Source organism: Mixophyes fleayi, chromosome 1 (assembly GCF_038048845.1).
Source record: "Mixophyes fleayi isolate aMixFle1 chromosome 1, aMixFle1.hap1, whole genome shotgun sequence".
Classification (NCBI taxonomy): domain Eukaryota; kingdom Metazoa; phylum Chordata; class Amphibia; order Anura; family Limnodynastidae; genus Mixophyes; species Mixophyes fleayi.
This window is the reverse complement of record NC_134402.1, coordinates 144,590,578-144,662,666: the sequence shown is the minus strand read 5'-3', so window position 1 is coordinate 144,662,666 and position 72,089 is coordinate 144,590,578. Positions and strand designations below refer to the sequence as shown.

The following is a 72,089-nucleotide window of genomic DNA, read 5'->3' as shown; positions in this document are numbered from 1 at the left end:
CCTTTAGGGTAGATGAAGAGGGATAGAAGAAACTGTTTAGAGGAAGAAGTATGTAGGGCCCAGATATGGACTATGAAGGCTTCATTTGTGGAGAAGGGCTATAGTGATGAACATATGAATAAGATTGAGGAGGAAGTAATGCAGTTGGACAGAAGAACCCTACTCTTGACAGAAAAAGAAAAAGAAACAGGGAGAAAGGAATTGTCCAATAAATTTGAATGGGTTGTTATTGCCCAATATACTAGGGACCATAGGATGATAGAGAAGATTTTGAGAAAGAACTGGGACCTGTTGAGAAAGGATGCTGTAATAGGTAGTGTTATACCAGAAACACCCATTTTTATCTATAGGAAAGCAAAAAGTGTTAAGCATATTTTAGTCAGAAGTAGCTTGCCCGAGGACTTGAGGAGATCCAACAAAACTGTGGGTTTCTACAGATGTGATTCATGTTTGGCTTGTAAAGCAAATAGATCTTATTAAAGTAAATTCATCGTTTTCCAATAATTATTGTCTATGCGATTTGTGTGGTTCCAAAGCACAAGCAATTTATTTAGCAAAAGCAAAAGTATAACAGTTCAATAAATAAGTACAGCCGATACATACGCTGAGTGGTGCTGCGCAATGCTGGGTCCAGCATACAGTCATTCAGTCCTGAAGTCTGTGGTCAATGTGACTGCCTGCTGGTCCCAGGGCCTCTGCTTATATACACTCAGTGATACTGTGAGAACAATACAGATGATTTGTCATGTTTCCATAGGTTCAGGCTTCAGGAAAGTCCAGTGTAAAGTAGTCCATAGGTCAGTTCAAACGACACCCACCAACGGTGGGGGTTAACTTTCCAAGGGTGGGGGTCAACTCTCCAGAGGATGAATACTAAGTTTCTTGCCAAGAACTAGTTCAAACTGGTCTATTAGCATTACACAGACAATATCACTCTAATCATTTATTCCCTATCATCCATAACTAGCATACGCAATGTGCGATACTTTCGGCGAATGAACCGGACGTCTGCGGATAAATAGGGGATTAGAATGATACCAAACATGACATGCTTCCTGTGACCTGAACCTTAGATATCACTAAAGTGCATATAACATTAAAATATTTAACTATAAACCAAATAACATCTGCTCATAAACAACTGTGGATTGGAACTATTATAAAAATTAACTATATACAAGTGAATGTGTAAGTGCGAGTGTATGCGTGCGTTATTTATCGTGCGATTGCGCCATGACACGTGACGTACTGATTGCGATCGCACGGTAAAACAATATTAATCAATGTACTTTCTTTCATCCAATTATTCAACTTCGAGAGATCCACTCCAGATTTTATTGCAGGATCTCAGTAGTACGTTTCATTGTTCTGTAATGTCCCCGTTTGTGTATGACCAATCTGTCTGTAGATCTCAGTCAGGTTACCATAAAAGAGAGTCACAATTCTAGAAACAATCTTCTTTTCATATACCTCTGGAGCTTGGAGATTACCCTTTGTATGTCCTTCAAGGGTGCGATGGAATATGTATCAACAATATAGAATATTCTACAACAGTTCTTCACGTCTAACATGTTCATCTGTCCAAAGCATGTCTTTTAGCTCAGACAACATTTAAATACTTCATGTTCACCAATAACATCATCCTATGTCTATCAACAATGTAATTTACGATCTCCTTCAACCTGAGTATATACCCTCTAATAATATCAACAGTTCTTTTCTTCAACACTTGTGGGGCAGGCTATTGTCTGCTCATTCTTCCCAGTCTTCCAATACTCAAGTTTGTTTGTATGTGAAACAATGATCGCTCTGCCGAATATTGGGAGACTCCAAACTAAGGGACCTAGTTGTCTTCCCTTTCCCCTAGTAACCTCCCACCCCATAATTCGGGTACCTCAGGAATATTTAGTGGAAAGAGGACTAGTCCTACTCGGTATAATCTCTGAGGCACGTGAGAGCACACCCAGCACTGTTTGGTATACAAACTTACCCACCCAAGATTAATAATCATTCTCAAGGATGCCTGCTCAAGTCCGAATATTACTGGACTGGCATCGCTGGATGCACCTCTCTTCAGTTATGGGGTCAACAAACTTTTGGGCGCAATACTCCTCAGACAATAGCCCCTCACACTGTCTCCAAGCTCACCAAATTTTCCTTTACTCCTGAATTGAATAGAGTAATTGGCTGGACCGATTGTACTAACAACTTCTACTTCATCCCTAACTCCTCAATATCACTACCTGAACCAGCCTCTATCACTTTTTTCACAATTGAAAGAATTGACTGTCCTGAAAAGAGAATGAGATGAGAGAAACACAGAACAGGAAAAACTACTACTTCATGCTGGACAACTGTCTTTGCAAAGTCCTTGGCTCAGGTGTTGTTAACTGCATTTGGGGTCTCCCAGGACAGATTCACTAGTGTAATTGGAACCTTCTGTTGACTCCTCTGCAGTGGATGAAATGGGTACCAGTGTCTCTCTGTTAACCCTGAGGACGTGATGCTGGTTGTCATCACTTGGTTCCTGTCTGTCAAACAACCTGAGCATAGGAAATTACAGTTCCACAACTTACTCACCTAGTCCAACATCATACACCGCAGGAGACAGTGTTTTGAACGTTCTCAGTTGCTGTCTCACTATTAGCTTTTTCTCTCAAGGTCTAGAACAGTCTCTCCATTACAAACTCATCACAAGAAAAGTCAAAGACATTTCAAAAGATGACAGGTTTAGAGGCAGTTTAGTTAGTGGCCGAAGCTACCAGCCACTCCAATCAAGTTTCAATCCTCATCCCATTCAATTTGTTCTAGCTAGTACTGTTACTTTATTTTCCATTGGTTTGTGGCTGATCAAAAGTATGTAACTTCCGATCACTGCTCATACATTATAAAGTTATTACCAATAAAATGAATACCCCTATCACTTTTTATAACTCTAGGGATACCACATCTATTAACAAAAACCCTGAGTATGACACAGCAACACATTAGAAACATTTCAATACACCTTTACCCAGCTATATTTCATTGGTACACCAGTACATACTTGAGGATCCTGCAAGGTGGTAATTGGAGGACGTGGATTTGTTTTACCTGGAGAAAATCCATCTGTAGGAGCGGTATGGGATGGCTCTATTGGTATCGTATTCCTGACACTCTCTCTCAATCAAGACAGGACATCGCCTTCCTACTAGCTTGAGAACAAACGTCTGATGCACACCAAAATACTCTTACCAGCTTGCACATACCTTCTTTACCCAGCTGAGCCAGACCATGTGTTGCCTCGCTAGGCCTGGAAGATACACTCTGGGAGCTACTGGTCTAGAAAACAGATGTCAAACAGCGTGTCAAACAAAAGACTTCAGTTTGAAGTTGAAACGCGTTGGTTTATGTGGAGAACTTGACGGTGAGATTGACAGCGGGAGTTGTGAAGTCAGTGAGAGGGGCTTTCGTTTGTGATTACATGCTGTTTGACACGCTGGTGGCGAGGGAAAGAAAGGTGACAACGGCGAATATACTCGCATTGGGATTTCTGTGTTGATGGAGTTTTGTGATATGAGGAGGCCATCCTAGGATTTCAATATACAGCACTAATTTGAGTTACATCTTGTGAGTTTAAACCCCTAGGGGGCGATACGATGGTGTTCACACGGTGTCTGGATGGTGGATCCCTATATAACTACACACTTATCCCATATTGATTCCCATATGGTTTATACTGTAATACACTATGTGAGGTTGTATTTTTCCATATAGAGATTTCTACAATTGGATACCATCTATGTTTTGTGGGAAAATATCAAGTGCAAAGCAAGGAAGCGCTTCATGTATGTAAAACATTGTATTTTTGTTATCTATATACGGAATGTATGGTAGTATTCCATGTACATATGAGAGGCTGCATGCCAGAGTGAAGCGCTAGACACTCAGAATTGTTTATTTTGAACATGTTTTATGGGAACTACACCATTTTTGTTTACTTTCTCATTGGGAACTGCTGTTGTGCGGACAGGATATAAACCTACCAAATCACTACATTTTGGACTACTTGCTGGAATTACTGTTGCAATACAATGAATGTCCCTCTTTCTATTAATTTCTATATTATTCTCACCAATTTCAGCCGCTGCCCTGCTGGTGGAACCGTTCCTTTTCCTTGTCCGTGTGATGCTTCCTGCATGTTACTGGCATGGGCAATGGCTGAAATGACGGTGAAACATTACTCTAATCATAACTTAATACATCATATAAATTATTCATTACATTTTTAAAATTTTTGGTATCGGCTGTACTTACCACCCCAACTGCATTTGTCAACGAGGGTGCGCATGCGCTCAGTTCTCCACCCTTTGCAACGCTCACTTCCGTTGTATGTGCACTTTGCGTCACGCCTACTTCCGCTGAGCAAGCGCTCCCTTGCCATGTGTAAACTTCTCGTTGCCACAATTTTAAACAGTCATCATGTTCAATTCACGTTCTTTGTTGATTTAATCAACCGCACTTTATCTCTAACATTATTTAACACCTCTGACTCGAAACTACCGATGTTTGGGAAAGGTCTCACACACTCCCGGGTCATCTTGTCCCATTTGTCGCAGTACGCCGTTGCGTACACACCATATTTATTATGCATAATATACCTTGCCGCAACAACTGGCCATTCCTTAGGCAGCAAACAATTGGCAATATCTGCTTGGCCTTGGACGATTTCACAGGTACGTCCCCTTAACTCCACATCACTGAGCACCACTGAACAATAACATGCAATTGTCAACGTACTCAATGGAGAAACAACCTATCACAACTGTGATCAAGTACCAACTTCGCAATACCCTGCCTTTCCTAGTTTGAGTACTTTACAACTGTTAGCACCCAATATTTATTATGAATATCAGTGGTTGCAGCGTATTTCCTCTCACATCTCCCAAGTCACAATCACGGCTGCACAATCAACCATGCGGTCCGATCGCACCGCTTACAGATACTAACTATCAGTAAGCTATGCGATTACTATTGGGAATTCCGCGAAAACCTGTTATTTACGCTTCCAGTTTACCTGCCACTCACACAAAGGTTTCTTTATATCCTGTTCGCCTTCCAAACAGAACCTTTGTTTTCAGGTCACCTTTTTACCGTGTTTCGTCAAACACACCTGAACAACAGCCCTGTATCATTTTAACAGTAACTCAACTCTTGTCTGTCTCTATTCAACAGTACATAAACTCTTCTCTTATCTGTCTCTTTTCAACAGTATACAAACTCTTTTCTTTATACATACCATTCACATACACATACAACCTTTTGTTTTCTGTGCAGAAAATTAATTTCCCAAACAATAGTAATATCTTTTCAGAGTCTTTAGCAGGCCATTATACTATACATACAACAAACTATAAAAATGACTGTTTAAACATGTGGCAATATCACCGGAAGTGCACATACGCAATGCAGGAAGTACACAAACGCTATGCAATGCAATACATTTGAAATGCAAAACGACAATACAAAGAAACAGTTTTCTTTCTTGTCCCTAGATTCAAGTTAGCGCTCCTTTAGATTATGCAACAACGGACATTCGGTTTCACAACACAGAATGAACAACAGGTTTTGAACACATTGCGTTCTTTCCCATATGTGACACGTCTTCCACCCTTTGTTGAGGAACCGAAATCCGTATGCGTTGCATATCAGCTTAATTTCCAGCTATGAGCCCCCAAATTATTCAAATAATTTTATCGTTTTCCAATAAGCATCGTCTAAGCGATTTCTTGTGTTTCCAAAGCACAAACAATTTATTTAGCAAAAGCAAACGATTTAGCAGTTCAATACATAATTATAATACAGTACAGCCGATACCAAATACATACATACCACCGCGCCCGCTGCGCTCAGCTGCACTCTGCTGGTACCAGTTACAGTACTTCAGTCCAGAAGACTGTGATCAGAGATGACTGTTATCTGGTCCCAGCAGAGCTGTATATATACACTCAGTGTTACAGAGAAAACAATACAGTTGATGTGGCTTGCTTCTATAGGTCTAAGCTTCAGGAGTGTCCAGTGTAATGCAGGTCATAGGCCAGTTCAAACAACCCCCTCCAAGGGTGGGGGTCAACATTCCAAGGGTGGGGGTCTGCTCTCCAGATGATGACTCTGATTCTCCCACCCAGAAACCAGTTTAAACTAGTCTATTTACAATACACAGTATCATTTTAAACATTTCTTCCCTAACATCGCTAACTAGAGTATGCAATGTGCGATCCCTTCGGCGAATGAACCGGACATCTGCGGATAAATAGGGGATTACAATGATACTAAACATGACATGTTTCCTGTAACCTGAACCTTAAATATCACTAAAGTATACATATAACCTTAATATATATAACTATAAACCAAATACAATCTGCTCATAAACCACTGTGGAATGGAACCATTATAAATATGTAATATATAAATAGATGAATGTAAAAAATGCGAGTGTATGCTTGCGTGTTTTATCGTGCGATTGCGCCATGTCACGTGTTACGTGGCGTACTTATCGCAATCGCGCAGTAAAATAATATTAATCAATATACTTTCTCTCATCCAATTATACAATTGCAAAGGTGGCATCCTATCACAGTACCATGATTAAAGTCACTGAGCTCTTCAGAATGACCCATTTGGTAGCACAAATGTTTAGTAATAGAGAATGCATGGCTAGGTGCTTGATTTAATACACCTGTGGAAACAGGTCTGATTGAAACACCTCAATTCAATAAATAACAGGTGTGGCCAAATACTTTTGTCCATCTAGTGTACTGTATTTGGAGAGTAGTGATTCCACTTGTGTCCAGGGTTAATTTTAAGTTACCTGAGGTCTCAGCACCTCTTTACTATTATTCTTCTCAACACTTCATTGCTAAACAAGCTCAAGAGAAAGTAAAAAAAATAAGAACAACGTAAAACTCATGTATCCAATGTGTTGCAGACAAATGGTAAACCACAGCTGTCAAAAAAAACAAGTTTTCACAATCCCATGTAGCAATATGTATAACAAATATAAATAAAATGTAACATCAAATACATATTAAAAAGAATGCATAGACAATCGTAAAACATCTTGACTGGTTTCTGCTACTCAGGCGATTTTCAATGTGTTAATTTATTTGTTTATCTTACCTTCATTACCAAGTGGTATTCTTAAACTACGTGCTACAAAAAGTTGTATTTTTAGTGCAACTTTTTAAGGTAACATCACTTTTATGTATCCAGTATTGTCGAATATGTTTAATCAGTAACCGTCACTTAAATAATTAATATTCCTATTTTGTGTCACTGAATATAAATTCCCAGCATTGAAAGCTATTCACAGCGGTTCCACTTCTGAGCTGAAGGGCTAGAAAGTGGCACAATAATGAGTGTCTGCAGGCAACAGTGAAGCATGGTGTTGGTTTCTTGCAAGTTTGGGGCTGCATTTAAGCAAATGGAGTTGGGGATTTGGTCAGGGGCAATGGTGTCCTCAATGCTGAGAAATACAGGCAGGTACTTATCCATCATGTAATGCCATCAGGAAGGCATCTGATTGGCTCCAAATATATTCTGCAGTAAGACAAGGACTCCAAACATACAACCAATGTCATTAAAAACTATCTTCATCATAACGAAGAACAAGGAGTCTTGGAAGTGATGATATGACCCCATCATCGAGTCTGTCTGCGAGTATATGAAGAGACAGAAGGATTTGAACAAGCCTACATCCACAGAAGATTTGTGGTTAGTTCTCCAAGATGTTTGGAACAACCTCCCCGCTGAGTTCCTTCAATAACTGTCTGTAAGTGTACCTAGAAGAATTGATGCATTTGATGCTGTTTGAAGGCAAATGGTGTTTGCACCAAATATTGATTAAATTTAGATTTCTCTTCTGTTTATTCACTTTGCATTTTATTAATTGATACAAATAAACTATTAACACTTTTTAAAAGTATTTACTTTGCAGCATTTTTTTCCACACCTGCCTAAAACTTTTGCACAGTACTGTATATATGTACCTAACTATAAGAGACCTATCAAAGCTTGCCATCTGTTTGCCAGGATTAAGCACATAGTGAAACACTAGTAACGCCACGCTCGCTGTTGCTCTGCTCCATCTTATTTGCTATACCAGCTCTCCTTCAATTATAGTAATATGATTATAGAGATAGGTGCAGCAAACATAGATTTAGTCAGAACTATGTAAACAAATTCCATAGAGCGAATACTCAGGGGCTACTTATGAATGTGTGGATGGTGTATTTATGAGATTACAAATAGGACAAATATCATATGCAGGGCTATTAAAGATGGTGGCTAGCAAGCCTGATTTTAGGCTGATCAAATGTAGCTAAAGGCAGTTAACCTTCATTCTGAATGAAATACAGCATTGAAACATGAATTCTATATGTGTACATTTAGAATTTCCAGCTATTCAGAATAACCACTCTAGCTGAATGACTGCCATATATGAATGATCGTCATGTTCAAGCTGATTAATAATAATCATATATCCAGCTGCATGATAAAAATGGGAATCAAGACTATGTCCCAGATATTAATGGCATAATTTCCCAGAATTAGGTTGATAAACCCAAACCATTAACCAATTAACCCCGAGAGGAGAATAAGAAATGGATTTAATCATTAAGGGTAAGGGAAACAATGTGACTAGGAAAGAATAGAAAGCCTTAAGAGAATTGAGTTATGACCAATCCAATGTAATAAAGAAACATATAAGGGAGGAGTAGTCAAAAAAGAACATTACCTTAGGGAATCAAACAATTTGCCTAATGATAAAAAAAATACCTATGTACTTTTACCAACTAATCCTTTGAGTCAATTGCTGGAGTTTCATCATCTTCCTAGAACCCATAAGCTCAATAAATCCTTATGGCCATCCTATCATCTCAGGGATAAATACATTGACCTCTCTCACATTACATCAACTATTTTTTGCAAGACATTGCTAAAAAGCAAAGATCCTACTTGCATGATTCTACACAAAATCTCAATACAGTAGATGCTTAGATGCTGTAAAATGGGAATTATATTATAGTAACTAGCAATGTCAAATCTGTTTATATATGCATCTGTCACATTCAATGTATTAAAAGTGTGCAATATGTCTGAGAAAAAGAGAAAAGAATCCCAAAAGAACAAAGAGAGTTTATTCTGCACATCATACAGTTCATAAGAACACATAAACATTTCTGGTTTAGGGCCCTACATTACTTGCAAGGGTCTGCGATGGGGACCAAGTTTGCGTCCAGCTAAGCTAACCTGTTTATCAGTTGGTGGGAGGAGCAGGTTATCTGGTCATACCCAGAGATGGTCACAAACTTGGTCCTCTGGAAAAGATACATTTATGGCATTTTTTTATGGAAGGGTGATGACAGTTCTCTAAACAAATTTGATAAGAATATGGATAGAAATGATAGGAACCTTGAGTTCACAACCTCCATTACACATAAGTAAAGAACATTTGATATTACGAGATTTGTAAATTTCCATTACCAAAAGCAAAATAACTCAATTCAAACCAATTAACTACAACAGTCTTATTCTGGCAATCAGTAGCCACCATCATAACTGGTTGAGTAATATACCATTTAAATACCCTTTATACCCTTTACCAGATTAAGAAGAGATTGTTCTTATTTGAACACCTTCAGAAAATAAGGTAGTAGTTTTACTTCACAGTTTTTGGAAAAAGGATACAGGGAGGACAAGGTGCATACAGCCTTTCTACAAACTGAAAATACGGAATGCAAATCTTTGTTAGCATACAAAAAAAAGAGGGAGAATCCCACAAATGAAGAATTATTTGATATTGAATGTTTAAAGCTTTTGGCAATCAGATCCTTCTACAACTTTAAGAAGGAGAATGCTACAATTATTGAAACAATTCCACTTGAGAACACGCATTATTTATACTCTAATGAAGGGTCATAAAACACATTGATGGGGTTGAGGACTTACAAAATATGATAACTCACAATCAACTATGTGAGGACTCGCCCATTATTTTTTTCATATCGTTCAAACAACTGATTTTTTTTTTAATATATTGAAAATATGCAGATTAACCGATGAACAGATACAGAGGAAAAAACGCTTGCAACTGATTAGTGAGCACAGAATAAATACTCTAGTAATGGTAGTCTCAGACAGCTGTAGCAATAAAAGATCTTGATAACAGTTCTCATAGTAGACAAAAGTACTCACAGATGCAATTTTAGTAATGGAGGATATACGTTAATATTCCTGATCACTTGAAAGCAACAAAAGTCCGAACACAATTTGGATGAGCCCAGAGCCCTTCAGTGCGGTATCGTCAGGCAAAGTGATGTAGAAAGAGTTCTATCTTTCAGCTGTACTTCTGTGAAGTACTCAGAGAAGAATTCAAAGTAAGCTGGAAGCCAAAAAGCTGAGCTGGAGTAGTAACACTGTTTGCCAAGGTATAGAGTCAGAGTTGAAGCAGAAACCAATAACTGAAGAATCTCAGAGAGCAGGCTGTTCAGGAGCCCAGAGTTCAGAATAACTTCTATCACTGACAAACTTTGCATAGAAGAGGAGAGGCTTTTAAACTTCACCATAAAATAATCAGACAAGTGTACAATGACTATGCTCACCACTGCTGGAGAGGTTATAATAAATGTGACAGAAGCACTGGGAAATTGGTATATATGCTCTAGGTTTCTGTTTTATGTGCTTTAAAACCACAGGGAGATTGTTTGTGTTTTGGAAAGAGCTTCCCTGGGGTTATGAAAGGGGAGAGAAGAGTGGACTCCATTCATTAGGTCCATTCCATGTCTTCCAACGTACCAGAAAATTTGTTGATAATTAAGAGTTGCATCTGTAAGGTGCTGATAAAAAGCTGTGAGTTGATTTCCTCAGCCTAACACCAGGCGGGAACATGTCAGATGCCTGTAGAGGGACACTGCAATATGGTATCAGTAAGTGCTTTTATTTAATATGTGTGGAACATCAGGTCCATCAGTTTAGAGAGGGTATTACTTGATTATTATTTAGAAGCCAGACAGGCTTGGATTATGTTTATGTTTTGTTTAATTTTGATGGTGGTGAATAAAACTAGCTGAGCTGAAGTGCAGCCATCTACACCAGAAGACAGTAACCCTACACCAATCTTACAACACAATATACACAGTCAGTGATTTATGCTCATCAGTGTTAAAAAGGAAGTGCCAGTATCCTAATAGATAGTTTCTATATTCAGCAACAGGGCACAGCAATGGGGTCTGACATGGCATTTGTATAATATCTGTATGTGTTACAATACATAGATGCATATTTCAAATTCTATAGGTATACAATGGATAAAAATATCATCTTGCATAGTGATTGTTTCCTGAACTTAAGATAATTTAGGATGATCATAACTAACACCTGGTACTGCGCCAGATGGATCAACACCTTGTGGAGACTCCAAAGAGCCCAAGGACACGGTGCTCTCTCGCAAGAACTCAGTGGCACCCAGATTCCCCTGGACAATAGTTATGGGTCACCCTCCCCTCTGTAAGACCCCACCTCTGCCAAAGCCATCTAGTAAGGCCCACCACCGCCTGCATCTGGGGTGCATACACCATCATACCACAGATCTGTACATTGAACAAGGGACTTGCTTGCAGTTGACAACTACACCACAAGAGACATATCATGCAATTATACTTGATTTCGTACAGAGTGCTCCTCTGTCTACTTACCCACTCTGATTTGATAAGAAACAGCAACCTTTAGTTCCATTGATCTTGGTTGTATAACTTAGTCTCCTTATAAATTCTGCATTAATCAGCCCAAGAAAATCCTCTAATTAAACTAAATAGCCATCTAGTGCGTGTTGCTCATAATGCAGGTTAGACTATACCAATATCCTATGAATCAGATTCTCTCTTATCTGTGCAATGTCTTTAAAAATTAAATTGCACTGAAAAGTCCCTGACTTGGGCACTATGACTGTAGAAACTTTAAATGGGGGGACATGACCAATGACGGCCTACACTACTAAGAATACATCTTCCTGACTCAGCACAAATTTTTTCCAACTAAACGGAGCCCTAGAAAATCCCTTCAAAAATAGACCCTGAGAAACCAGGGGAAGCTCCTCAATGCACAGACAATTCCTAAAGATCTCTAGTGGCTCTGACATGAGCAAAGATAATACACCTTCCTCTCCAGCACATTTGTCTACCTCTGAAACATCTCCAGTGAAAGCACCCAACTATTCAGGTAAACCAGGACATTAGCACTGTCCTACAGATTTTCAAATCTTTACCAACGAAACAGAAGCTGACAACTAAACAAGACTTCAAAATGTAAAAAGTCAAACTGAAGGAGACTGTGCAAAAAGAGGTTGCAAACCTCCAAGCAAACTTTTTGCATCTTGCTTCCAGATTTGTACTGTCTGTCTAGTTGAATAGCACTTAGTTTGCTTGAACTGTATTAAGCACATCATTGCTAACACTGACTTTGAATAAAAACCTTATCAGAATTGATTTAAATGTAATATCCGTGGGCCTGATTCATTAAGGATCTTAAATGAAGCGGATCCTTATTTCAGTCTCCTGGACAAAACCATGTTATTTAGCTTGTTTTGCACATAAGCTAAATACTGACTGTGTTTTCATGTAACACACACATATCAACTTTAAATTTCAGTGTACAAATAAGCTATCAAGTATTTGTGTGCTTCATGAAAAAACAGTCAGTATGTGCAAAACAGAACACTCATTTGCACCCCTTTCATTGTAACATGGTTTTGTCCAGGAGACTGACATAAGGATCCTCTTCCTTTAAGATCCTTAATGAATCAGGCCCCGTATTCTTAAATAAAGCAAGGTGGGTTACATGTACTGATCTGGATATATCTTCACATGACATCTTAATTTCCTGGCAAGAACTGTACCTCCTCTGTTGCAGACAGAAAGTCTTAACCATCTAAACCCCCTTCCACATCAAAAAGTATGGAAGGGAAATAGTAGGGAGTCTCTTACTTGACCAGGAATTGTGTCAGACTCCTTGGCACCAGACAGTCCGGGAGGGGGGAAACTCACATGGAGATTATATCATCATCGTCATCAGCTATTTATATGGCGCCACTAATTCTGCAGTGCTGTATAGAGAACTCACATCAGTCCCTGTCCCATAGGAGCTTACAGTCTAAATTCCCTAACATACACACATGCCACATACAGACAGGGAGAGACTAAGGTCAATTTAATAGCAGCCAATTAACTTACTAGTATGTTTTTGGAGTGTGAGAGGAACCCGGAGAACTCGGATGAAACCCACTCAAACATTGGGAGAACATACAAACTCCACACAGATAAGGCCATTGTCAGGAATCAAAGTCATGACCCCAGTACTGTGAGGCAGAAATGCTAACCACTAAACCACTGTGCTGTCCACTCCCATCTCCAACCCCTCCATAGGATGTTTGAGCCCTTATCATCTTGTATGTGCTCAGATTAAATGTGTGGGGTGGGCTTTCAACCATGGGAAATATGGACTGTTTAAAAGGCCCTGCAAGGGTACCAAGGTCTTGGTTTTATATATCCAAGTCTGGGTTTAGAATTCTGTCTCCAACTAGATCTAAAGAGTGACCAGATTGTAAACCTCCATGAGGAGCTGATCATGGGTCTGTCCACCTGGTGTGCTTACTGGAGTATAGTGGCTGGGGATGCAGATGTCTACCATCTCTATAGAGAGATTTGGCCAAGTGGCTGGGAACAGGAAGTTTGCAGAAATTGGAGTGCAATTTGATTGGATATACATTGCAGTGTAAACGATCAAAAGACTGGCTGGAAAGACTAAAACGTTGGACCCCAGTGTTCCATTGTTAAGGTAATTGTTTTAGGACTGCTTGAACACTAAAACTTCACCAAAATGGTACAATTTGGCCTGGCTATTGCTATTGATAACAGTGTGTAATAAAGACACTATTGAATCATACATCGCTATTTGCCGATGTGATATAGTACCCTTAATTACCAGGGTTATCTAAATGGACATGTGTCTTAACACCTTGGCTCTAATATTCAAATATTAATTGAATAGACATAGACTTCACATTGATTTTCCCAAATGATAATAATCTATTTCCCTCAAGAGGAAAAAACTCCAACAGACACAACAGGAAAGTACCCCAATAGTGGGGAAAATAAATCTGTAAATTTATCCAAACTTGGAGTATCAATTACACCAGATATATTGGAAAATTATTGTCTACTCGCTACTGCAACTGGTTCAGGGCCTATTGCAAACCCTAACCAAGAATCACCACACAAAAAAAAGAATAACCGCACTGTGGAGAGTAGAGTAAAAATACATAAAAACAATCTGACTTAAATAGCAAGGATTGGTAGAATGAAAATAAAACAATTTATTGCACCACAATCAATAACACACATAAATAAAAAAACATAAAATCAATAGCATAAAATGTAAAGTGAAGCAAGCTCCCAATAGACTGCTGTGTCTGATCGAGTATTACTCAGTCTGTGGACTGGACAGCATCTTACAGAGAGGTCTGAAACCAGCAAAGCCTGAGGACCGCAGGGACCACTTGGAAAGGCAGTGAAGAGGCAGCGTTGCATATGGAGCTACTGTTGAATTATCATACAGTGGGCAGCTCCCGCTGAAATACTGCAGATGAGATCTGACTAACTCCTCCGGAGGATATATTTAGTAGCATTTTTTACCGGTAAGATAAATATTTCTCTTCCTCTCCTCACTTTTGGCGTGTGGATTATTAACTCCGTGATTAATATGGGAGTTCACTATGTTTGAAACTTCTATCCGGAATTCATCTTCTACATTCTGTTATGGTCGTCAGTGCGGCATAAACTCATAGAACAGGTAGAAGAGGTCTTCACCTTTAACAGCCGCCTTACCCGTAGAGACTGGTTATGCTTACAGGTACTCAGATGCCCCTAGGCCTTATGCTCAGAGTAGTATGAGTTTATGCTAACACGGCAACGCACAGGTACAGGAGGTAGCCCACGGAGTAGCGGCAGGCCAGAGATCAGCGGACTGGACAGAGCACCAGAGAGGATGTTAGGTACAGGCAAAAGGTCAAGGTCACAGGCAGTGGTTCAGAATCCAGGTACAGACAATTGGTCAGGGTCACTAGCACAGGTTCAAAATCCAGGGACAGACAAAGGTCATACATGGGTAATCAATAACAGGTTCAACACCAAACAATAGTACAGGAGCAGGCAGCAATACTGGAGACAGGACACTATAACCGGCAGTGAGGCTCAGTCCTATCAGAACAGAGCCCTACAAGCATCCACAGGACTAGCCTAATTGATAGTAGTGCTGGTGGCCAATAGTACTGCAGTGCTAAGCTGCATAATAAACTGCCCAAACATAAGACTGCCTCCTAGTAAACACCTGAATAGCCATGATTGGCTATAAGCTAAAGAGCCCTGTGCGTGCGCGCGCGCCTGTTAACCAGTTAGCCGGAAGCAGCGACAGGGAGGCTGGAGCGTCCCAGTTGTTGCCCAGGCAACCGGGGCGCAGAAATCGGGAGTGAAATCCCGATTGTCATATTGACGGCCGGGACGCCAGCAGGGGAGCCCAGAGAGTCGTGGCGGTGCCCGCAGCCGCCTCGCCCACTAACGCATTCATATATATTTACATTCTTCATACCTATTGCCATCAGTGGATCATATTTGGGGATCGTTACTCCAGTGGACTGATATCGTATTTTGAGATTGTTTTTCTCTAATGACCTATGGAGAATTCCTTGAGTTGTTTGGTATGTTTTATTATTGAGGTTCCACGGACTGAGTAATACTCGATCAGATCCTTTCTATTTAAGTCAGATTGTTTTTATGTATTTTTACTCTAGTCTAATCCACACCTTCTGTGAAAAAAATCTGGGACCAGACAGATTTTTCAATTTCTTATTACAAAGCTTTCAAAGAGAAGTTAGCACCCCTGATGGTTCAAGCCTACAATGCCAATTGGAAGAAAACAAGTTCTGGAATCAGACCTTTGAAACACACATTACTGTCATACAAAAGGAGTGGAAGGACCCATTCCATTGTGCTAGCTATATGCCAATATTGCTACTTAATGTAAATGGGAAGCTTTTTGTGAAACTTATTGCAAACAGATTGAAACTGATGTTACCAAAAATCATCCATTCAAACCAGGTTGGATTTGTCCTAGTTCAAGAGGATATGGACAACATTGACCTAATTCAGTTAGCTTCACATTCCATCATCCGATCTATGTTACTTTCTACAGATGCCGAAGAGGTTTTTGACAAATTAGATTGGATGTTGGCACAGCTGGGATTGGGCCCGACAGGACTTAATAGGAGCCTTGCTATATGTACACACTACTACTAGAACAAAAATGAATGACGTTCTTTCACCACAGTGGCGCACGCAGGGGGGGGGGTTTACAGTCTCTAGAAACCCCCCCTGCGCTAACTAAGTGGCCACTGTCCTATACAGCAGCCGCAGCACTGTCAAAGAAGCGTCCGCGGCGGTGCTGTATTGTATACAGCACCGCCGCAGACGCTTCTTAGACAGCGCCGCGGCTGCTGTATAGGACAGCGCTGGCGAAACAGAGCTGCTGCGCATGCGCAGCAGCTCTCTCTCGTGTTTTGTTTTTTTTGGGTTTTTTGGGTCGGCGGGGGGAAACCCCCCCCCTGACAATCCTCCGTGCACCGCTGCACCACTATCACCACTTATCTTTGTTATTTGCATGGAAGCGCTGGCCAGATCCATTAGGGTGAACCCTAACATCTCAGGTATCAGAGTACGTAATGTTCACCACAACCTAGCTGTTTGCGGATGACATTTCAGCAGTGGTTATTAATCCTATAATATCCATCCCACATTTAGTCAAAGAATTCCAGAGATTTGGGAAATTCTCCAAATTTAAAACAAATGACTTAAATTCTGTGGCACTCAACATCTCCACTCCACCCAAAATAGTGGAGGGTCTAAAACATACATTCACTTCAAATGGCAATTGACTCATCTTGGATACTTGGGTGTAATTATTAATAAGGGTATCTCAGTTTTATAAAGATAACTTCCAACTCATCATAAAACAAAATCTGTAATGACCCGAGAAAGTTCAAAACAAATTTCTTCTGGATAGGGAGGACAAATTTTATCAAAATTTTTTTTTTTTCAGAGAATCGTGTATCGACCATACCCATCTTTAGCCCACATTGTTGGTTCTAGACCTACAGCATCTGATAAGAGACATTGTGTGGGGTGGGAAGTGACCTCGCTTTAAACATGACACACTACACGGACGCAGACTCACATTTTTCTACATACTACCATGCTATTATGAGTGGTAGGATCCTTGAGTGGAAAATTTCGAGGGAGGACTAGTAGTGAGTGGCAATAAAGGAATGTTATCTACAATCTCTCACAGCAATATTACCATAGCTGCACAGTTTACCACTCTTTCGACAACCAACAATTTGCCCTACCCTTACCCAGTGGGGTAAACTGTGGACGGATAGGGCTTGTTAAATTGTGGTCTCAAGCTGGGATCATACATACTGGCCAGCTGGTGAACTCTTCATGTGTACCTTCATTTGAAGGCACACAAGCCAAATTGTTTTATCTGGAGATTGCACAAAATTTCTGTGTTAAGTAATTTCATTTTCTCAGCAGAAACTCGTAGGGAAACAAGTAGAGAATTGACAATATTTGAATTGATGTGATTGACACCTGCTTGCCCTTCTCATTTACTCTCCAACATATACAAATTGCTAATTGGGAATATTTTCTGTTCATTACCAAAATTCACTATGGATTTGGAAATGGGACTTGGGTGGTGTAGTTAGAGAAAATAACTGGCTGGAAGACTCAAGTGTTCAACAGATGATATCAATGCCCTAATCTTATTGCTAAAATTTATCAAAGGGTCACATGTTTATCTCTTAATTTAATGTGACATTGAATCATAGCTCCCATCCCTTGCCAACTGTCAGGGAATTCCTTTGATGTTAAAAGCTGTGTGCTGGTAAGACAACCCAGATAAAATGCATAGCAATGATCATGTTAAGATTCAGAATTCATTCATGTTTATATTTAGCATAAGACTGGACAGAAGGGGCAGACTTGGCATAAGTTGAACAACTTAAAATGTATTGCAATATGTGAAACGAAGATTTTCTGTCTTTGGTACAGACTGCTGCTTAAAGTAGCTAGAATAGCAACAGTGTCTTTGATGAAGGAAGAGGCTCAATGTCTTTATTTACATAAAGAAATTATACCATTTTTTGTATCCCAGTTTTCATTTCATAACATTCATTAAATAATTGAGGTAGAGCACAATTTTCAGTTACAATTAATAGGCAAAGCTAGAAAGTCATAGCCAGCAGAAGACTGGAGAGTATTATTCATTGGTACTGGTGCTTGATTCCCATGTGACTGCTGGTTAGTCAAGGTGTTTGATATAGCTAATAAATTTATAGTCAACCAATGAGGTCATATAGTGGATTTCCAGGCAGGCCCTCCACAGTACAGTACAATAGTGTACCGTAGCATTCTTCGTAAACAAGTTTGCTTTTTTTTGTAGCAACACCAGCACGGTAAAAATTCTCTGGATATCTGTTCTCTGTATGTATAGATAAGAACACAATACAACTTCTCTTGGTCTGTATGCTGAGTAGACTTCTAAAAGATCAGTTCTTAAACTGGATGTATGGCATGAGGTCTACCAATTTTACAATGTGGTTGATGGGGAAGGGAGGTGCGCTAAGCACTTCAGAAGTGTCCTCAGCTCTATTTCCCCTCCCCTAAAATCATCCCTTCAATGCTGTACGACATTGAAAGGCCATCACTCAGTGCAAAATTTCTCCGAAGGATATTCTTATTCTGTATGTTGAATGTAATTCTTAGTATTATTTGTTGTACTAAATATATGGCCAACTCCAGGGCTGCCAAGAGGAATTCAGGGCCCGGGTACAACAAATTCATGGGGCCCCCCTCATAGTCGACTAAGCGCAAAAAATTTCGGGGGTGTGGTCATACATTTAGGGGCGTGTCAATGTGCCGTTGGGGCGTGGCTAGCCTACCGACGGCGCAAAATTTTTCGGAGGTGTGTTCATGCATTTGGGGGCGTGGTAAATGCGCCATTGGGGCGTGGCTAGCATCAAAATCACTAGGCTCTCAATTCGCTGGAGCGTCACATATGTCCAAGCACTCCTGACTTTCAGGACATCTAGCACCACAGTGTAGTATACAAAGAATGCAGTGTGTACACAAACAGTTCAGTCTTGGCCTGCACCTTACATTGGGCACAACACTCACCAAAAATTGGTATTGTCCCTACTAGAATCACAACATTTCACACACTGTGCTGCTCTCTCCTACCTGTTCTTCTCACTTTCTCCACCTGTGGCTGCTGCTTTCTTTTGTTGCGGCTTGTCCGGATCCTGCAATGTTGAAGGGCCTATTTGGAAAAAATGGCTACATTTAGAAAATTACAGCCAGCCCCGGCGTTAAATCAATAGCACCCACAATTGATAATTAGGTCTTCCTCCAGCCCCAACATTAAAATAATAGTATTCACATTTAATAAATAAACCTATTTCCCTTCCTGCAAACAGCCCCAGCAATACCTATTTCCTGCAACCATCACTGCCATTAAATAATTCATAGTCACATTTAATAAATAGACCTCATTCTCCCTAAACTCACCCCAACATTCAATAGCCCCCAAACCTCCCCATCTTAAATTAATAGTCCCCACTATTAAATTGCCTCACCATCACCCTACAAACAAAATAGCACCTATTAATTAGCCACCACCTACCTCACACACTACATTGCAACAAGCCCCCTGTGCCATCACACACATTACTGTGCCCCTTCATTACAACTACACTGTGCCCCCTTATGCTCACACTGTGCCCTCCATGCTGCTCTCCCCCCTTCTTTTTCCCTCTGTGCCTTTCTCCCCCTTTTTTTCACTCTGCGCCTCTCTTCCCATTTTATTTTCCTCTGTGCCTCACTTCCCATTTTATTTTCCTCTGTGCCTCTCTTCCCATTTTATTTTCCTTTGTGCCTCTCTTCCCCTTTTATTTTCCTTTGTGCCTCTCTTCCCCTTTTATTTTCCTCTGTGCCTCTCTTCCCATTTTATTTTCCTTTGTGCTTCTCTTCCCCTTTTATTTTCCTTTGTGCCTCTCTTCCCATTTTATTTTCCTCTGTGCCTCTCTTCCCCTTCTTTATAGTACTGTCCCTTTCTGTTCTTTCCTCCTCTTGCCTCTCCATTTCTTTGCTTACCTTTGTCAGCTTCTTTCTTTTCTTCTCTTCTCTTCTGTCTTCATGCTGCTTTCTTCATGCTGGCTGCGGCGCTCCTCACTGACTGACGGGCGTGACTTGATGACATCACGCCCGACAGTCAGTGTGAATGGTGCAGAGAAGAACGAGGAGGGACGCGGCGCCGATCACGTGAGTATTAATTTTTTTTGGTTTGTTTTTTTTGTCCCAGCTCCCCCCACCAACGATCTTGCCTGACCGACCCCCGCCCCCCCCCCCCCCCTCCCGCGGAAAAAAAAAAATTAAAATGAAAAGACGGAAGATGAAAAAAAAAACCAACAAAAAAAAACAAACAAATTTGCAGCGAAGGCCCGGTCCGGGCCCCCTGGCAAGCCCGGGCCCGGGTAAAATGTACCCGCTCCCCCCCCCCTCTCGGCGGCCCTGGCCAACTCTACAGTACCACTAGTGATGCATGCAATTCTTCTTCAGTTGAGAAGTTGTAGTAGATTTACACATTCTAAAAAGGAATAGTGAATGTGTTACACATAGCAACCTCAGCTATACACAGTTTTGTATTTGGCATGATTTAGTAACAATAACTACAGTATTGAGACAGTAAAACACTTTTCTTTATTGAAAAGTCTGTGAAAGAAGCTATAACAGCAATAGTTATTCAGTGATTCAATATAAAGTGTATGCCCTGGTAGCAGGGATTTTCCCTTCATGCTTCATATAAATCAGGCCTGTCCAACCTGCGGCCCTCCAGATGTTGTGAAACTACAAGTCCCAGCATGTCCTTCCAGCTATCAACAGGTTGTCTACAGGCAAAGCATGCTGGGGCTAGTAGCTTCACAACACCTGGGGGGCCGCAGGTTGGACAGGCCTGATATAAATGAAAGAGTGTACAAACTTTGCTTTTCATTCTGCTCATGGCAAATAACTTCTATAATGGATGAAGAAATTAAGTCTGCTTGCAAATACTGCTGCACTATTCAAATGATCATAAATCATGATTTTTATAGTCAGCAAAGCTTTAAAAGGGTGGGGTACAGAATAATGATGCCGATTATTCTGACAAGACTTACCCCCGACGTCCTCCCACCGAAGTGCTCCTTCCCCACGAGGCTCCAGGATGAGTGATGTGCCTGGAAGCAATCACAATGAATGAAGATACTGCTGCAACTTGATGACGTCCCTGCCATCACAGTGGGCAGTGACGTCATCAAGTTGCAGTGGCTTCTTCATTCATCGTGATTGCTTCCAGTCGCTTGGCACCAGGGCCTGATTAAGGGTTCTGGCCGCCCTAGGCTAATACGGCCGCAGCGCCCCCCCCCCCCCCCCCTCCTCCGAATATATAGGTGTATAGGAACACTCCTGAATATGAATGTTCAGGTGTATTCTCCAGCATTCAAATTTAGACAGATTGTGCAATTGTCTCTTACCTGTCCTTGCTCTTCTTTCTTGCAACTTTGTTATCCTCTCGTTGGCTTCTGGAAAGTTGGCGTCCTTTTTTGAAAATGCAAAAATGTATTATAATGCAAACCCTGAATGATTAGGCCCTTTAGTTAAAACAAAATACTCTATTATGGCCAGCTAAAAGTACCCCATTGGACAGGTATATATAAGCAATATCTGAATATTTGTTGTCAATCAAATACAAACCTCTACCAGCCCCATCTCACTAATATTTAGCATTCTAGTGATTGCTGAGACCACCCATGTGACCACCACACAATCATGAAATTCTGCCCCCCAAAGCTGCTCTATTTTTTAAAAAGCCCCTGCAGCCATTTTCCTTAACCACAACCCCCCCGCACAGCCATTTTCCTTAACCCCTGCTGCAGCCATTTTCTTTACCTCCCACCCTGCATCCATCCCCCTTGCAGCTATTTTCCTTACCTCCACTCTGCTAGCTAGCTATCCCCCCCATCACATCAAAACTCCCCCAGTCACATATATCAGCCCCCCCTCCTCTGCCCTCCTTCATACATATCAACCTCTCTACCTCCCTATAGATTTTCATGGCAGCCCCCCCTCCCACCCTATAGATTTGTATGACAGCCCCCCTCTCCCTCCCTATACATATGCATGACAGTCCCCCCTCTCCCTCCCTATAGATATGCAAGGTAGTCCCCCCCCTCCCTATAGATATGCAGGGTAGTTCCCCCCCTCCCTATAGATATGCAGGGTAGTTCCCCCCCCCCTTCCTATAGATATGCAGGGCAGTTCCCCCTCCCTATAGATATGCAGGGCAGTTCTCCCCCTCCCTATAGATATGCAGGGCAGTTCCCCCCCCTCCCTATAGATATGCAGGGCAGTTCCCCCCCCCCTCCCTATAGATATGCAGGGCAGTTCCCCTCTTCACTTACCTGCAGTTGTGCCAGCGTCACTCCTCTCCTCAGATCAGCAGATAGGAAGTGAAGACGTTCTGCTTCCTGTCTGCTGCACAGAAACAGGCAGCCTGGCGATTGGCTGTGTGTTGCTAACCACTGACCACCAATGCTTTTGATCGTTGAGTCCTCCACCCCCCCCGCGGCGACCCCCCCCCCCCCCCCCGCGCGGCGATCCCGAGTGGCGACCCCCCCCCCTCCCCCACCCCGAAAAAAAAAATGAATGAAGAAAAAAATACCCACAGTGCAGCGCCCCCCGGGACCCAGCGCCCCAGACTGCAGCCTGGTCAGCCTAGTGGTTGATCAGGCCCTGCTTGGCACATCAGTCGTCCTGGAGCCTCGTGAGGAAGGAGCACTTCTGTGTGAAGGTGTCAGGTAAGTCTTGTCGGGGTAGTCAGAATCGATATGCTGACTACCACCGCTTTAAAAAGGTAATTAGTTAAGTAAGCTTTCATTTACAGATATTTAGTACACGTTTGAATTATGGGCCAAGTTATTAAAGTTTAGCATGTACTGGTTACCCCCTTCCGCCTTTTTCTAAGCAGAAAACATTCACTCATGTGATAAATCTCAGTCTTTAAAAAAATCACATATTATTTTTGTACTTCACTGCAGTAAAGCAGGTTTATGTGCATACCGGCTTCCTTATATTTATCTTTCATCAATACCATTTTTTGATAAAATGAAATTGATCTCTCTGGACAAAGGAGTACAGTATTGTTGTCCAAAGATGTGAGATCGTATTATACATGATTGTGGAGAATATATGTCTAGGTAATACGCTTTCCAACTCTCCTGGAGTTGGAAACTACTGAATACCACGTAGGTCTCCCAGACTCAAGGGGAGCAATCCATTCTCCCGCATCCTGTTAACGTCCTAGTGAAGTGGGCAAGATGGGAACCTCCATGAAGTTATTGGTGTCATTTTAGCCCTGCCCCCTGTGGCCAAATGCAGTCATGTCATTTTGGGCCAAAAATTATGCGATTTGCTGCTCCCAACTCTCCCCTGTTCTCACTTCACCTCCTCTCCAGTAAAAAGGTCAAAAAGTATGGGCAATATAAGAAATAAAGACACAGTATTTATAAGCCTTTTTTTTTTATTATAATTCACCTCTAACACAACCTATTTGAATGTCGCAAAAAAGTTTAATGCGTTGATAAACGAATATCATGTTTCGTTTAAAGACACCAATAGGAGTTCATCAGAGCAGGTTCTTCAAAACATCAACACGGTGCGGATACTGAAGAGAAAGCACATTGATATACGTTAATAAACATACCTCACATACCTGTTATTAATTACAGTGAATGAGTGACTGCCAGATAATTTAGGGCTTGCTTTTAGAGTGGGGCATATGTTTTAAGGGTATGCAAGTGGAAGTTGGTTACATACGTATAGGACACCCCTTAGAGATGCAGCCTAATTAAATAAATGAACACTTTTTGTCTAAAGACAAAAAAAATCCCTCCATTATACTGTGAGCTCACTAGTGATTCTTGAACAGCCCATGTATTGTTTCTAGAGATGGCTTGCTGAATTTGCATTTTTGATGAAGCCAGTTCTACCATATTCAAGCTGGTTCCCTCTTAAATGGATACATTTTAACAGTTTTAAAGGATGAACCTCGAACATGAACAACCAATACGAATTCTAAACCTTGACGTTCAGGAGGGAAGAGTGTTGAAATACTGTTCTACTATTTAAAAATCTTAGTGTTTAAAATAATTAAAAAAAAAACTATTTTTAACAAGACTACAAACTTAAAATGAACCTTAAGCAACGAATTTAGAATGCAAACTGCAATGCAATGCCGTAATTTTTGAACCACAACTTCTAATTGATAGTTGTGCCACAAATTATGTTTGCGGCCATTAATCCAGGAAAATGCAATAGAATTTTGAACTGGTTAGAGGTTGTCAAGCATTTTTAACACTCCTTCATTAACGAGCTATATTTTTAGAATGATACAGATACAATAATGAACACATATCTACAGTACATACAAGTGACATACCTTTCTCCTTTACGCAGAAGTTCAAATCCTTCATTGATTTTGTCAAATGGCAAGTTGTGTGTTATGAGCCCATCAAATTCAAATTTCTTATTTATATAATCACACACCAGTTTTGGCACATCATCTTTGCTCTTCCAACCTGTAAGATAAAGCAAAGATTACATTGGGCGTTTAATTGTTATAAAATTGTATTTAAAATAAAGTGACATCTCTCCAACATTTGAACTTATTGAAGTAAAAATTACAGCTGAAACTTTTTGGTGTACATAATTACCAACAGGCATTCTCCCTATCCTAAAGAGCCTACCTGTTCACTGCCAAATTAATTTACTGCTAAATCTCCTGGATACATTGCAGTTTATACTAATGTATATATAAAATGAATAATTATTACATGCATAGAATATATGAATGCAACTTCCACAAAAAAATAAATAAAAAAAAACCACCCCTTACGTTAAACATTATATTGTACGGGCAAAGTGTATTTCTGTGTTATAATATGATTTGTTATTGTTCTACCCCCAGAATAGTGCCCCCGATCAGTTACATAAGGAGCCCAGAACACTTGTGTCAGCCCCCACCAACCCTGATCTCTAGCTCTGCAACTTGCTCATAGCGAGGGGAAGGAACTGTAGAGAGCCATTATTTCTAGCTAACAGCTTCTTCATTGACTGTTCATAGCTTTAGACAGGGACCTGTACAGGGTCCTGTCTCATACTATGAACTAAGCAACCTGAGGAGCCATTTGCAAAGTGTAATTGATGGCTCAATGTAATTTACTCCTATCAATGAGCAAATCAGTGAAGTGCCTAATAGTGAGTACAGGGAGGGAGTTTTGGAGGTCTAGCCAGCAGATATTGAAGGTCTGCTTTACACTGGTTATCAGATTTTAAATCTATTATACACTACACACCAGAGATTGGAGGGCTGTTTTATATACTAGTCCCAGATTGAGAGTCTGCTTTGTGCATAAACCCCCAGAATGGACACTGCATTATACAGTTGTGATAGTCAATTCTGGAGAATAGTGTGTGTGTGTGTGTGTGTGTGTGTGTGTGTGTGTGTGTGTGTGTGTGTATGATCTATATATTTGCCAGTAGATTTACCTTAGTTTTGCTTAGTTAACACCAGAATGGTCCTTTGTATACTAGTCACCAGAGAGGACTATTGTAGACACAGAAATGAAGTGTGGGACAGATGAGAGGCCCTTTTTATCAGGTTATATGGATGCCCTAGGATTAGTGATGCTTCTCTCATAAACCATAATAAAAGGACATCAGGGCTGCCTATTTCAAGCATCACACTTTTAGACCTTCATTCCGTATTTACAAATATGGTTTACAGCCACCTTGTGCAGTTTGGATTTATGTGGGACTTTAAAGACAAATCTGGTATGGCTACTGAAATGTGTATTCTCTATTCCTTGCAGTTCATCATCACTATTTTCTTGAGACTCTTGTTACTTAATATTCATTTGATATCAGTTATGGAATAAAAGTTACATAACCCAGTAGACAATCATTTGTGCATTTATTCAACATTTACATATTTCATGTTCTGATACTTCAATCTCATATCACAGAAATGCATGTAATATTATTACCTCCAAACACAGCTCCTACCAGCATACGTCCAGTGAGAATCAGTAATGGATCAAAAGTCATCTTAGCAGTTGATGGAGCCAATCCAACAATTACTGTTTTTCCACAGCCAAAGTGAGAAGATTGAAGAGCTGAAGTCTAATTAAATTACACACAATTAAACATTCACCTAGTGTTAATGTTGAGAAACACATTTACATACAATTCAGAAAAAGGATTCTCCAAAACTAAAAAAAATAAAAAAATTATACACAACCTGTGAAATATCTGCAGCATTTTGATGTGAATTCCCTTTTCATTCTGCAACTTGAGGTCTATGGACCTGATGCAAACTTTTTTTGTGTAATACACACATTTTGGTACAGTGCATGTGCACAAAAAATGCGCAAGTCCCTATGTAGACTCATCTACACTTCGACTTATATTTACAGAGGTGGACAATGGAAGGTTCGTATAGACGACTACAATAAAGTCGTGTTCACGTAAAAGCAACAAGTCTGACTTGGACATAGATGCATATGTGCCTGTTAGATGGCATTTGTCTTTCAAGTGCTGGAGGGCAGATTCAAAATGTGTACATGAACCTGGCACATATGCGTTCAATGCAAACCTGGGGTCATCGCTAAATGCATCCTGCACAGATCCCCAAAAAAAATTATTGTTATATCCTGATGCTAAAAATAGCCTGTGTCTAATCTGAATAAAAAGGCACTAGCTTGTATTGGAAACTTGTTCTAGTTACATCTGACCTGCTCACCGGGTACTTTTAACCAGGTGAGAGCAAACAAACATCTTGCTTCATAGACCTGCTTGTAACATTCAATATTTCTGTATTCCTGTATTCCTGTGACCTGCAGATTAGACCCCAAATCTAATCCGTTCCCAGTTGTTTTGAGGTTTGGACCAAAGTTTTCTAGTACCACTGCTCTGCCTGCTACCCTGCAGCACTGGCCAGTGTGATAAGCCAGGGGGGGGGATCTATCCACAGCCTCCATGATCCATAGTAAGAGGTCAGGAGTACCAGCCCAGGTACACCAGTAACAGGGTACACTTGCTGTGTCAGTTATCCAGAAGAAACCCGGTACTGGATGCCAGTAAGAAGTCCACTGGTGGCAGCACATGTAAGCTCATCCTACTGCAGCAAGAAGGCGCATTTGGAATAACAAAAGGGAAAGGCGGCAAAGTAAGCCCAGCCAGTTCCCAGCAACAGACAGGGTGGCATAGGCGGTCCATCCTGTCACACCCGTCTTTTGCTTGCCTTGTGGAAAGTGTGAGAGGCGTCTCCCTAAGGTTTGTGGGGGCATCTCACTTCTATTAATTACTGATGTTGGCAAGTTTTGTTTTTTTTCTTGGTATTCTTGCAGCTATCAGTCTGGTAAGCTGCATGGAGATGCATCAGTCCATCAGGAGAAGCAAATTCATCTAAAGAGTGCAAATTTGCATTTAGACAAACCATGCTACAATGCAAGGGGCTTAAATTCTAGTTTTGTTTTGCATTTAGTGAAATTGCTGGCTGATTTCGCGTGCATATTATAATGTGCAGTTTTGCTTTTTTACATTGGTAATTAAAATTGAAAATAGAGTGTGGGGGATCCGCGCTATCCGCGTGATGGATGAAAATAGGCAGCCGGAGGAACAGATAAAAGGGTGGTCTCGACCCCTAGGAATAAACAACAATGGATTCCCCAGCGCAATAGAGGGATACAAGGGATAGTGTAAATAAGAGGCAATATAAAGTACAAATATGTAAAAATGTAAAAAAACAGTTATGGATGCCAATATTGGGCTAAATGTGGACTTACTATTAAAATTAGGCAGGTATCTCTAGAAGATGTGGTATCCATATGTATGTATGGGGCTGGTTACTGATTGTACTGATTGTTACTGATTATAGCCTCACAATCCAATGTAGCAACCGCCACTCAAACAGTGCTGTTAAAACAATGTCACAATAAAAACAAAAGGCCACAAGTCTGGGAAGGTTGGGTAGTGCACTTACCTCCCTCCCCAGATGGTGTGTCCAGATAATCTATGCAGAAGATCCTCCTTCCAAATAGCGATCCCGCTCCTGGCCGGTGTGTGCTTCTAACGATGTATCAAAAAACAAACTCAAAGTCTCTATCTGCAAATATTCACAACACCATACTCGGTAGGACAATACCATAGGTTAATCCATGTTTGATTGGCGGTTGCTACATTGGATTGTGAGGCTATATGCAATCAGTAATTAAAATTGAACTATGATGTCCCCCTCCCTCACTACGGTATACACATTTTAAGTCTGCTCCCCCAGCAGTGCAACATTGTTTTGTCAAGGTGCAAAACTGCACCCTCAAACTGTATTTTCTCCTAACTAATTTATCCTTGAATGTATCCATTTATAATGAATAAAACAATTCTAGTTTGTGAAATAAATACACTTATCCAATCATTTTTTAAGACATGTCTTCTACTAACCATGACTGTAGTGTTTCCAACCACCTCAAACGCATAATCCACTCCATCATTAGTCATCTGTGCCAGAACTTCATGGATGGGAAGTTTGTAATCTTTTGGGTTGATACATTCAGTGGCTCCAAACTCCTTGGCCTTTGCAAATTTATCGTTGTTTAAATCAACTCCAATAATTCTGGAAGCACCCGCTACTTTACATCCGATAACCACAGACAAGCCGACACCCCCTAAACCAAATACTGCACACGTAGAACCAGGCTTAACCTGTAATAGATAGAATATCGCTTATTGAACCTCTGACAAAGTGATACTATGTCTTTACTAAAGAGTGCAAATTTCCATATCTAGTAGTTTAAAAAAAAGAAAGAAAGAAATACATAATATTCATGATATATGGCTTTCCCTAGATTCTATAATCATCTTCTTACTGATAATAAATTATTATATCACTGAGAAGCTTTGGTAGAAAAAGACTGAATTCCCTAAATAAAGGTCAGATATTTACTGCCTGCACCTCTTCTGTTCTATAAACCAGGAGGATATTTTGGAAGCAAGACAGGTATGTTATATATCTCTTTTGATGAAGTCCTGCAACTATACAAACAGCAGTGTTACGAAAGCGTGCATCAGCTAATACAGCATGGTGTCCTATCCCTTTGCCGTCTTCTAGTCTTACAATGGCAGAAGTAGGTCAGCTGTGCAAGTCAACAACTGAATAGCTTTATCATCAAATATGGCGAATGCCTATCTGTGGGAAAGCTGTATGGACAACATTGGGCTGACCAATTGAAGGACCATCTGGTCCTCCTGTGACCCCAACCTGGCTATTTTAGATATGTCACATCTCCCACCACTTCAGTAGCTGGTAGAGAGAAAGTACACAGCGTCACAGTAACCCCTCTACTTGCTAACTTTGTTGGGATGCAATAATAATGACCAACTAGTTTTTCACTAATCAGAGTGCACTTTAAGTGTTAGGAATGATCCACGTGATCATGACAACTTTCAAACACTTCCACTAGGAAAGAGTACACTGCTGGAGCCAAGCAGAACCATAGACAGAAGCAGAAAGCACCAAGTACCTGTAACCACCAAAGATCTTTATTTGACAATGTACCTCCAGCAATAATTAGAGTGCATACCTAGTCAGGGATTTTGGTTCTATACTGTGCCAAGATGCTGTCCGTATTGTATATAGGTTACCAGAATGTGATTTATGGGCCACTAGAATGCTGTATGTATTGCATAAAGGTCAGTAGAACAACTGTGCATTGTATATTGGCCAATAGAATAGGCTCTCATTGAATACTGTTTAGATGGGGCTGTAATGTATTTTTCATATATTTTACTAGCTGTGTAAAACAATGCCTAAATTAAACAAGACACCATATTTTTTCTACCAAGCCTTTTGTTGCAAAATCTCCCATTGTTCCAGGTCTGCTTTTTATGAATCACTAAGCGTGACACAGGTCCTGCACACAATAAGGAAAAAGTTATTTGGAGGAAGTCAGTTTATATGACAATGCTATGACATCCCAATGCATGTCATGACTGGGTACACCTCCTCCAATAACTGCAGGCCCATGCAAACATCTGATGTCCAAGTAAGCTGGGGCTCAGATTGGCAAGCAGTATCGTCATTGTATGTGGATAAAACAGTAATACTCCAGACAGAATGTGCACAAATAGCACTCATACTGGCTCATATTCTGGTCAGGACACTGTGTATATGGGTTAGCACAGCAGAAAAATTAGCATATTTGGGCACTGCTGAGCACCATATGTACATCACCACAATGCTTATGTGTATATTGTCAAGCAAGGACATCATTGTCACCATGTATGTGGGCATTGCTGGGCATATGATGTATTTGGACACATTATGCATGCACAACACTGTGGGCACAATGTGTAGCTAGTGCTGCAAGACAGAATGTGTATCTGGACACTACCAATCATACTGTATATTTGGACAATGCTAGGCAAGTGTGGCCACAAAATATGTGAGCAGAGCTATATAAAGTAATGAGTATGAGGACACTGCTGGGCAAGACTGCATCCATATTGGTAAATGTGGATATTTTAGGTGGGGGGGCTTAAATAAACATATTTCACCTTTTGTATATTCAGACTAATTCCTTCAAAAGCCCACCTATTATTAAACATGCGTGATAATACTCAAATTAAAAAAAAAACCTTATTCATGGCCTAGTGGTAAGGGGTATTATAAGACATCATTGCAGGTGTAAGGACTACAATGACAGAACAGTGGAAGACAGAACCACCCAAGCTTTACATAGTTAGACAATATAAACTACTACATGTCTGTAATTGCCGTGTACTCAGCACTATTAATCAGAGGTGCTTTCTTGCACCTGCCTGAAACTAGATATCAATCTATTGTTAAACTAGAGTAGTGCTATCCAATATTACATGATGAGGGCAGCATTTAAGTATTTTCTCATGGGCCTCATGCTAATGAAATAAAACCTTATGTTCAGTCAATGGAGGCACTTACAGATGATGGGAGTCACACAAACACATGAGGTACCTAAAACAGGGGGATAGAATTTTAAACTAGTAACCAAGGAGAACTGCAGAATGTGCTTTCTGTGTCTAGCTACAGATACCATTTCTTGTATCCAGTGAACTGAATGGCCACAGGCACCACCAAAAGAAGAGTTGAGGGACACAGGAGGCAGAATGTCCATTTTTAAGTCCAAACCTTAACTTATATACATGTAAAAAGGATGCCAATCAGACACTCGCATAACGGTTTGTTTTAGAACTAATGACAGGAAAGTAAAGGAACCAAAGTGTACCACATGCATTTCTTTTACAGACTGGGAATAATGCACATTCAGAACTTACTTTACCAGTGTTCACAGCAGAGCCATATCCTGTTGAAAAACCACAGCCAATCAAGCAGACTTTGTCCAGAGGTGCATCCTTATGTATCTTAGCAACAGCAATTTCATCCACCACAGTGTACTCAGTAAAAGTGCTGGTGCTGATGAAGTGGTGAATAACTTTTCCCTTGCAGGTAAATCTGCTGGTGTTGTCCAATAACACTCCATTGTATTTACCAATACTGTTTAATATAAAGAATATATTTTAATAGCACTTCATCATTATGTCTTATGTTTTCACCAGTTTTTAAACATGCAAATTGTTACCCAATTTAAACATTTTATTTTACAGACTTTGGAATGGACTATTCACTTTTAAGCTTGGACAGCACGCTTATTTTGGCCGTTTGGACTGAATGCAAACATCATTGGGGTATTATAGCAATACATTATTTCTTTTAAAAGTAAAGTAAAATCACTTAACATATTGAAAAGTCCACATCCTCAACTGCCAGTTTTATAGCTGATTTACAGCTGTTGGCTCCAAAATGACGACAACAGAGCACATTTGTATAAAGACAGCAATTCATGATCAGAGTCCACCCTTTGATTTAGCAAACAAACTATTTTATAGAAAAGTTGGTGATTCAGCGCTCCCTACAAGTATGGATTGTGGACACTGCAGCCACGTGGGACCGAGGGGAAAAAGGGGGAAGGGGAAGGGAAAGGGAAAGGTTTGAAGGGTGGCTTAACCCTTAGATACAGTGGTAATAATTGTTAGTCCCTGGGCGCATAAACAATGTTACCTTGTAAAATATACAGTTTAATAAATAGTATACTTGCAATGCTCATGAAGTGCTGTACATAAATACATAAATAGCAGTGGTGAAATGACCTTATTGTGGTAGGTCACTAACAGCACATTACATACAATAAGCATAAATAGCAAGCATAGATAGGCAATAATTGGAGCAAAATACATAAATGATATTGGTGTACCAGCTGGTAGCCGATCGGGCTGACCGTGTGTGCAACAAGTGCTGAGTTTCAGTCTACGAGTCCAACACGTATCTTATGATAGTTGCAAACAATGTCCAATTGTGGATTTCATAAATCCATTCCTCCTGAGTGAGGATATGAAACAAGTGGAAATAATGCATACAGTGAATGATCCCCAAATAGGAATAGTTCAGTCCTGAGACAAATCCTGGTTTAGGAGCGGTTATAAATGCCAGACAGGTCCATCGGGTGAGCCCAAATGTGGAGACTGGTTAAAGGACTTACCCTTAGTGAAGCGGAATACAGTTCACATAGTTGTGGTTAATCCTAACCTGAATCGCTCCCTTGTGTTTTGGGCCCGTTGCCGTGGAGATGTTCTCGCGTCCTGCTGCCTGGCGGAAGTGTCCGTCTTGGAATGGATAATGTTGCGCATGCGACTATGATACCGCCGCTTGTAGCGGTGGGTTTGAATATGGTTGTTCACAGCAAAACTGCAAATAGCTGTGCAGTGTGTAGATGTGTGGCTTCAATCCGACGCGTTTCACCTCGGGGCTTCCTCAGGGATTGTAAAGGGGGGCCCGTTGATTAGCTTTTAATAGGCGCCCATGCTCCGGGTAGGCTGCTGATGGGACATATGACAACATAAATTACCTATCTTTGACAGACAGATGTTTCATCCAATGGGGGGAATCGCGATGAATAGATTTGCTCCTCACACTTTGGTTTATTTCTGCATTTATTTATGGTATACTACCAGTCTACCAAATGTAATCTTAGCCTTATAATTACTAATACATGATGTGGAAGATATAACTACAAACAGCTGGCTCAATACAAAAGGAGGAGCAAATCTATTCATCACGATTCCCCCCATTGGATGAAACATCTGTCTGTCAAAGATGGGACATATGACAACATAAATAACCTCTGGAGTGTGAAGAAGTGATAAGAGAGGAAGAGAGGAGGAGAGGCGGCGATCATTGGCTGAGCGCAGGGAGCGGGCAGGAGTGTGTATGAAGAGGAGGTTAGAGATGTAAGGGCAGTAGAGTGGGAGAGAACCTTGTATGTGGTGGTGAGGAGTTTGAAGAGGATTCTATAGGGGAAGGGAAGCCAGTGTAGGGCGAGGCAGAGAGGGGAGGCAGAGGAGGAGCGGCGTGAGAGGAAGATGAATCTTGCAGCCGCGTTGAGTATAGAGCGGAGGGGGGAGAGATGGGAGTGGGGGAGGCCAGTGAGGAGAAGGTTGCAATAATCCAGGCGGGAGATGATGAGTGCGTGGATGATGGTTTTGGTGGCATCCTGAGAGAGGAAGGGACGGATGCGGGCAAGTTGGAAGCGACAGGACTGGGCAAGGGAAAGAATGTGGGGGGCAAAAGAGAGAGAGGAGTCAAGAGTGACGCCTAGGCAGCGGAGTTGGGTGACAGAGGAGATGGTGGTGTTGTTTACGACAATAGAGAGGTCGTGATGGGATGGGAGTCTGGGCGGAGGAAAGACAATGAGTTCAATTTTGGAGATATTGATTTTAAGAAAACGCGCACACATCCAGGAGGAGATGGCGGAGAGGCAGTCAGATACCCGAGAGAGGAGGGTGGAGTAAAGATCAGGAGAAGAGATGTAGAGTTGAATGTCATCAGCATACTGAAGACCAAAGGAGGAGATGAGAGCACCAAGTGAGGAAGTATAGAGCGAGAAGAGTAAAGGGCCGAGAACAGAGCCCTGCGGGACTCATACAGGGAGAGGGTAGGGGGAGGAGGAAGAACCAGACGTGGATACAGAGAAGGAGCGGTTAGCAAGGTATGAGGTGAACCAGGCAAGGACAGAACCAGAGAGGCCAAGAGACAGAAGGGTTTGCAGCAGGAGGGGGTGGTCCACGGTGTCAAAGGCTGCGGAGAGGTCAAGGAGAATAAGTAGGGAGAAGTGACCCTTGGACTTGGCCAATAGGAGATCATTAGTAACCTTGGCCAGGGAAGTTTCAGTGGAGTGGAGGGGACGGTAGCCAGATTGGAGAGGGTCAAGGAGGGAATAGTCGGAGAGGTGTCTGGCGAGGCGGCTGCAGACAATCCGCTCTAGTAATTTGGAGGCATAGGGGAGTAGTGAGATAGGGCGATAGTTAGCAAGAGAGGTGGGGTCAAGATTGGGTTTTTTGAGGATAGGAGAGATAAGAGCGTGTTTAAAAGAGGAGGGGACTGTACCAGAGGAAAGAGATAAGTTAAAGAGGTGAGCGAGGTAAGAACAGGCAGTGGGAGAGAGAGAGCGAAGGAGGTGAGAGGGGATGGGGTCGAGAGGTCAGGTAGAGGGTGGGGAGGAGAGAATAAGGGAGCGGACTTCTTCACCTGTAGTGGGGCAAAAGGAGCACCAGAGTTGGTTGTTGGGGGGAGGTGAGGCAATGAGGGTGGCGGGGGAAGGGGAGGAGGATATGTTCAGTCTGATGGCCTCAATTTTGGACGAGAAAAATGTGGCGAAGTCAGAAGCGGTGAGGGAAGACGGGACAGAGGGGGGGGGAAAGAGTAGGGAGTTAAAGGTGACAAAGAGGCGGCGGGGATGGGAGGACTGAGAAGAAATGATGGACTTGAAGAAGGTTTGTTTAGCGAGGGAGAGGGCAGAGCAGAAAGAGGAGAGGAGGAATTTAAAGTGAAGGAAGTCAGCTAGGGAACGAGATTTTCTCCAGAGGCGTTCGGCAGTGCGAGAGCGAGAGCACGTCTCTTATATTCATCAGAATTCTTGTGTCAGTCCAACTTGTCAGGATTACTGCTGCCGAAAAAAGCCTACCCCACCTGGTTTGTGGATGAGTTTCCAAAAAAACAAAAAATTCAGTTCGGCACACTAAGGCAATACCAAGAGATTTGCAGAGCTCATCCTCCAAATGCCATAAATAACCTCATTTTTTTTAGGGTTGGGGATTAGCCCAATATACCTGTGAAGACAGCTGATGAATTATGAAACACCAAGTGGAACAAGCATTGGTAATAAAGCGGTTGGGGTACTAATAATCTTTTGGCAGAAGTTGACCTTTTTAGCTTGTACTGGTTTATGCTATTAAATATGTATTGTTAATATTTGCTTAAGATGCACAAATTACTAACTCATTTTTGTAGCATAGATTACTCTCCGGATTTAAGCAACATCTGCATTTTCCACACTGAGGAACAAACAGAGGGATGACTTTGTCACCTGCAGGAAAGAGAAAATAATATGATAGAAAATGCTCTTTAACAAATATAGTCTATAATGTATTTTGTCTATATATGACAGAAGTACTTTACTATCTTAATGGATTTTACATGCAGATATTCATTTGACTTAATACTAATTCAACCACAAGCCATAACTGTACAGGTTGTAGGCACAGTTTTAAAGGTATACAATAAATCTCAATAAGTTGAACGCTATATTGGTTGTATGAGTACCTGGCATTATATACTGATTAGTTAGAAACTGATCTCAACCATTCAGTCTATCAGATGCTGCCCTCTATGGGTATTGTAGGGAATGATTCAGTGCTCATTCTGATGTTGCATTCTAGCACACTGAATGCTCCTCCCACTTTCACAATCAGTGGTTGTGATATAATGCTATACTGTATATGGATAATATTTTGTGTGTACAACCTATGTAACAATAGTTGTACCTGGTTTAAGGTCAGTTACTCCTTCGCCTACACTTTCCACAATCCCAGCAGCTTCATGGCCTAATATTACTGGAAATTTCATGTCACTTATTGCCCCACTCATAACATGATCATCTGAGCGGCAGATTCCAGTAGCCACGATCTGTAGGAATGGATACAAATGTAAGATTTAGGAAATGCAAATAACCACATGCTCACAAATTTCGAGAAACAATTGTTAACTTAATAAAGAGAACAAAGAAAAAACTATTAACTAAACTTTTAATATTAAGTAAACACCTTGATGCGAACTTCACGGCATTTTGGCGGAGCAACTTCAATCTCTTCAATACTGAGTGGTTGGTTAGGTCCCCAGCATATTGCCGCCTTACATTTGATTGGCTAAAAGAAAAGAAACAAAATACAAATTATTAATAATGAACAACTATACTTAAAATGGAGAACACAAGTTTTGTGTATTTGTACAGAGTTACAGTGATATAATGAGCCCTTCAAGAACGATATTAATGACTCCATAAAAAACAAGAATCAATTTCTCATTCTCACTATGACTTCTCTTTGAAAAATAGACAAATGTTAGAAACATAGAATTTGACGGCAGATAAGAACCGCTTGGCCCATCTAGTCTGCCCATTGTTTTAGTAACCTATGGTAACCGTAAACCTTATTTGATCCCTTATTCTTTATAAGGAATGTATATTCTTCTGTCTATCCCAAGCATGTTTGAACTGCTCTACTGTATTAGCCTCTACCACCTCTGATGGGTGGGTTTGCACTACTTGATTCTTCACCATTCTAGACGCAAGTTCTTCTGCTAGAACAGTGATGGGCCCACTTCCTTACAAGAGGGCAACACATTATCCTTAATATCAGTTAATAAGTTAAAACAATATATTTAATCGAAGAAAGATACCCATCAGTAAAAACATAAGTAGGCATTTCAAACAAGTATCACCGGCTATAAACAAATCTGACAACAAAGCAGGGAGGAGCTGAGGTCGCAACACTATTCTAGAAGGTGGATTAAGGCATCCACTAATGTTATGTCCACAACAACGAGGGCACCCGTAATTTTGGAACAGAAAATCAGGACAAAGTATCAAAACTCTTTTGCTGAATATTCACCTTGGATAATATGTTCTGCTCTATTTTGTTCCTCCCAGAATTCAAATGACACCACAAAGCCAAATTAGTTTACACAATTGTCCCAGCTCTACTTAGAGACTATAAATTCCACAAAATGCTGAATTCACAATTTCTGAATGGCAACAATAGCATTCTACAGAAAGGCATTCCACGGAATGGTGAAGCAAAGATTGTATCATTGGAACGTCGTTACACTACAAAATGACCTGCACATCTGTTGCCACCTTTTACTTCCATTTAGATTGCCAAATGCAGTATAGAAGTTATAGTATCCGATTCCAACTATTCTTGTTTCTTATTTTGATGTAAAAGCAAATATGAAACTTGGTAAAGAGAATATGTGCAGTGACAAAAGCAGTGACTGTCCTTGCCCAAATAAAAGAAAATGAATAAGAACCCCAAATACCCCCATCAAGTTGAAGTGCATGGTCTCACGTTAGCAGCAGGGCTGTGTATATGTGGAACAAATGTAATTTGCACTTTTTTGCATTCTCTTATTAAACAGGAAGAAAACATTTTAAAAGAACTCTAGCCATAGATAAGTATGGTATAACATCCTCTCCCCCATCAGTAAGTAGGAATCTGATGGCCAGAAACAGGGTTCCAGTAATGTAGACTGGGATTCAGTAATGGTCCCATTTTCATGTTGCAGAAGGCAGCAATGCAATAATTAATTATTAATCAGTGGTAGAAGTGGACATTTAGAAGTGATGAAATGGAAAATGTAAGTGAACAGAATTTGATAGTTTTACAATCAAATGCCAGCCAACTTCATAATATTAATATTTTGTGCACCAAACAGTAGAGGACACAAGGTAGACAAAATAAATGCAGCCATGAAAACACAGGATAGTGAGGGCCCTGCTCATTAGAGCTTACATTCCAATAGGAAAAGAACATTGCTGAAACAAGTGGAGCGAGACACTGGATACCGTTATACAGATACTCAAATGGAGGAGAATTTTAGATTATATTTTTTATGAGTGACTGGAATTCATCTGTAACACAAACTGTCTGTGCAAAATAAACATTGACAACATTGTAGTGTACTCTGTATTCAGCCTAAGGAGAAATAATATTTTATAGTGTTTACTCATTCCCTAGTATGTATCCATCTATTTATAGCACCATCATTCCACCATAGCCTGCATACACATGCAGAATATAAAATGTGTTTAAAGCTCATCCAGACAAGTGTTTTTGCAAACGCCAAAGATGCCATTTCCAAATAAAGTGCTCTAGTAATACATGTCAGAGGGAAATAAGGGGAGGGAGAATGTATCCGTGTTTTTTTTGGAGGGCGAAGTAATCAAAAACCATTATAAAATCGCCGTTTTTAAAAGTGATATTACTCATCGCTGTCCTGACTTTTAGCCAGGATGACAATACAAACAGATGTATCAGGATGCAGTTTTGCAAACCATTGGGAAAAAATCCCAGCAAAATAGAGCCGATAACACATACATTGGGCTGAACCACCCCACCATAGGGCAGAGACCTACATCAAACACCACTAACTGACCAAATCCTGACAGATCACCCTGCAGTCTGTTCTTGCTTCAGAGGAGTCTACAAAAGGTCCCCAGTCAGGGACTGAAGATACAGCTTCTATCAGTAGATCAGATTGTGAATTGCAAATGGGTGAGCAAATGGGTGAATTGCAAATGACTGAGAGAAATGACAAGCCATTCCCTAAAGAACATTTATTTTCCAAGTTTAAAAATGTAGTTATTTTTCACCAAGTTTATATACTTTTAACCAAGTTCATTTTCTTGATTATACTGCTTCCATCTCATTGCCCTATGGATCCCTGTTCCCTTACCTTCTGTTCACTCAATCATCTACAATTCACCTCACCTTTTAAGTATAATGCACTGTATTTTGCTTATATGTTTCCAGGTTTTAATGTCATTTTATTTAGTTTTGCTACATGTAGGTGACTGTGGGCCTGATCCATTAAGGAACGCAAGTGTCAAATTGTGTAAAATTGCACTGAGCATGTTCAGAAAAGGACTATACGCCAGTAAATGCAAGAATTGTCTAATTCATCTTCAAATACAGAGGACACTTCCAGCTGTCTACTATTTCATGGGCGCAATAGAGGGAAGAGACGCATGCATGTAGTCAATATACAGTAAGGGCGTGCCAAGGTAGAACACAGGCAACCAATTCAAACTCTAGGCATCTCAGGTACGTAATTTTCAAAGCATCACTACAGGGCAGGTACAAGTGCTGAGTGATAGTGATGACAGCAGTATATGTATGCTAGAACATGTGTTTGTACTCAAGAGCGACTGTACAAATGCATTTTATGTACAGTAGACATTAAGAGCCTGATAAATTTCATGAAAAAAAAAGTTTCTCTAATGACCTAGCAGTTGTGGATATGTTTAATTTATTTTAAACTGTGCGTTCTGATGGGGGATATAGGATAGAAAAAAAAATATCTATATCTATATCCACACACACATACACAGTATATACCAGTGTGTTGTTTCTGTCTGCATATAGCAAGTGCCGTATAAGCGGAGCATACTTACACCCGTATTCATCTAGAAATGTTACAGGAGATAATCTGTTGAAAATAGGGGAGTACCTGCTTGCATTTTATGTTAGTTTTTAAAATGCAAACTGCGTTCACATTGGATTTCTTAATGAATCAAGCCCTGTACGTCCTTGTTGCATATTCTGTGTTACGTAATTCTTTGCGTTCTTTGTTAAGCAATCTTTATTATATATCACTGTCCTTTACTTCCCTTTTGTATGGCACTGTGTTTGAGTGGGACCTTACAAACAAAAAATAATCATACTGTCGTAAAATATTTAGCTATACTAGTTTTATGTTTTTTCCTGAAGGAGGTTTTCTATGTCACGTCTGTGCAGACAATTGAGGTGTTGACGCTTTGGTTACAATGAACTTTCCCACACCTTTTAAATGACACCCAGGTCTGCCTGAAAACCTTCAGATAAACTTCATAGGCAGAGGTTTTTTTTTATTATCTTTTTGCAGATGACTAGGCCTAAGGTGGTTTTAGAAACAGATTACTGCACTTAAGTAAATGTGGTATCACTAAATAATAAACGTTCAAATAAATACTCTGTTTTCAATTTTAAATGCAGTGTGGAATGTATGTCTTCATATTCTATGTTTAGTAGAAGTCCTCAAATGCATGGTATTAGACCATGTCCTGTCACTACAGACATTACCACATGCAGGTGGTATACAAGCTATAAAACAAGAAGGTTTGTAGGTGTTTATGAGCATTTTTTTTTAATAATTCCATTCAAGTGAACAGAGGTGTAATTTATGAGTGTATAGAGAATATCTAAAACAGGCCTGGACAACCTGTGGCTCGCCAGGTGCTGTGAAACTACAAGCCCCATCATGCTCTGCAAGCAGCTAGCCAGACAATAGCTGGCAGGGGCGGGCTGGGCCAGGGGGCAGGGGGGCATCGGCCTCCCGGGCCGCTCACAATCACGGCTGTTAGGGCCGGCCGCCCCCCCGGAAGTAATATAAATGTGTCATGTGATGCGGCCGCCAGTGCGGCGTGTGCCCCCCGGGCTGACGTCCGTCAGCCCGCGCCTGATAGCTGGCAAGGTATGCTTGAGCGCCACAGGTTGGCCGGGCCTGATCTAAAGCATCAAGGAACTTACCTTCCCAGAAAGAGATAAATGGCAATGACAGGTTTACAGTAGTAGAAAGAAAAGCACAGGCACATAAGGGTGTGACAAGAGGCATGAAACAAGGGGAAAATATGAAGGGCAGACATGGGAGGAGATTGTGTCTTACACGTGTGTGTTTTATGAAGGTTATAATTGTAACTGTTGTATTAGGGGGTGGAGATTTGGGTCAGAGGTATCAGGAGTCAACATTTATTGAAACATTGTAGTTAGAATATAGTATTATGACATTATAAATCAGTGTAATGTCCTTTGGCATATTATGGTTGATAAAGCATTCCATGTACTTTTAAGCAAAACTTACTTACACAGACATTGTTAGGTCAAAAAGATTAGGCTCCAAGAGTGCAACTGTAGGGAGTGCAGCTGCTATGGGGCCCAAAGCTGAGGGGGGCCACCTTCCCTGTCAAATCCCCATGTGTATATAAGAGTTTCTCCTCATTGATCCCTTACAAATAACTAGTTACACCTCCGTTAGGTCATGAATCTAATCTCAAGGCTTGATTTAAATCACGCTCAAAAAGATTACCAAGGCTTGGTCTTTTGTAACGAGTCAGAGCTTGTAGGAAGAAGCTATGAAAGCTCTGGCTAGTTTCTGCAAATTTACTCAATTATGTTGGCTGTACATTATTTCAGACAAGCAAGTAAATTAAAAATAACATTTCAGGGTTTTATTTATAAACCAGAAGAAAATGGATAATAAATATTTATATGTCATATTGTTTTGACCCAAGGAATACACATGTACAAAATAAGTTCTGTTCTATGTTTTTGCACGTTGCCAATTCATTAGGAGAAAGTGGTCTTATTAGGGCACAGAGTGTGCCTCAGGGAAGTCACCAATGTCAAGTCAATTGATAGGCTGGATTCTCATTGTTATATCACTTCATCGTGATCATAAGATATGTTGGATTGTATTTACCCAACTGAAAATTTTACTAAATGATATTACTTCACTTTTTAGTCATGTATTTATATTACCAGGTTGTGTTGTTTATGTCTTGTCGTGGGATATGACACAGCTCCATTGTGATCTCACTATGATACACACTTGTATCCAGCAGCTATCTTTGATTTACAGGGCAAGGAAAACAAACAGTTCTGCTCGATATTAAAATAAGGAACTTGTTAGATTGCGGCCGGGAGCAGTCACCATACTGTTGAATGGTGACTTCTCTCAAAAACGAAGAGGAGTGCAAAGCAGCAGATATCCATGATATCTGCTGTGGTGCACCTTTCATAAATTTGCGGAGGACACAGAGGAACCTTAATTTCACAGTAAGTGCACGATAGTGCTTTCTTAAATATGCCCCTTAAAACCTAAAGAACTCTTGAGCATTATCTTAGGGTGTTAAGGCACTGCTGTTACTTTACAACCTCTACACGTGTTAAGAACTGATTATTTCAGTATGGCAACTCCATTACTTAAATAATCAGTTCTGAGTATTTGTAGAATTGTTTAAGTAACATCAGTTAAGGAGAAAAACAGATCTTAACATGTGCAGAACGATTTTGTCTGCCTTTCACCATGTGATGCTCTAGTGCATGCAACTGCCACTACAACCTCCATTATATACTTTGAGCTTTGAGTCCCAGCATTCCTTGCAACTTAATTTGTCTCCTGGAGGAACGAACTCCTCAATGCTAACCCCCCCCCCTCCTCCTCCCAACATTTCAGAACACAAAGGATTCTTTGTCAAGTAGTAACAGAGAAACCTTAGTAAATCCATACCTACCCCACTGTCAAACAATTTTGGCACCAAGGGTCACCATAATGACAAGCCATTAGCATGATGACCCCTTAAGAATTATAATTCATCCATATAAATATAAAATATTACTTACCATGCATAGCCAGCACATTAGACATAATATTTAGACATAAGAACGTTAATAATTTTCAAATAAATCAGATCAATAGTAATGTCAGATCATAATAAAGCATATACCACATGGAAAATTCAATTACAAAGTGTGATAAATAAAAACAAAGTCAAACCAGTTAGTTATAAATGCACATAAGGGTATTAACATGGCAACAGAAAGAGAAAAAAAAATAATAATAATTGTGGTATAAATGAAATTTTAGTATAAATGGAAAAACCACCACTAGTGTATCACCTGAAAATGACAATTACAAACCTGGTACTGCAGGCCTCACAAAATATTGGTTAAGCAACATATTGTAATAACATAACCAGATATTAACCAGGCATATGTCCCACAGAGACTTCAAATATCCAAAAACTATAAAGTTTGAAGAGAAAATATCAGACCACAAAACCAGTTAACAAGTATAAATGTAACACCTGTTAAGTCACGAAATTAATATCAAGGCTTAATTTAAAGCATGGTCAAATCTTTACGAAGTCCTGGCCTTTTGTAATGGAGTCAAAGCTACTCGGTAAGGTTGGCTGTATATTATTATTTCAGACACGGAAAAAAATAAAACACTTTACTGCTTTATTTGTCAATCGGCAGACAACGGATAATACTTATTATATACCATATTGTTTTCATCAGGTCAAAGTTTTTTTTAGCCCAGACAGCGCTCGGGCCAGCACTCCGCCTTCACCACCCACTTCTCGGCATGATCTGCCCTTCTACTCACGCCCTGAACTCTCCCCGTGTCCCGGCTCCCCCACTTGCCTACCTTGAGGTCCATGTTCGGGATTGGTGCCACCACTGGCTCCAGCCTCTCCAGTACAAGCCTTGGTGCAAAATCCCTCACAAGTCAGATCTCTTTCTGTCACCGCTGCGCTTTTCCACTTTTGACATCCAGCTGCACGGATACTGAGCAGCGATTGGAGCTCAGATATAAAAGGGCGGGGCTACCCGGTGCTTCAAAGGGTTTCACTTGTAAATACCCAAATAGGCAACAAAATAACCACTCACTCAGGGGAAACCGGTAATTGGTCTCCTGGACGAGCTGTGGCAGGTCCATGAGAGCGCTGCACATGCAGCGGGATTGAGTTTAACACAAGGGGAGATGTACTTCAATGTGCTTATTATATGGAGGGAGATCCTGCACATTCCCTATGTCTGAATTTATTATATCATGGGAGTTAACTTGTCACACAGTTTATTCCAATGTTAATTTCACTGATAGCCCCTGCAGATGTTGTCCCTGGAAGTTATTCCACACTCTTGTATATATGTATTGGGAGATCTGTATGTAGTTTATACAGTATTTTTAGAGAACTATTATTATTATTATTATTATTATTATTATTATTATTATTATTTATTATAATTATCATGAGTTCAATTCCCGACCATGGCCTTATCTGTGAGGAGTTTGTATGTTCTCCCCGTGTTTGCGTGGGTTTTCTCCGGTTTCCTCCCACACTCCAAAAACATACTGGTAGGTTAATTGGCTGCTAACAAATTGACCCTAGTCTGTGTGTGTGTGTGTGTTAGGGAATTTAGACTGTAAGCCCCAGTGGGGCAGGGACTGATGTGAGTGAGTTCTCTGTACAGCACTGCGGAATTAGTGGCACTATATAAATAAATGATGATGATAATAATTTCAGCAGGGATCATGCGATACAACAATGACAATATTATATTACAGATTACATAACATACAACATGTGTAGTCCATTAGCCCTGTTTTTTTTTATTCATTACATATTTTATTTTTTATATCAGAGCACAGAGACTGACCATTACTTGACACTCTGATTACACTTGTTAACTTGTGCATAATACGAATGGCATCTTACACCAAAGGTATTCAAGTTGTTGGCTGGTAGAACTTGCTGGAAATTGTAGTTTTCCCTCATCTGTAAATGCAATGAATGGATTTGAAGTTTTTGTATATTTAAATCTAAGATTTATTGCGTGTAGGAACCAATTACACCTTATATTAATTTTGAAAACCATTCACATCTGGCAACTGTGATGTTGGTCCAGTCCCCCCAACTTTCTTGATATCGCCACATGGCTTTATAAACAATAGGAAGAAAGTAGATGTGAACCCATAAACCGCAGAAATTAAATGCATTATGTAGAACTATATTACACACATATATATATATATATATATATATATATATATATATATATATGTATATATATATGTAAATATGTATGTGTATATATACATATGTATATATGTATATGTGTGTGTATATATGCGTGTGTGTGTATATATATATATGTGCGTTGTGACTTGATATAAAGAATGAATACCAGAATAGACATGTAAGACTATACCAATTAGTTCTGTGTACTGGTAATTGAATGACGAAGATCCCCACAGTGGGGTACAGGGAGTTGGACCTGCACTCTCTCTACAGCAGAGTCACCACTTTGGGAGGATTTGCCAAGGTTTCAGTGGGCAAAAAATGTTGCTTTTGCTTTAAAACAGTATTCTCTATTGAAAAAATGTGAAAAAGTACACCACTTTGGAGAAGATGACGATGAAGTCCAGCCTGGCAATCCTAAACCTCTGCTCCCAATTGGTGCAATACTGTACACCTACAGTTACCAGCAGCATGTTGTACCAGATTATTAGTGACAAAGTTATGGATTTACGATGGACTTCAATGCACCAAATGATGCAACAAACTGGTGCTTTCGCTTTTCTCTGGACTCCCTAATGAAGTGGACTTTATCAATGTTAATGTCAATTAATGTTTACACTCTTCTGTCTAATGAAAGCAAGCATGTAATGCAGATTCATGCGGGCATGGACAATATACAACGCTTTCTAAAGTACATTGTCCATGGCCACATACGTACATTGCCCCCTTAACAGCACCGATAACAGCGCCGCGGTTGCCAGTGACGTCATCAAGTCGCACTGGCTTCTTCATTCATCAAAATTGTTTCCAGTTGGTTGGCACATCAGTCGTCCTGGAGCCTGGTCGGGAAGGAGCCTCTCGGTGTCAAGACGTTGGTGTAAGTCTTGTTGGGGTAGTCATTCTCGATATGCTGACTAACACCGTTCTGATTCTGAATATAAGTGATTGGTTTGTTATTGTTTTGTATAGATCCGGTGATGTACAGGTCATCAGGGCGAGAAAAGCAGAGTGACAGAGAGTATGTATCCACCTGCCTCATTGTTGAGTGTGGGGAGCAGAAATCGTAGAGAGGGACTACACACAGCATGAGAGATCCCACCAACAACTTCTTCCTGTTAAGTGCTTCAGTTATTCTTCCTGCACTGTACACTGATGCAATCCTCAATCTACCTGCTTGCTACTCCTTGGATCTCTGATTGGGATGCAGGCAAAACACTTCCCATATCCAGAGAAAAGATCTAGCCTCTCTGTTGGCTATGGGTACTATGGTGGCAATCTCTCTGCCATTGATCTCTCCTCTACACTCTGGGTGTTACACTAGGGGAGAGGCTTCTCTCACTTGGCAGCCTTTCCTATTTTCCTTTGATATCACTGCCAGTCTGCTCTTACTGGCTTTAGTAGCAATGTATTGCTAAAGGTGTGGGGGACCTGGCATCAACCTATAGGGATATTTTCCCTCTTTGGCTGCCATCTGCACACATTAGACCTGTTGCCAGAGGTGTATAAAATCAATTACCTAGCCATGCAGTCTCCATTTGCAAACATTTGTCATACAAAATGGGTTGTTCTGAAGAGCTCAGTGACTTCAAGCGTGGTATTGTGATAGGATGTTACCTTGGCAATAAGACGGTTCGTGAAATTTCATCCCTGCTGGATATTCCACGGTCAACTGTAAGTGATATTATTAGAAGTTGGAAGTGTTTGGGAACAACAGCAGCTGAGCCGCGAAGCGGAAGACCACGTAAATCACAGAGTGGGGTCAACAGCAGCTAAGGCGCATGGTGCGTAAAAGTCACCAACGCTCTGCTGATTCCATAGCTGAAGAGTTCTGAACTTCCACCGGCATTAATGTAAGCACAAAAACTGCGGCAGGAGCCTAATGGAATGGGTTTTCAAGGCTGAGCAGCTGCATGCAAGCCACACATCACCAAAACCAATTCCAAGCGTCAGATGGAGTGGTGTAAAGCCCACCAATACTGAACTGTGGAGCAGTGGAAACGTGTTTTGTGGAGTGACCTGGCAGTCGGATGGGCTAGTCTGGGTTAGGCAGATGCCAGGGGAACATTACCTACCTGACTGCATTATGCCAACTGTGAAGTTTGGTGGAGGAGGGATAATAGTATGGGGCTGTTTTTCAGGGTTCGTGCTAGGCCCCTTGTCTCCAGTGAAAGGCAATCTGAAGGCTTCAGCATACCAAGTAATTTTGGACAATGCTATGCTTCCAACTTTGTGGCAACAGTTATGGAAAGGCCCTTTTTTATTCCAAAATGACTGTGCCCCAGTGTGCAAAGCAAAGACTACAAAGACATGGTTTGATGAGTTTGGTGTGAAAGAAGTTGACTGGCCCGCTCAGAGCCCTGACCTCAACCACTTCGAACACCTTTGGGATGAACTGGAACGGAGATTGCGAGCCAGGCCTTCTTGTCCAACATCAGTGCCTGACCTCATAAATGCTCTAAAGAATAAATGGGCACAAATTCCCACAGAAACACTCCAATATCTTGTGGAAAGCCTTCCAAGAAGGGTGGAAGCTGTTATCGCCCAAAAGGGGACCAACTCCATATTAAAGTATATGTATTTGAATACAATGTCATCGTAGTCACTGTTGGTGTAATGGTCAAGCGTCCGAATACATTTGTCGATATAGTGTATGTAACACCCCCCTAGTGGTGTTTTAGTTAAACCTTTACCTCAGTGAATAGAGGAGGGGTCACCTAGAGGGTAAGATAGAAGTTTCTGAAAAGTTACATAAACTGGTTACCATGGTGATAACCCAGCCCAGCCTGTGAGACTAAGTGAGAGGAAGGAGGGGCTGTCATTAAGGGGGGATAGGAACTGAGAAGGGAGACAAGAGGAGAGTTGTAGCTGGAGAGAATGGGGTGGAAGCTCCCAGGCTCCCCCAGCATTGCCTGGAAGTCTGAGCATGGTGACTGAGCCAGGGCAAGGAATGTGTGCACTGGATGAGGGGGAGAACTCCATGCCACTATAGAGAACCCAAGAGAGAGGGGGACACTTTGCATGGAAGAGGCCCTGGAGTGAGGGCTGCTACAAGAGGCCTGGTAGCTGTAGTGTCAGATCCTGAGGCTGAGAGTACACAGAGTGACGTGTCAGAGCACAGGAGACATCATCCCCGCAGAGGAGGGGTGAGCTGCAGTTGAGAGGTACACAGAGTGTGTCAGAGCTGCATGGAGGAGAGGCTGCCTGCCTATTAGCATCCATGCATGTGCCCCTGCAGAAAGGGTATCTGCAGTGAGTATGGAGTGTAAGAGAGACCAATGATTTATGTTACATAACATCTGGATAACATTAAGAACTGTGCAGGAGGAGTAATGAGATATATTTGCAACCATATTCGTATTGCTCATTAAGAACTGTGCTGGAGAGAGTAAGGAGCTGTACATATATTTCTTTATTGCTGCAACCATTATGATTATCGTGCTGGAGGAAGAGTGTAAATAAAGAGTTGAGTTTGTTATAGAGATGGTCTGGCGCCCAAATTATTGTGACTTCTATTACACTGCACCAAAGTGACATTACATGTGTCCCACTAACTACAAAGAAACACCTGCATGTGCAGGGACCCCCTGATCATTTACACCCATGCCCATCAGCTAGCCAGGGCTTGAGAAGGAGGTGCACTGTGTACCCTTTGCACCCCACACTACACACAGTGACAGGGGGTTACATAATGGCGCCCAACGTGGGGCTCGAGCACAACAGATGGAGAAAGTGCTTGCAGGACACAGGAACTGAGAGCAGTGTGCCCAGCCGGAGAAACACCCTTGGGACACCATGTCTGACCGTCTCTAGGTGCCCAACAGAGACCAAGGGTAATGAGGAGGTAAAGCAAGTTGTTTGCTGAGTAGTTCTGTCCAGGACAGTATATGGAGCAGCAGTGTGCTTGTTGCTGAGACTTGTAGTGCCACTTATCCCAGCTGAGTGGGAAGCAAAAGAAGAAAAGGTTCAACATGTGAGGTGCAATTACAATGCAGTCTGTATATTGCCTTTCCTGAGGATTTGGGGAAGCAAAGAGAGGCAGGCTGTGCAAGTGACGTCTGTATATTGCCCTTCCGGAGGATTAGGGGGAGCAAAGAAAGGCAGATCGTCCACGTTGGAGAGAAAGGGGGGGAAGACAACCCCGCTGGTCAAATGCCACCCCTGCATATATTGCTGAGATGTATTTGTTGGGAGGGGCCCACGAGAGCCACCTGTCTCTTTTTGACCCAGGAGGGGGGAGACATGGGCAGGCATGGGCAGGTGCTACATTGCTTTGGCATAAAGCCATATTTAAATGTACATTGAAAGAAAACAGGACACCTGTGACTCACATGTTTACATCCATTGGGAGTGTTGTGGGGTATGCAATGTGAAATGTGTTTTATATTGATACTGCCATTGTATTGCTATGTATGTATTCACTTTACACTGTGATTTTTCATGCAATAGTGATGTAGAAAAGTTTACATGTGTGTGGTCATATGTGAGTTAGGTGTGAGTGAGATTAGCTAGGCAGCCCCATTAGGTGTAGTTTAGGGTGCCCAGCTAATCGGGGGAGAATGTAACACCCCCCTAGTGGTGTTTTAGTTAAACCTTTACCTCAGTGAATAGAGGAGGGGTCACCTAGAGGGTAAGATAGAAGTTTCTGAAAAGTTACATAAACTGGTTACCATGGTGATAACCCAGCCCAGCCTGTGAGACTAAGTGAGAGGAAGGAGGGGCTGTCATTAAGGGGGGATAGGAACTGAGAAGGGAGACAAGAGGAGAGTTGTAGCTGGAGAGAATGGGGTGGAAGCTCCCAGGCTCCCCCAGCATTGCCTGGAAGTCTGAGCATGGTGACTGAGCCAGGGCAAGGAATGTGTGCACTGGATGAGGGGGAGAACTCCATGCCACTATAGAGAACCCAAGAGAGAGGGGGACACTTTGCATGAAAGAGGCCCTGGAGTGAGGGCTGCTACAAGAGGCCTGGTAGCTGTAGTGTCAGATCCTGAGGCTGAGAGTACACAGAGTGACGTGTCAGAGCACAGGAGACATCATCCCCGCAGAGGAGGGGTGAGCTGCAGTTGAGAGGTACACAGAGTGTGTCAGAGCTGCATGGAGGAGAGGCTGCCTGCCTATTAGCATCCATGCATGTGCCCCTGCAGAAAGGGTATCTGCAGTGAGTATGGAGTGTAAGAGAGACCAATGATTTATGTTACATAACATCTGGATAACATTAAGAACTGTGCAGGAGGAGTAATGAGATATATTTGCAACCATATTCGTATTGCTCATTAAGAACTGTGCTGGAGAGAGTAAGGAGCTGTACATATATTTCTTTATTGCTGCAACCATTATGATTATCGTGCTGGAGGAAGAGTGTAAATAAAGAGTTGAGTTTGTTATAGAGATGGTCTGGCGCCCAAATTATTGTGACTTCTATTACACTGCACCAAAGTGACATTACCTGTGTCCCACTAACTACAAAGAAACACCTGCATGTGCAGGGACCCCCTGATCATTTACACCCATGCCCATCAGCTAGCCAGGGCTTGAGAAGGAGGTGCACTGTGTACCCTTTGCACCCCACACTACACACAGTGACAGGGGGTTACATGTATATACATATGAGAGGGAGGGAGAGATAACGTGTGTGTGTGTGTGTATGCAGCATAGTGGCTTAGTGGTTAGCAATTCTGCATCACAGCACTGGGGTCATGAGTTTGATTCCCAACCATGGCTGTTATCTGTGTGGAGTTTGTATGTTCTCCCCCCTGTGCGTGGGTTTCCTCCGGGTGCTCCGATTTCCTCCCACACTCCAAAACATACTAGTAGGTTAATTAGCTGTTATTATATATCCTCCATTTTATGCCACCCATCGGGTAGGTAAGTGTGATTGGAGCAAGCTGAACAGTGGAAGGGAGATTTCTCTCAGTGGATGAGAGAGGAGGGTGGGGAGAGAGAATCTGACCTGAAGGTTGTGTGCGCAGACTGGAGTCCTGGAAGTAATGATGGTGTGGTGAGAATTATGGTCATGGACTCAGTACAGATTGGGAGCTGAGTAATGAGATCTGATGAAAGGAATAATAATACAAAATGATAGACAATGTGATGAGGTGCCCAGTATATACAGGGGATAAGACAGTGGCCAGTGGAGAGCATGTGAAAGAAAAACTGGTGGGCAGGGGGGGCATATGTGAGAAAAGTAATGTACTGGAAATGGAGGGTACTAGGTTTAGGGAAATCTGAGGAAAAATTACCAAAACAGAGGTGGCAGAGGCTATAATAGAGCAATTAAATACACTTGTTTATCAGGGATTAAGAATAATAGTGAAAACTAGATGGGCAAGTGGTTCCTATCTGCCGTCACATTTTTCTCTTCATGTTTCTGAATATGATATCATAAATATAAAGCTATGAAATTTCATAGAGAATGAAATATGATCTAGGACATGTATGGCAATTAATAGCCCTTCAATGATTCAAAGGGTATCCCAATAAGTGAAGTACATCCCGATAGACACATGCCAGTTATTGCTCTCGTGTAATAAAAAGCAGAAGCTCAAAAGTACTAAATGTAGTTTTATTATAACATTTTTTGTTTGGCAGACCAAAGTCATATTATAACACAGCTGTTAGTATAGTATACATAGGTTTTAGTGTTAGTGTTACTTTGACCTTTTTGACCTTGCATTTAGTATAAGAGATTTTAGGGAATAGCTACTAGTGTATAAGCACTTATATTTGCATATATTTTGCATCTTTTTATGCTTAAGGTCTCTTATGTTGTAAGTGTAACACCCCTCTGGTGTTGTAAGTCAGACCTCTCAGTGACTATGTGGACCACCACTAGGACCCAGAGGAGACACACCAGGAATGTTGCTTAGCAACATATGGCTGTTATGAGGGGATTAGACCATGTGTGGTGAGAGTGACAGCCAGGACAGAGGGGAGGAGGTCCTGGGATCCCCATTGTAATCTGGTGAGCAGGTCCATGGCCTGCTGCCACGAGGGGCCACAGTGCAACATCACAGACTGAATACCAGTGAAATTGGACAGCTTAGAGGGATAAGCTTCTTTAGCATGTGGCAGGATGATAAAAAGGAGATGCAACATGCATAAAAGCAGCTGAGAGAGAAACATGTAAAGTGTCACACCTGTAGAGAAGGGGTGAGGCTGCAGCTGAGAGCAACACACAGGGAGTGCCTGTCAGTGTCCAAATTAGAAATATTACCCCCAGAGCGGGGGTAGATGAGATATGTTATCCCAGTAGAGGGGAGATGAGAGACATTACCCCTGCATAGGAAGGGTGAGTGACATTACCCCTGCAGAGGAGGGATAAGAGACATTACCCCTGCATAGGAAGGGTGAGTGACATTACCCCTGCAGAGAAGGGATGAGAGACATTACCCCCGCATAGGAAGGGTGAGTGACATTACCCCCGCAGAGGAGGGATAAGAGATATTACCCCCACAGAGGAGGGATGAGAGATATTACCCGCGCAGAGGAGGGATGAGAGATATTACCCGCGCAGAGGAGGTATAAGAGATATTACCACCGCAGAGGGGGGTTGGGAGACATTACCTGCACAGAGGAGGAATGAGAGACATTACCTGCACAGAGGAGGGATGAGTGACTTTACCCCTGCAGAGGAGGGATAAGAGACATTACCCCCGCATAGGAAGGGTGAGTGACATTACCCCTGCAGAGAAGGGATGAGAGACATTACCCCCGCATAGGAAGGGTGAGTGACATTACCCCCGCAGAGGAGGGATAAGAGATATTACCCCCGCAGAGGAGGGATAAGAGATATTACCCCCGCAGAGGAGGGATAAGAGATATTACCCCTGCATAGGAAGGGTGAGTGACATTACCCCTGCAGAGAAGGGATGAGAGACATTACCCCCACATAGGAAGGGTGAGTGACATTACCCCCACAGAGGAGGGATAAGAGATATTACCCCCACAGAGGAGGGTTGGGAGACATTACCTGCACAGAGGAGGGATGAGAGACATTACCTGCACAGAGGAGGGATGAGTGACTTTACCCCTGCAGAGGAGGGATAAGAGACATTACCCCCGCATAGGAAGGGTGAGTGACATTACCCCCGCAGAGGAGGGATAAGAGATATTACCCCCGCAGAGGACGGATAAGAGATATTACCCCCGCAGAGGAGGGATAAGAGATATTACCCACGCAGAGGAGGGAAGAGAGATATTACCCCCGCAGAGGAGGGATAAGAGATATTACCCACGCAGAGGAGAGATAAGAGATATTACCCCCGCAGAGGAGGAATAAGAAATATTACCCCCGCAGAGGAGGGATAAGAGATATTACCCCTGCAGAGGGGGGATGAGAGACATTACCTGCACAGAGGAGGGATGAGTGACTTTACCCCTGCAAAGGAGGGATAAGAGATATTATCCCCGCAGAGGAGGGATAAGAGATATTATCCCCACAGAGGAGGGATGAGTGAACATCGCTGTGAGAGATGAAGGTGAGCTAAAAAGTCACCATTTTAAATGTAACTGTCCCATTAATATTCTGTCCATGTAGTCGTTCAGAACTCTGCAGGAGGAGACAGGAGATGCATTTATAAACTGTATATATTTATTTCATCACTGCAACCATTTGCTGGAATGAAGGCAGAGTGTAAATAAAGAGTTAATTTAGTAATTTAGAGATGGTCTAGTGTTAATTATTGAGACATCCGATTGCACTGCACCCCAAGTTACATCACCTGTTTCCCAACATCTTCAAAGAGACTTTGTAAAAAAATAACCTGCTTGACTGTAATGCAGAAGCACTTTCTATACAAGAGTTAAGGGACCTAACTTATCTTAGAACATAACTTCTTGTAGTAATAAGAACATGTAATAACGTTTTGTTAAAGTCTCCTTAAATTTATTAAGAAGACTTAGATAATCTGGGACAATGATTGTTGTTCTACTTACAGTAAATTTAAGCTAATAAATTGAATAATTGTGCAGTTACAATATTCAAAATGTTGCAAATATTACCTATCACCTTGCCATTTTCTAATGATAGCGATGGCCTCCCCAACTCCCGTTTATGGTATTACACTGCAAAAGTGATACACAGAGCAGTAAACTGTAATAAACATAAAGTACAAGTAGGAACAGTAAATTGTCAGTGATCTCAAAAGCAGGAGGTTTGTCCAGTTGCACTACATGGAATCTTATAATTATATCTAATTTAATCTTGCATTAATCCTACCTTATCTGAAAAACTATATATATATATATATATATATATATATATATATATATATATATATATATATGTATATATATATATATATATATATATATATATATATATATATATATATATGTATACATATATATATATATATATATATATATATATATATATATATATATATATATATATATAAAAGAATAACCTAGTAATTGCTTATAATTATTCACATAAAAAATAATTGTTCTTATGTAAACATATGGTGTGTGTCGATGCATCTCTGAAGCAACCAGCTTGCATTTAAACATTAGAATGCATTAAGTACTAAACATATTTGTGTAAAATAACTGAAATATTCCTGCTTACTTTCCCAGTGGTAGCCATTCGCACGTCCTTCCTCAGTCCTTTCTAGATAGGAATGTGAATTTCACTAACAGACTGTGGTGATAAAGGTTACAAAGTGACCCTCCCATTATCCTTAATCCTGTTTCAATGGCAACATGCCTAGTACGTTCCCCTTAGAGACAGCTTCTTGGATCTGTAAAGTCAGTTATGCAATATTTGTAAAGTGTATTGCGCATAGATAGAAGTTAACAAAGGATGATTGTAAAACTGAACTTATTTCCACTTTCTTCTGAAATGTAAATACAAACTTTTCCCACATTTCATTAGGTTCAATAACCTGTCTATAATGTGATCAACTGTTTCTCTTAAAACCATTTAGTTGTTAAGGTGCTCACTTGTTGCTTCTATACTTGTTACTTGTTATATTAGAAAAAATAAATAAGTTTGCAGAGAAAGCTGTTTAATTCCATGCCTTAACTCAGACAACTTTGCCTGATTTTAAACATTGTATAAAGTAACTCTAATGTATATTGTTATTGAAAATTGCTATAGTATTATTAACTTTAAGCATACAATGTAGTACCCTGTATTATAATACCCAGTATAACAATTACATGGTAACAGTCAGTGCAGCACAAAGTTTGTCCTCTTAAAGGGGGTCAGTTTTTAATTTAGAATGATTATTATCACAGACTGTCTTGTACCACATTACTCTGTGCTTATTATTGAAATGAAAGCCTTTGTTTTGTCTAATCTTACAAAGTGCTCTGTAAAGATGTCATGGCACAGTGCCCATCATCATCATCATCATTTATTTATATAGCGCCACTAATTCCGCAGCGATGTACAGAGAACTCATTCACATCACTCCCTGCCCCATTGGAGCTTACAGTCTAAATTCCCTACTATAGACATACACTCACACACAGACAGACAGACAGAGAAAAAAGATGAATAACTGAGAAGTCCTTCTACAATAATGTGTGACTGATGCCACAGAAACTGGACACACTGGCCGTTGAAAATAATAGGAGGAGGGTGCGTAAAAGTAAAGGGGCAGTGGCCAGGCACACTCATGGGGTAGAATCCTCTACCCTCTTCTACAATGAAACAGTATAGCATCAATAGAAATCTTGGATCTGCATTATATTGTCACCAGATATTTGTCTGTTATCTGGTGCATTGTAAAAACACCAGATATCTAATTTCCCTCTCACAAAAACCCTCTCACAGTGTAATCCATTGCAGATGACACATAAAGAAAACAATATTTGTTTGGCTTGTACTGCACTTTTGCACAGACTGAATACATTTTACTTTTGGGATAGACCAGCAAGTTATCCTTTGGGTTTTGCAAATAGGAACAATATTTAATTATAATGTTGTAAAGCAGCCCTGATTACGAGTAGCAGATTATAACTGTCCGGTAATGTCACACACCTTGATAAATAGCAATAAAATGTTAAAAAAAATATAATAAAAGTAACAAAATGGAAGAATTGTCAGCAGGGGCTGGCTGGCAGACTTTAGCCCAGGGGGATAAGCACATAGCACTGGCCCATAAGCAGCAGCCCATCCTTAAAGGGTGGTCTTCGGTAAAATATATATTGATCGATATAAAAAGAGGCAATTTTAGTGTTGCTTAACGCAGCGATACTTTATTATTATGAATGATAAATCTTAAATAATGAAAACAAAAAATGCAACAAAAAACAAACTCCATTTTATTTTATATGTTCCTTCTCCCTACAACACTTTTGTTTTTTTTTACTTTTTTTTAAATACTTTGCTGATTATAATGGGGTATAAATCATATTATAGCAATAGATTATGTAATGTTCTATTACAGTACTGATTGCAGGGGCTGATTTATCAAAATGCAAAAAGCCCTTTTGCTTTAAAAATCTGGGAGTAAATGTATCATACTCCGGTTTCTTCAACTCGCGGGAGGTCGGCGAGATGACAGCTAAAATTTAAAGCGGCACTGCCTTGTAAAGGGAAACTAGCCTTTACAAGGCAGCGCCGCTTTAAATTTTAGCTGTCATCTCGCCGAACTCCTGCGAGTTGAAGAAACCGGAGTATGATACATTTACCCCCTGATGTTTTTGCCAGCAAAGGGGCTTGTTTTTGCTTTTGACTATATACAAATAGGGTTATTATTTGTTTTAAAGTTAACCTAAAACAAATAATATGAGCGGTGCTACTGGTAGGAGGAGCAGAGTTGTCAATCTGACAACCTGGCCCAGAGCTGGATTAAGGCTCTGGGGGACCCGGGGTACTTTAGACAGGGGGGACCCCTATGATGTAACATTGTTATCATTTTAGACAAATTTTATACAATACACAGGCAATACTGTGTGCACTATTGTTAGGTACACGCAGTTCTTCCTTCATGAACAGTACACGGTGAAGCAGGACATACCTCCCAACTGTCCGAAGCGAGACAGTCACCCAAATTCGGGACTGTGCCAACAGATTCAGGACAGTTGGCAGACTGTCCTGCTCTCTCCTACCTGTTCTTGTCACTTTCACCACTTGTGGCTGCTGGTGCCTTTTGATCAGTTGCTGCTTGTCTGGATCCTGGAATGTTGGATGCCGTATTTGGAAAACAAAGGTACATGAAATTTAGAAAACTCCAACCAGACTTGCTGTTAAATTAATATAACACTCACATTTTATAATAAAGCCTCTCTCCAGCCCGAAATTAAAATAATAGTATTCACATTTTATAAATAGCTCTACTTCCCTTCAACTAGCCCTAACATTAAATTAATAGCATACACATTTAATAAATAGACCTATTTCCCCCCAACATTAAATAGTATTCCCATTTAATAAACAAACCTACTTCCCTCCCTCCAAACAGCCCCAGCAATAAATTAAATAGCATTTACACTTAATAAATATAACCATTTCCCACAACAATCCCAGGCATTAAATAATTCATAATCACATTTAATAAATAGACTTAATTTCCCCCAATTAGCCCACATTCAATTAATAGCTCTCAACCCACCCCATCTTAACTTCAGAGGCCCCACTATTAAATTAAATTGCCCCACCACTCACAAATAAAATAGCACCCATAATTAGCCCTCAACCTGCACTCCACCATTAAATTAATAGCTCACCTCCCACATTATATTAAGATCCCCCTTCCCTCATTCATTATATTAATATAATGGTCCACACACACACACACACCACATATAGTGGTCCCCACCCACACACAGAACATGTCATGGCCCCCTCACACACACAGAACATGTAGTGGCCCCCTCACACACACAGAACATGTAGTGGCCCCCTCACACACACAGAACATGTAGTGACCCCCTCACACACACAGAACATGTAGTGGCCCCCTCACACACACAGAACATGTAGTGGCCCCCTCACACACACAGAACATGTAGTGGTTCCCTCACACACAATATGTCCTGACACACAATGTAACTGACACACACACACTATACGCTGACACACACATACACTATACACTGACACACACATACACTATACACTGACTGACTGACACACTGACTGACTGATGGACACACACACTAACACACTAACACACCACCTCCCCGCCCCCACCAGCACTTACCTCATTCCAGCCACGCCGCCGCACTGGATGTTCCTCTTCACGCATGGGACGCACCTGTCACGTGGTGCACATCCCATGTGATATCAGCTCAATTACAGATGGGCTGCAGGGAGGGAGGGAGGATCCGCGGCCAGTAATGTAAGGTGGCTGGTCCTGGAGGAGGGGCCAGCCACATATCAATAAAGACAACAACACCGGCCCGAAACAGACTTGATTCTGCTGGCCTGGGGGGCATACACCCCCCTGGCCTCCGGTCCAGCCCAACCCTGCTTGTCAGCATAAGTTAAACTATTTTTTAAATATAAAATAAGTAGAGATGAAAGAAGCTGTGGCGCAATTTCACACAAATCAAATTTCACAGCTTAACAGGCCATTTTGCATTTATAGGGGCATATTCAATTGACGGCGTGATTGCCGAAAATCCCGCGCTCCAAAAATATTACCGTTAATACGGTAATATCTCGCTGGATTTCAGCTCACAGGGAGCAGGGAGCTGCGAGCTGAAATCCAGCGAGTAAATTACCATATTAACGGTTTTTACGCGCAGGATTACCGTATTAACGGTAATATTTTTGGAACGCGGGATTTTCGTCGATCCCGCCGTCAATTGAATATGCCCCATAGTTTCTGAATAGAGTTGACATGACGACAGTCAGTTTATTCTGCTGTGTGGTGAGGTTGAGAACACTTAAGACCAAACTCCACTGGCAACATCTGAGAAATTTTACAACCAAATGATTAACAAGGTGAATATTTCATTTTGCTTAACTTTAAAAATAAGGAAAAAAGATTAGTATACAGCGCTGTCCATAACTGTGTAAATTGTAAAAAATTTAAATGAAAATATGATAAAATATATAGGAAAAATATATATATACAAAAATAATATAATGAGTAGTATAAATAATATCAAATGAATGTCCAATCTGACATTTGCGACTAGAAATATGAGGGAGGATGGCTCTTTATATCAACATGACAAGTTTATTATACAGAATCATTAAAATCAAAAGAAACCATATATATTGAATTTAGGACAAATAACCAAATGAAGACCATGGTATTATTTGCTCAGCCTGGATATTCTTGTATGTGTGTGTGCATGTGTCCTCATATACACAGACACATATAATCATCATTTGTATCCTTTATCTCTAAAAATAAGTTTAGAGTTCCTCACAGGCAGCTGACAATGGCTCTAATCCAGACATTAACTCTGTTACCCAAGCTGAGTAGAATCACACTAATTATTTATGATGTAAATCAGGGACATGTTCAGTTTAGTAGACACTGTTCATCATTTGGTCTGCATGTTGTAACAGGAGGGGAAGGGCATGTCTGTTAAGAACATGTTAATGGGCTTTTAAACTTTATTTTTTTTAGATGATAGTGCAAATATCTGTTCCCAGCAATGACTACTGTAACATCAAATACATTTTTTTGAGGATTATCACATGGATTTTGTTAAAGTAGAACAATAATTGAATACTTGCCAACTTGCTGAAGTTTGCTTCCGGGAGCCTGCCGGGGGAGGCGGGCGTGATGGGGACGGGGCTCCAAAATTTGCATAATTTTGGCCCCGCCCCTGTGATGTAGTGACGCAAACGCGTCATTTGACAGTAGGGGACGGGGCCAAATGCCACGATTCCCGGTGAATCACTGCGTTTTGGACCTAATTCTGCCCACTTCACTAGGAAGTGGGCAGAATTCTGCCAGATGCGGGAGATTGCCACACTCTCCCGGGAGTCCGTGAGACTCTTGCAAAATGCGGGAGTTGGCAAGTATGAATAATTTTGGAAAACAGTTGTAAGATACCCAGTCAGTGAGATGTTTTAGAGCTTAGTAAATATCACCCTGCCTGCATTTTGTAACTGGAGAAGAAAGTAAATATTTTTATAGATTTTCTTTTTATTTTAGTGGATAGTTCCAAACTCTCTTCCAGCAATAACTCCTGTAAAATCAAATACATTTTCTAGAATTTGCAATATCACATTGATGTTTTTATAGGAGAAAGGCATTCTAGGAGACAGTTGTAAGTTACCCACTGAAGTATGGGCACACTAGTGTCATCTGTGTTCTGGATCAGCTAGAAAAATGTGTTAGCATTTGACATTTCCCATGTGATCCTGGTGTTGGACATGATCACTGAATTACCTAATTACCTCTAGCCAAACTGCACACAGGTTCAGTTATTTTGGTATGCAGCATAAAACATATTGGACAGAACACATCATTATAAAACTATGCCACATAAGAAGACTTTATTTTTTAGATGTTTAGATGATAATCTCATAGAAAAATATTCTTGTATGTCACAAACTGTGTCAAGTGCAGATTTTTCATAGGAGGATTACAAATTTGCCTTTTATAAAAGGTCATAATTTCTACATATACATTTGCACACTACATGGAGTACATATGATACTATGACAACGCAATGTTTTACAGACTGTAATAGAAATGACAGTGCAGTAAATGTTTTCATATTCTAAATAGTGCTTCTGTTACAGAGGGTACATTTTGGTTACCTGTAATCCCACCATCACACCACCAGCACTACTGTTCTTTCTATGTTCTCATTTGGATGTTTTTTTTTAAACAAATGTCCCCATAATGTAAACATGAACATTTCATATATGTTTGTCATTATCTGCATCTAACCACGCTATCAACAAGGTCAAACAGACGAAGTAGCATCGTTTAAACATTTCCAGTATTCTAAACCCAGCATAATGGAGGAATAGGCGTTGCACTTTTCAGTTTTGTCCTAGGAATCAGTAGAAACCAAGCTGGCAACCAAGTATTTACATAACAGTCATTTAAAAAATAAAAACAGCAAAGTTTTACATGTAAGGTTATATATAGCTACAACATTTACCCATACCAAAGATTTTCGGTGAGCATTAGAGCTTTTTTCAGAAGAAAAGGTTACAAGTGCTTAAGACATACATAGTGTAGATATAGTAATGTAAAATAGAATAAGTGTTTTTGAAATTAGTTAATCAGCAGTGTATTTTTTCTTAAGTAAGAACAGGTTTCTCATATTGCTTCATCCTGTCCAAATGGCATTGCTTATTAAAATTTAGATGAATAAAGGCATTATGAAGTAGATAATATCCTTTGGCTGATTTACGCACATGACTCAGCAGATCCATGATAGTCACGCACTTTTATTGGCAATATAATGAGTATCAAAGCAAGTTTTCTATAATTACTGTAATTTCAAATCGTATAATACAGCAGTGTTTGTAGGCCAACATATCCAGCTTGACAACAATCTAATAGGGATTGATAATCGTGCATATAGTTATTGGCTGATTTCGCTGCTTGGTCCCCATATGATCCTGGTGTTGGACATGATCACTGAATGACCTAATTACCTCTAGCCAAACTGCACACAGGTTCAGTTGTTTTGGTATGTAGCATAATACATATTGGACAGAACACATTATAAAAATATGCCACATTCATGCGGAATGAAGTCAATATTTTGTGTAACAGGAGAGGAAGGACATGTTTAAAACATTTTAATGGGAAAGACTTTATTTTTTTAGATTTTTAGATGATAATCTCAATCTCTGTTCCCAGCAATGACTGCTGTAAAGTCAAATACAATTTTCAAGGAGTAGCACATGGATTTGCTTAAAAGAGAACAATAATTCTGGGAAATAGTTGAAAGTTCCCCGCATGTTTTGAAAACAGGAATAAGGGTCCACTAACCAGACATGTTCTTTTGCTCAACTAATATCTTAAAGTAGCTCTTTTAGGTCTGCTATGTTGGAGCAGCAAACACAGGGTTTTCAAAGGGGGGATTGTATGTATTATATATAAACATTTCATGCAAATTACATTGCCCAGTAATTATATATATGTATATATAAATATGATATACAAATGACACTATCCAGTATTGAGAATACTCTGCAAAGTTTTGTGCAGTGCTAGAATGCTAGAAATGTCAGTCCAACAGTTTATTTCATGCTATAAGTAGTTTTATTCTGTATGCCATGATACATGACAAAACAATATCCACAATTCATGTTTAATAGTTAGGGGTCTATTTAACAAGCGGTGAATAGCCAAAATGCAGCCGCTAATGCCATCAAAAGGCTTTTCACTGCTTTTTGCTATTTAGGAAAGGGTTATCACCGCAGGAATCAGAGATTTCTCCTGCCTTAACCCCATTAACGGACATGGGGACAGCAGCACTAGTCGATTTATTAAGCTGCAAAAAGCTCTCTGGATCACATTACCTGTCTCTTATAATGAGATCCAGCTGAAGCCACTCCCACTTCGCTGCATCAATCGCCTGTTAAAGTGTCATGCACATAGCACTTTCTCCATTCACCGGCAGTGTAAGTCTTTACAACTATCTCAACCCACTGGCCACCACTGGAAACAAAAAAATTGTCCTTAAAATTAAGATGCTGTCCCCAATCGGTTAATCCTTTTCTTCTTTGCAACCAACACCCCTGAGCTTGCACAAACCTACAGATATTTCTTGGCATGATTAAACCTTAGATGAATAAAGTCATTGTAAAGTTGAGAGCTGGCAGATTAATGAGTATGCCTCAAACGATGCAAAACACACATCCAAGAAACCAGTTTAGTGATAGTCACAAGACTTACTTAGCAATAGGATAATCAAAGCTACTTTTCCATAATAACTGATACAGGGGCATATATGGCAATTACTGCATTTTTTACACAATCATTTACATTCCTTATCACAATGATAAGGTATGAAAGATCGTGAGCATTTATGAAAAGTGTACTGCCGAAACAGCGGTCGCGATAAAAGGCTGTCCCATCGAACACGCAGTTTATCTATCTCTTATCTCCTCTATGGTCGTTATTGCAAAGTGGCCACCTTTGCAATAGTAATCAGAGGAGACAGCAGGTAGATACACTGAGGGATCTGAAGATCCTCCTACCGCAATGCTCTCCCCATAGGCTTCATGGCTAACGCCATCTTCAGGCCTTTACCAGCCACAGACCGCACTCTGCAGACTCGTGACTTGAAAGTGTTTACTATATGGGGTTACACACGATTCCAGCACTCAATCTTTCTCTAATCTATCACACTGGATACAGATTTGCCCAATCGCCCCAAAAGAGCGCTCACGCAACTACATCTACTTTGGTTCCACCACCACCTATTGAATAAGGGCAGCAGGACCCCACTATCCTGTCCCTCTCTGACACACAAGACTCCTTGATACACACAGGTTAGCACCGCATACACCAGTAATCAAAGGGTTAACACTAAACACCTCCAGACTCTGTTGCACAAATGTACATGCAGGCACACACTTAGGGGTAAATGTATCATTCTCCGGTTTCTTCAACTCGCGGGAGTTCGGCGAGATGACATCTAAAATTTAAAGCGGCGCTGCCTTGTAAAGGCAAGTTTCCCTTTACAAGGCAGCGCCGCTTTAAATTTTAGCGGTCATCTCGCCGAACTCCCGCGAGTTGAAGAAACCGGAGAATGATACATTTACCTCTTAGACTTGTTAGTCAAATGTATTAACAATTCACAAACCAGCATTCAAAGGGTTAACATGGTCAAGCAATCTTAACAAAAGGCTAATGGATTTGTTTAGAGCAATAAGGACAGCACTTATTAAATGTTAGATTTAATGAACACTGCTTACAGGTTATAAAAACAATGAATAAAAGACAACAAAATATACAGCAAGACATTTAAAATAGCAAGGATAAAGTTTCAGAGTATAAACGTGCATATGAGTTGTATAATCTGTGCCAAGGGAAATTGGCTTTGAAGATGGACAGCTTATCAATGTTGATTGATTTCCCAAAGGTTTGACAATATCTTGTAAGTGGTCTGATCTTTTTAAAGACACCTTTTCACCTTCCCCATCCTACAGGGATGTGGTCTCCAGGGGAGGCCTGTGACACATTTTACAAACACAATTTATATCTTCCCTGTTTTAATTGTCAATGCTAAAATGTAACGTAACTTTCCTGTGGAGTGTCACACAGACCCAATTTTCTTATTAATAAATCCAATACACATTTACCAATCTATCAATATGAAATAGAGATAGATCATGTGTATGAGTTGAGCTGATGCCCATTTCTTTACATTCTCTGCATGACAGATAGCTTTATCTGACATATGGGTTGCCCTTCCTCATCCTGTTTATGAATGTTTGTTTGATCAATAATTATATTGATTTTAAGTGATATTTTGGAAATTTAATTATATTTGCCTATATAAAATGTAGCAAGCCATCATGTGGTCTCCTTTTGTAAGACCACATGCTGGGTGGTTCCTTAATATCGCTTCAGGTGCCAAACATCACTCTAGTACCAGCACTAAGCTCACCCCAAGGGTGCCAGTGTTATCTTGTAACACAGGCTAGTACTTCTGGCCTCTCAATTTTACACCTGAAGTTAGGTCATTAATCCTGTGAGGGCAGGCTTTGCTTTGAAGTCTACATTATGCCCCAGTTTACAAAATGGATTTGATATAAAATATATACACTGCAGTCGCTTAGGATTATGCTTTATTCCCCACAGCTATGCTATTTGTTAATCCTTATAACAAATGAAGATGCCGGGATGGCTAAATAAAGTCAATTTCAAGGGCGACAGTAGTATTTCTGGTGTTAAAGGGGTAATGCCAGGAGGCGGCGCCTGTGTTTTAGTAATGCGTGTACATTGTACAGACGTGCCTCCTGGCATTAGCCCTTTAAGACCAGAAACATACTGCCGTCCTTGAAAGTGACGTCATTTAGGCGTCCCGGCATCTTCATTCGTCGCGATTTTTAAAGTTCTGCATTTTAAACAGTCGGGGATGAGAATTTCAGAAAATCAATGTCGGCTTACGTTTTATCAGATTTGTGGCAGTTTCTCTAACGACTAACACCGATAGTAAATAATACTGATAATCTGCTCTGGTGTGGAATTTCTAGTTCAAACAATACATGCACACGATTTTTACACAAGACAAGTCATATTTTTTATATTATTGTTTATTGACCAAGCACATTTCATAAAGCTGTTTAATTCTTAGAGGAAAATCCAGAATTTTTACCTACACGTACACTTGTTGCAAAAAGATTTATTTACACTTACACTTGATAATGCCATTAACTTACACACCACGTACATGTGGAAACAATACAGAGATGTGATAAAAGGATATAATTACTTAATAAAACCATCATTCTAGAGTCATTATTAAGAAATTAGTTTGACAAATTGAGTAATAGCGAAGTGTACAGTTGTCGCAATACAATGCCAATGTTTAATCAAACTGTCCTTCAAAAATTGCCAGTGATACATTATTAAGGGTCATATGTACATTTTGTAACACAGATTCACTAGCCAGTTATTGACTGATTTATCTTTAGCACAGTCATTTTCCATTTCCTACATTATTCAATGAAGCACAGCTGTTTTAATAAATAAATTGTCAAAAATGTGATTTCCCCAGGTACCACTGGGGCAGGTCAAACCTTCTGATCAAATGTAAATGTAAGAAAAAAAATAGCTAATCTTAATCCTAACCAAAATCCAAAACCAAATAATTTTATTAGTCTTGTTAGCCAGTTATAACCGTAACACCCCCTTCAGTATTATGCGTTGTGAGAGTGTATATACAATGAATAATGTAGGTGCTTCTCACCACTGTACATGATTTTCAGTGCCACCACCCGAATCACCACTTTCTTTTTCTGGGGGGTGTTCTTGAAATACACCAGGGGGGAGATTCTGGAAACCCCCTGCCCAGTACTTACAGACTGTGACACACTCTGTGCTGCAGAAGCCAATCCGGCAATTTATTGAACTAGAACCATTAAATGCAGCTTTTGTGATATTATAGAAAAATATACTTAGGAATAATTTGACATAAAAGTGTGAACAATACAATACAGTGTGGATAAAAGTAGAGCGCAGACTCTTACTATGAACAGCAGGTTAGCAAAATAACTCTCAATAAATCAATAATATCAACGGTATAAGACATAAACATTAATTATTACAACCTTATACACCGGACCAATATATCATATGTTAACCTTATTGGCTACCGATACTGGAATTATCTCAAAGGGTGAATGCATATATATTTAATTATATAGGACTGTGTCAAGCCAGAGTTATGGTTTCCTGGTGTCATCCTAATAAAATTGTGCTGTCTTATTGATGATGTACAGTCATGGGCAAAAGTTTTGAGAATGACACAAATATTATTTTTCACAAAGTCTGCTGCCTCATTTTTTATGATGCCAATTTGTATATACTCCAGAATGTTATGAAGAGTGATCAGAGGAATTGCAATTCATTTCAAGTCCCTCTTTGCCATGACAATAAGCTTTATCCCAAAAACAACATTTCCACTGCATTTCAGCCATGCAACAAAAGGACCAGCTGACATCAGGTCAGTGATTCTCTCGTTAACACAGGTAAGAGTGTTGAGGAGGACAAGGCTGGAGATCACTCTGTCATGCTGATTGAGTTAGAATAACAGACTGGAAGCTTTAAAAGGAGGGTGGTGCTTGAAATCATTGTTCTTCCTCTGTTAATCATGGTTATCTGCAAAGAAACATGTGCAGTCATCATTGTTTTGCACAAAAAGGATTTCACAGGCAAGGATATTGCTGCTAGTAAGATTGCACCTAAATCAACCTATCTATCAGCTCATCAAGAACTTCAAAGAGAGAGGTTCAATACTTGAGAAGAAGGCTTCAGGTCGCCCAAGAATGTTCAGCAATTACCAGGACCTTCTCTAAAGGTTGATTCAGCTGCGGGATCAGGGCACCACCAGTGCAGAGCTTGCTCAGAAAAAGCAGCAGGCAGGTGTGAGTGCATCTGCATGTGTGGTGGTCGAGTACTGATGGGATTTCCTTCCCTTACCTTGTCCTCCAGACACGAGTCAGGTTCTTTCTTATTCGGACATCCGGTGGTCAGGAGATAAATACTTCAATGAGAGGGACAAGGATTGGTCAAATAACTTGGGTTTAATAATAATGCGGTAAAGATAATTTTGGTAAGCCACCGCGCCACTGACCCCTTCAACTCAATGGCAATGAAAAAACACTCATTTGATCAACATAGAGCACAATAGCATTTAACATATAATAATAAATAAATTTTCAGATAAATCACTTAACATTAATATTCAACTAAAACATTTGGTGCACCAATATTATCTTGGTAACGTTACCATATTTTACACTCAGTCCTGGGTTGAACTGTGCACAGAAATTTAGTAGAAGTGCTGCACGTGGTTGGGGCCCATAAATTACTTTTTCACGCCAAATAAACTAATGATCTTTTGTATTGCACAGTCTCTTTTGTGTGTATTCACAGACCTCTCTATTTTCTCTCCTCTCACACTGTTCTCAGTACATAGCTCAGTCTGTTTAGTGTAATGTCACAGATCTCTATAATGCTTATTTGTTTTCAGTACTTTCCTTTTTACTCACACTTCTCTTTGGCTCACTTCTTATCTTCTTCTCTCTCAGTCTATGCAGACACAGGGATCTCTCTCCCTCAGAAGTCTAGAACTTTCCTCTTCCCACTGCCTTCTGGGAGTTCACAGTTATTACCAAAGTTAGTGGACTTGTTGCTATGCCACACACTCCTCCTTCCTGTCACTCCCGGCAACCACCAACCACTTCCAACTGTCACTTCTGCCTCAAGAAACATTTTTTTAAAAAAAAATCTTTATAAACACTTTTAACAATTAACAAATTAAATTAACAAATTAAAAACATATAGATACACCCCAGGGTACTCAGATTTTGGGGCACCACATTCACCCCCGCTTTTTCAGGTGCGTTTCCTCACGCATTAAGACATAAAGGTGGTTGTTCTATATCAACTCAAATCACACATCTACAACATTTATAATAGCAAACATTTTCAATGACAACAGTTTTAATATACATTATATACATTATATACAACAGTTTCAGTGAGAAAGATCTCTAATCCTGATACTGCCAATAGTAGCGCGAAAGGGTCGGTGGGCAGCTGAGGCAAAGTCCCTTTTCTATCATCTGGTTCTTCGTCCCAGTCATCTCTTGATGTTTCTTCTTGAGGACGATGCTTCCTTCTGACAGCCGATAGGCCTGCGCATCCCAGTCGTAGTCTTTCTGCTGTCGTTTGTAAAAGAACGGAGGAGGTCGTCTGCGCTGGACAGGTCTCTGCTGAGAGGACACTTCTTCTGCTCTCTCTCCCTCGCTCACTTGCTCTGTACTTACTTCCCCACCAGATTCTGCAGCATTCTCGCCTCTTGGCCGGTAATAACGTCTGCGGAACCTTCGTCGGTAGGGTGCAAATCTGCTTCCTTTTACTGGTACACCACCAGGGCCAGTCCCATTTGCTGCCTCGGCACCCTTCTCTCCGTCCACAACATCAAATTCCACAGTCTCCCTGTCTCCAACACTGCGCAGAAACTTCCGTGGGTTATTTCGCTTTATTGCTGTCTGGTGGACAAAGACATCTTCTTTGGTGTCATTTCTGTTGATGAAGCCATATCCATTCCGCACATTAAACCACTTGACAGTGCCCGAAATCTTTACATGGGAATCAGCAGACTTTTGGTAACCTTGTAGGAGCTGAACAGTATGTTGAAAGGCCTGATGACCGGGGGAAGCCGCTTGGGTTCATTTACCCTTCAAAGTCGCCACTAGCTCATCCGGGCATCTTTGCAGCACATTCATCCCCAGAATGATGGGGGCTATGTTCCCTTTACAGGGGGCGGTGACAAGACAGCCTTGTCTTGGCAACAAGGTCGCTCCGATCTGGATGTCCGCTTCCCAATACCCTTCACACGCACTCTCGAGGCCGTTATTGGCGGTCAGCTGCAGCCAGGTTGGGGGTGGTAATAACAGCTGCTCTTTGCCCCAATACTTGTGGAATGTAGGGAGCCGGATGGTCGTAATCTGCGACCCCGTGTCAAGCATAGCCAGGGTCTCCACTCCATTAATTATAACGGGTAACGTGGGACATTGTCCGATGAACTGGGGCCTCCAGTTTTCTGGATCCGGATCTATTCCCGGGGCTCGCCCCGAGATTCGACCCTCAATCTCGGGGTGTCGGAGTTTAAATGTTCATTTTGGTCGCAGTTTCTTTCTATGTGTCCTATCCCATGGCACCGGCGGCATATTAGGCGCCCTTGACTATCGAATTGGTTGGGCGATCACCGTACATACTCGCGAGGTGGTTCCCACCTGCCTCGGACTGGTCTTTGTCTTTCGGGCCTCCCCTCTGGTTCCCCGTAGGTGGGTGCCGGTGGCTTCGCCATTTGGCGCATCTCTCACTGGATTTCTGCCATTCCGACGGCCAGCTCCTCCATTTGCTTTTTGAGCGTTTGCATTGGGTCTCCGGTGGGATACTGACCGCTCTGTATTACCGATTCTTGAGCCCGTGTTGACTTTTCTGTGCTGCTTGCTATGGCTCCCGTCGAGCTTGCACTTTCTCTGAAGCCTACCAATTCTGGGTATTCTTCCTCCCTTCCCCGTTGGTTACCGACAATGGCGATGGCGGTCTCTTTAAACTCTCGGAAGGTTTTGCCTGGCATCTGTGCTTTCATCAGTCGTAGCTGAATCTTAACGCTTCCTTGGGCGACTACTTCTACGAACTGTACGGTTAGGGCTTCATCCGCGTTTCGTACTTCCTCTTTGTTCCACTGCCTGAATGGCTCTTAACATCTCTTGTAGGCTCAGGGCATAGTCTCGCAGTGTCTGGTTCGGTTGTTGCTTGCGAGCATATAGTTTCATCTTCAACTCCGGAAGAGTTCTTGTCTCAAACGTTGTGGAATTTTTTTTTAAAACTTGTGCCGCTTCTTTCTTGTCGTCAATTGGCCATGAGATTACTTCTCTGAGCGCCGACCATGTGAGTTGCCCTATTAAGATCTCCACTTTCTGCTGTTCATTCAACGGGTATTGTCGGAACATGGATTCCAGTATGTTCTCGAATTCTGTGAATGAAGTCTTCTGTAGCTTGTCGTCATCCCCGCTGTACTTCGGGAGCCATGGGGCCCCGAAATAGTATGGTAGGGATATGGGCCCTGCCGGTTGCTGATCCATTTTTCACTGAGGGTATTACTCTCCTGATGCACTCGGATCCTGTTCGGTTTGACGCCAAAGTTATGCGGTGGTCGAGTACTGATGGGATTTCCTTCCCTTACCTTGTCCTCCAGACACGAGTCAGGTTCTTTCTTATTCGGACATCCGGTGGTCAGGAAATAAATACTTCAATGAGAGGGACAAGGATTGGTCAAATAACTTGGGTTTAATAATAATGCGGTAAAGATAATTTTGGTAAGCCACCGCGCCACTTACCCCTTCAACTCAATGGCAATGACAAAACACTCATTTGATCAACATAGAGCACAATAGCATTTAACATATAATAATAAATCAATTTTCAGGTAAATCACTTAACATTAATATTCAACTAAAACATTTGGTGCACCAATATTATCTTGGTAACGTTACCATATTTTACACTCAGTCCTGGGTTGAACTGTGCACAGGAATTTAGTAGAAGTGCTGCACGTGGTTGGGGCCCATAAATTACTTTTTCACGCCAAATAAACTGATGATCTTTTGTATTGCACAGTCTCTTTTGTGTGTATTCACAGACCTCTCTATTTTCTCTCCTCTCACACTGTTCTCAGTACATAGCTCAGTCTGTGTGATGTCACAGATCTCTATAATGCCTATTTGTTTTCAGTACTTTCCTTTTTACTCACACTTCTCTTTGGCTCACTTCTTATCTTCTTCTCTCTCAGTCTATGCAGACACAGGGATCTCTCTCCCTCAGAAGTCTAGAACTTTCCTCTTCCCACTGCCTTCTGGGAGTTCACAGTTATTACCAAAGTTAGTGGACTTGTTGCTATGCCACACACTCCTCCTTCCTGTCACTCCCGGCAACCACCAACCACTCCCAACTGTCACTTCTCCCTCAAGAAACATTTTTTTTTTTTAAATCTTTATAAACACTTTTAACAATTAACAAATTAAATTAACAAATTAAAAACATATAGATACACCCCAGGGTACTCAGATTTTGGGGCACCACACATGCACAGTGAGGCAAAGAATTTTGGAGGATGGCCTGGTGTCAAGAAGGCCAGCAACGAAGCCACTTCTTTCCAGGTAAAGCATCAGGGACACACTGGTATCCTGCAAAAAGTACAGGGATTGGACTGCTGAGGACTGGGGTAAGGTCTTTTTTTCTGATGAATCTCCTTTCAGATTGTTTGGGGCATCCGGAAAAAGGCTTGTCCGGAGAAGGAAAGGTGAGCCCTATCATCAGTCCCGTGTCATGCCAAAGTAAAGCATACTGAGACCTTTCGTGTGTGGGGCTGCATCTCAGCCAAGGGAGTGGGCTTATTCACAATTTTTCCTAAGAACACAGCCATGAATAAAGAATGGTACTAAAACATCCTCCAAGAGCAACTTCTCCCAACCATCCAAGAACAGATTGGTGATGAACAATGCCATTCCTGCATGATGGAGCATCTTGTCATAAGGAAAAAGTGATAACTAAGTGGCTCTGGAATCAAAACATCAAAACTTTGGGTCCATTGCCAGGAAACTCCCCAGACCATAATTCCATTGTGAAATTGTGGTCAATCCTTAAGAGTCGGATGGACAAAAAAAGCCCTTACAAATGTAGCGCCCCCTGCGGGGAAACAGGACAGACGCAACACAAAAGAACTTACCTTATAAACGATGGTCACCTCCAGTCCGCCTCCGATATCCCAGCTGCGATCCGTTCCCAGCAGATCTGCAGCCGCAACCCTTGTCACCTCCAACCACATCCCTCTGCTCTGCACAGGAATCTCAACTTGCCACGCCGTCTTCTGCCTTCTTTCTCCA

General features: G+C 41.0%; 1 protein-coding gene across 2 annotated transcripts; it reads right to left on the bottom strand.

Moving 5' to 3' along the window:
- Positions 1–23,748: 23,748 nt before the first annotated feature.
- Positions 23,749–54,740, bottom strand: LOC142143461 (alcohol dehydrogenase 1). 2 transcript variants are annotated; one of them, XM_075201315.1, is made up of 9 exons: positions 54,636–54,740; positions 36,495–36,596; positions 36,216–36,357; positions 35,671–35,758; positions 31,614–31,833; positions 28,746–29,006; positions 26,291–26,426; positions 24,685–24,823; positions 23,749–23,910 (listed from the first exon to the last, which is right to left on the bottom strand). In XM_075201315.1, the coding sequence occupies exons 1-9, from the start codon at positions 54,651–54,653 to the stop codon at positions 23,886–23,888; spliced, it is 1,131 nt and encodes a 376-aa protein (XP_075057416.1). In that variant the 5' UTR covers positions 54,654–54,740; the 3' UTR covers positions 23,749–23,885. The 2 variants fall into 2 exon arrangements, with proteins under 2 accessions (XP_075057416.1, XP_075057424.1); XM_075201323.1 differs by lacking the exon at positions 54,636–54,740 and adding an exon at positions 43,696–43,824.
- Between the last annotated feature and the right edge of the window lie 17,349 nt (positions 54,741–72,089).

What these genes read in the sequence shown, in the direction of transcription:
- LOC142143461 (XM_075201315.1), bottom strand. An exon ending in AGTAACTGACCTTAAACCAG is followed by an intron (nt 35,759 to 36,215) that starts GTACAACTATTG and finishes TCTTTCCTGCAG; the next exon opens with GTGACAAAGTCATCCCTCTG. An exon ending in AATCTATGCTACAAAAATGA is followed by an intron (nt 31,834 to 35,670) that starts GTTAGTAATTTG and finishes TATATTAAACAG; the next exon opens with TATTGGTAAATACAATGGAG.